Source organism: Scaptodrosophila lebanonensis, unplaced genomic scaffold, assembly GCF_003285725.1.
Source record: "Scaptodrosophila lebanonensis strain 11010-0011.00,11010-0021.00 unplaced genomic scaffold, SlebRS2 tig00001410-arrow-pilon, whole genome shotgun sequence".
Taxonomy (NCBI): domain Eukaryota; kingdom Metazoa; phylum Arthropoda; class Insecta; order Diptera; family Drosophilidae; genus Scaptodrosophila; species Scaptodrosophila lebanonensis.
In genome coordinates this window covers 4,412,428-4,484,084 of record NW_022060738.1, presented here as the reverse complement: position 1 = coordinate 4,484,084, position 71,657 = coordinate 4,412,428, and the positions used below count along the sequence as shown (strand labels likewise).

At 36.8% G+C, this 71,657-nt stretch overlaps 6 protein-coding genes across 9 annotated transcripts in view; 4 read left to right on the top strand and 2 right to left on the bottom strand.

Moving 5' to 3' along the window:
* The window catches only part of LOC115630479 (probable G-protein coupled receptor 158), a 43,327-nt gene extending 14,793 nt beyond the window's left edge, over positions 1-28,534 (top strand). Inside the window, exons 3-15 of the mRNA XM_030527059.1 lie at positions 6,389-7,314; positions 18,518-18,754; positions 18,814-18,872; positions 20,013-20,132; positions 20,197-20,277; positions 20,344-20,689; positions 20,771-20,839; positions 20,898-21,299; positions 22,475-22,669; positions 25,051-25,232; positions 25,304-25,415; positions 25,861-25,881; positions 26,357-28,534. Of these exons, the coding sequence (XP_030382919.1) occupies positions 6,532-7,314; positions 18,518-18,754; positions 18,814-18,872; positions 20,013-20,132; positions 20,197-20,277; positions 20,344-20,689; positions 20,771-20,839; positions 20,898-21,299; positions 22,475-22,669; positions 25,051-25,232; positions 25,304-25,415; positions 25,861-25,881; positions 26,357-26,554 (2,805 nt within the window). The 5' untranslated portion in view covers positions 6,389-6,531 and the 3' untranslated portion in view covers positions 26,555-28,534. The remainder of the gene's footprint in view (positions 1-6,388; positions 7,315-18,517; positions 18,755-18,813; positions 18,873-20,012; positions 20,133-20,196; positions 20,278-20,343; positions 20,690-20,770; positions 20,840-20,897; positions 21,300-22,474; positions 22,670-25,050; positions 25,233-25,303; positions 25,416-25,860; positions 25,882-26,356) is intronic.
* A 3,645-nt stretch (positions 28,535-32,179) lies between these two features.
* Positions 32,180-35,944, bottom strand: LOC115630419 (chorion transcription factor Cf2). 4 transcript variants are annotated; one of them, XM_030526955.1, is made up of 4 exons: positions 35,798-35,944; positions 34,030-35,431; positions 33,301-33,479; positions 32,180-32,572 (listed from the first exon to the last, which is right to left on the bottom strand). In XM_030526955.1, the coding sequence occupies exons 2-4, from the start codon at positions 35,151-35,153 to the stop codon at positions 32,397-32,399; spliced, it is 1,479 nt and encodes a 492-aa protein (XP_030382815.1). In that variant the 5' UTR covers positions 35,154-35,431; positions 35,798-35,944; the 3' UTR covers positions 32,180-32,396. The 4 variants fall into 4 exon arrangements, with proteins under 4 accessions (XP_030382815.1, XP_030382817.1, XP_030382816.1 ...); XM_030526957.1 differs by having other exon boundaries at positions 33,385-33,479; XM_030526956.1 differs by having other exon boundaries at positions 34,030-35,426.
* A 379-nt stretch (positions 35,945-36,323) lies between these two features.
* On the top strand, positions 36,324-38,542 carry LOC115630465 (serine/threonine-protein kinase RIO3). Its single transcript, XM_030527035.1, has 2 exons — positions 36,324-37,268; positions 37,328-38,542. Exons 1-2 carry the CDS (start codon positions 36,525-36,527, stop codon positions 38,438-38,440), a joined length of 1,857 nt encoding a protein of 618 aa, XP_030382895.1. The 5' UTR covers positions 36,324-36,524; the 3' UTR covers positions 38,441-38,542.
* A 5,744-nt stretch (positions 38,543-44,286) lies between these two features.
* On the top strand, positions 44,287-46,133 carry LOC115630701. The gene is made up of 2 exons (XM_030527353.1): positions 44,287-44,620; positions 45,279-46,133. The coding sequence occupies exons 1-2, from the start codon at positions 44,336-44,338 to the stop codon at positions 46,035-46,037; spliced, it is 1,044 nt and encodes a 347-aa protein (XP_030383213.1). The 5' UTR covers positions 44,287-44,335; the 3' UTR covers positions 46,038-46,133.
* A 444-nt stretch (positions 46,134-46,577) lies between these two features.
* Positions 46,578-65,559, top strand: LOC115630482 (sialin). The gene is made up of 8 exons (XM_030527063.1): positions 46,578-47,130; positions 50,073-50,137; positions 62,414-62,977; positions 63,039-63,125; positions 63,194-63,477; positions 64,205-64,337; positions 64,409-64,650; positions 64,717-65,559. Exons 2-8 carry the CDS (start codon positions 50,098-50,100, stop codon positions 64,894-64,896), a joined length of 1,530 nt encoding a protein of 509 aa, XP_030382923.1. The 5' UTR covers positions 46,578-47,130; positions 50,073-50,097; the 3' UTR covers positions 64,897-65,559.
* A 1,129-nt stretch (positions 65,560-66,688) lies between these two features.
* Positions 66,689-69,173, bottom strand: LOC115630760 (mediator of RNA polymerase II transcription subunit 13). The gene is made up of 3 exons (XM_030527415.1): positions 69,048-69,173; positions 67,343-67,429; positions 66,689-67,275 (listed from the first exon to the last, which is right to left on the bottom strand). Exons 1-3 carry the CDS (start codon positions 69,109-69,111, stop codon positions 66,689-66,691), a joined length of 738 nt encoding a protein of 245 aa, XP_030383275.1. The 5' UTR covers positions 69,112-69,173.
* Positions 69,174-71,657: the final 2,484 nt, after the last annotated feature.

Below are 71,657 nucleotides of genomic sequence, written 5' to 3'. Positions count from 1 at the left end.
TCCATGCTCAATTTATTGTGTTTTTTGTATTTCAATATTTCGTTTGCTTTGGAATTACACAGAAGTAGCCCAAAGATTAAGCGGACTTCGTAGCGAAAAGAAAGCAGTCACCACAAATAAATAGGATTTAATAATTTATGATGGGAAAAATTATAAGCGGTTGAACTCAACTATTATAATATACATATTTATTTGGGTCTCCTAACTGTTGGAATCGGGGAATCTCTGAAAACTGAAACCTTTCCTGTTGTATTTTTTTTTTTTTTTTTGAAGTCTAAGTACATTTTCGAGATGTTGCTATTTTATTTAAATTATTTATTTATTATTTATATTTATTTATTTATTATCAGAATTATTTATTTGTCGGCAAACAGAGCTGTCGATGTGAGAAACAAAAAATCAAAACAATAGAGAACTTATAGTACTAGATAGAACTAAACCAGAACAGAGCCTAGATAACAAAAATATCTGAAAGGAATCAGACTTGGTGGGGAATTTTATTTGCCAAACGGCCAGCTATGCCCCGATTCACATTAGAGAGTAGTCAGAGACGTTATTAAACCTAACAAAAAGAAAAGGAGAAGAACAAATAGCAATAAAAGGTAAAGTAGAGGTATGAATAAATAGGAATACTTAAACCATAAAATATAAATAATTAAAAGCTAAAGGTGTGTAATAAACCCATTTCGAACATATGCCCAAACAATATTAGTATTATGTACTACATGTATTTTCAAAATCAACACCCTTATACTTACACTCTAAAAACCCTATGATATAAAGCAAAACATTGTAAGCTATAATGTACTGTATGTGGCGTATTCAATTATTTTTCCTTCAAAACTGTGAATATATATATTTTTCATAATTTGAGGATCAATTTACCCAAAAGACGGGCCTGCTAAATAGTCTTATATTTGATGTTCTTATAACTAAATATAAAGTTAATTATTGATTTTTTAGTTTCCTTTATTATTTGTATTCGAAATTATTATTTAAAAAACTTAAACTGCGAAGATGTGAAGTTCTCTTCATGAATTGGCATAAGTTATAAGATTTTATTGTATTTTTTATATTTTTTTAATTTTCAGAGAAAGCTTTAAGCGTTAAGTCAACTAAGTTACATTTCCAGGATCGATATTATTTAAGTTATATTTATGTCCTCTTTTCGTGATTTTCCTTAATCAATGTTATGTGGAACAGAATTTACTTTAATGCTGTACAAGTGTGAGAATTTATCATAAATACCTAGCCTTAAAGGCTTTGAAAAAGAAACCAGCTGTAGACCAGTGTGCAGTGTAAAAAAGGACGTCGGGGTGGGGTGTCATGGGCATGAGGAGCTCGCTGAACCGCAGCTGCTTGAGCTTATTTAAGCAAAGCGTGCGCTGTGAGCACACAAAGGCAAACAGAAGATGTACAAGAATAGGCAGCAGAAGAGACGACAGAGGAGGCCGTGCCGGTATATAATTTGTCCATGACAAGGCTCGAGGGGCAGACGAGGGCGTTGCAATTGCTTTGCTTGTTGCTTGCCATTGTTTAATTGTTAAACATTTTTTGTGCGTGGGCATGTTGTCGCATTGTGCGATTGTTTTATGCTTGGCAATGTGTCTCTGCGTCTGTGTGTGTGTGGGTGTGTGTGTGTGTGTGTGTGTGTGTGTGCTGTAGCTGTGTCCAAGCAAACAAATAAATACAGGCATGTACAAGCGAAATAACATTTGTCTAATGAAAAGCGCCGCGCTCTTGTCTGGCGCACTCCACACAACTGCCTCTTCATTCTCCACTTTGTCATTTGCCCCGGCTCCTGCTTTCAATATTATTCCATTTTCGCCTGCGTCTTGCTTTTAGCTTGGGCGCTCGTGCGAAGGACGCGCATCGCTATTTTTAGCTTATTATTATTTTATTACTATGTATTGGTAGACGTTGAGCAGGAGGAGTTTTCACATGTAGAACTGAAGCGCATAAAGCACAGGCCCAGACACAGGATACAGACAAGTTTTCTACAAATAACCCAAATATAATGGGCAAATATGAATTAATATGCTAAAAGGACTAGTACATACACAGACATACATACGAGTACATGTACGTATGCCAGTTCCTGTATCTTATCGGAATGTGATTTATCTGAGTTGAAGTCGTTTGAATAAGTGTCTTGTTTTTCGCTGTACGGGTCGTTAAGGCCCTAGCGTGTAACAAACGACTTCGTTGCTAGATAAGGTCCTGACACTTCTGTACTCAGGAGGGAGTTTAAAAAAATCAAATTTATCAATATGTTAAAATATGTTATCAATATGTGAATGTAAGTTCTTCACAATGAGGACTTTCGAGAGAGTTTAAAATAAATATATATATTTAAAGTCGTCAATTGCACTCTACTTTCAAATGTGAATAAGTATATAACATAAAAGTTCATAGCTAGTGCTGTTCTATATTATTTAGGAACAATTGTGATGTACCACTTTCTTTAGAATCAGTGGCCAAATCACTCTTAGTTATTATACTGCTGCTTTGTTTATAAAATTGAAAATTGTGGAAAAAAAAACTTGCGATTATTTTAGATTTCTCTCTCCGAAGTTTAAGGAAATTTTCAATAACAATTAATTGGTACACTAATATAAAAAATCAGTATTTATTACACAATACTTGCTGACTTAACAATATGTTAATTGTAAAAGCCAATTGTAATGAAAAACATTTGGAAGTAATCCAAACATACATATGTTCATTTCCTAATAATTTTAATTACTACCTACTCATAAAATATAAATTTGGCAAATAGGCTGTGCTGGAAAGTTGTGGCACTCAATCGTGCTTGTTAAATGTAAACTATCTTAGCCACAATCCAATCAACGAAATTATTAAATTGTCTATTTTGGTTGGCCAGCGCAAAAGCGAAAAATAATTGTGTCGATTTTAAGCCCATTTGCAAGTTTTGCAATTCCACAAAAACTTTGCGTTGCTGCAGCTGTTGGTGCTGCACAGACAGCACCGATTTGCATGCCAAGAGTGTGTAATTATGTATGTATATCTGCCACAGAAATATCTACGAACATGCTGCGGTTGTTTGCCTGTCATGCCACTGTCACAGTCGCACTCAATCGCACAGCTGCCATCAAGAAACAAGGAACAACTCAATGTTTTGCTGAAAAGTATGCTACAACATTTTCAAGTATGCTGCCATGCCATTCCCTGCCTCTGCCACTGCTCCGTACTTGTTGTTGGCTTTGTAAACTTGTGTATTTTAATTGAAAATTGTATTCACATAAAGTTTTCTAAACTGAAAACGTAATTGTATGGCGCGCGACGCTAAGCCATTGCCAGGAAAATCGTACACATATATAAACTGTCAAACACATACATGTGCACATACTCTAACTATATAGTACATTGCCAGCTTAAGTATATAGAGATGCACCCACTAAGCACGTTGCTTACATTTGCTGCAGTTGAGCGAGTGTCAAGGTGAGGCTGGCTGGCAGACAAGCAGACAGGCTGGCAAGCAGGCACTCAGGTAGAAATCAGCTAAAAACTTGGCAACAACGGCAAACGAAAAATAAGAGAGAGACCATGACTACACAAGCCTACATATATTCTACTGCTGGCACTTGGCCAAATCACGTAATCACGACTTGTTTATACTGCACTTACATCTAAACACACACATTCCCATAAATGTATATTAAGACAGCTCGGGTACGTCTGTGATTCCTACAGAGGTCATTCAATAGAATCACTTAAACACTATTTGTTTATTAATTTTATTTGTATTTTTATTTTAAAATGTGAACATGCAATTTTTCTTTGTTTATACAAGTAATATGGTGAAAATAAGTTTAATATATTTTTTCGACCAAATCGATGTGTTTTAAAATAATAAATAGCATTAAAAAATGAATTTACCTTAATATTTGATTAATGTATTGGCGTTGACACATCCTTCTCCATCTTTTAAAGTAATAGCTTATTTACTTAAGTCTCAACTATACCAAAGATTGATAAATTTACGTGAAATTTAGCAGATATTGTTATTGACAACATTATACTAATACTTTTAATTAATTTGTTTTCCCCAGTCATTTATTTAGATTCTAATTTTAGAAGCATGTCAACGGACGTTCACAATCCACATCCAACACTACTTGTAAAACGTTTAAACTTTTACTCAAACATCTAGTGGCATTCTATATTGTATTTCAAATAGCTTAATACTGCACAAAATATAACAAATTTTATTTTATTTAGTTTAATTTTTGTGGTAATTATTGCAGTTTATTTTAATTTAATGTCAATGCTGAAGCTATACCTATGTTATTTATATTTATTTATATGGAGAATTCGTTACTTATCAATTGGAAAACAATATTGAAGGTTCCTGCAGCGTCAAAGCGTCCTATCCTTAGTTCTTTTTTATTTCAATCAGTATATATTAAGAATATACTAAATAATTATTTGGATTGTTCAAAATTTAAGATTAAATTAAATTAATTAAATAAATTTCATAGATTCCGTAAAACCCTGCTGCTTTATAAAATGTGGAAATATGAACTGAATCTACAATATCAAATGAATTTGGAAACTGCATCTTGAGATTAAGATGTTTCACTGTACTCTATTTTGTGCTGCCAGCTGAGATGTCTGTGTGCAAAATATAACATTAATTTCAATTAGTGTGCAATTGTTTTACATTTACACTTTTCTACTCGTTAGCTTTATGGCTGGCTAATTTGACGAACGTATTGCATAACAATAATTGTTACTGCATTCTATAGGGCCATTGTTAGCGATCGCTTTAAATTTTAATTAATCGCTTACTGCAACAGCAGCACGAAAAATAGAAATAGAGTTGAACGAATCGTTCGCAATGCGCAATTAAATATGATTTGAAATCCGCCACTGCTGCGGGCAAATACGCAAAGCACAAATAAGCCCGCAAATTATTGCATACCACAAGGCGCCACTTGAAAATCGTTGCTGCTGAGCGTCGTGTGCCGGTGCCGGTGCCGTGCGTCAGTTGTAAACCGAGTGCCACGCCCAGTGTTGCTGTCCCTGAGCTGGGAGTCCGCGCTGTATTTTTACCGTTCCATTTTTTCTGTTGCCGACTGCTCTTTCTCTTTGTCACACATTTAGAGATGACGTCGACGTTGACGTTGACGCCGACGTCAACGTTAACGTTAACGTCAACAGCAACGTGGACATCAGCGCCCACGTTAGTGGCACGGCTCTTGGCATTGTGCTTTCAATTAAATTGCAATTTGCGTTGATATAAAATTGTTATTGGCGTAGTGGTTCGTAGTGAACTCGTATGTGTGTCGGTGCAGGCATGTCTGGCCGTAGGGTTTGCATTACGCGGCCACCACAGCCAATCGAATGAAACGGTAATTTTTACGATAAATGCAGTTAAAGTTAATTGCACATGAGCCCTGTACAGAACCCACACACACACATATACATACATAAGTGTATATATTTTGTATGCATATGTAGTGCGGTGTATACGTTGGAGGCACATTATTGGTTTTTTGTTATAGCTATATTGGAAAGTCATCGAAAAACAGTCTAGTTTTTTTAAATGTATTGTTAAAGCAGGTAGTTGTTTTATGTCCGACTGAAAATAAGGTCTGAATAAATAGGGAAATGAAAAATGTCTATATACTCGTATATAATAACGACAAAGCTTTCTAATAGAAATGTGTGTAAGTACATATATACGAGTACACTTGTATATTATGCTGGTATACGAAATATCATATCATAGTTTAATAAAAACTGCAGTACTACTTATCTTAAATAGTAAATATTTCTAAAACACACTGTGCTGATAAAACGACGCTAAAAATATTTAACTCTATGTGTAATTGTTTAAATTTACGTGTGGTGCATAAAACTTTTCAAGTTTGCTATATCGATTTGTCTTATTCTTTGATAATACACAATAATCTAGTCTTATGTAAATATTTGCATAAGGCGGCAAGAAAGTCTTTATTTTGCGCAGGTATAATAAACTTTATGTTTGTAATTTCTTAAGTTAAAACATGTTTTTTTTTGTAAAGTAAAACGGCTTAAGATCTCTGCAATTTATTTTGGTATTTTTCTTTAAACGTAAATTTAATTTTTATCAATATTTTTGAGGAAAAATTAGATTTAATAATCGTTCCTTATTTCAAATCACAATTTCAAAGTTTTAATATATATTTTTAAAATGGAATAAACCCAACTTTATCGCATAAATATTAGAAATTGGATGATAAACTATCCAGCCATGACCGCTACAGAGAATTGTATTGAGTGCGTCTGCACAATTTTGTATTGTCGATAAAATTAAATTAGTTTACGAAACTTTATTTGGTGGCAAAATTCCAATGCTAAATACAACTTTTCTCATTTGCAGATGTGCGCGCTGTGTCACACGTTAAATTATATACATAGCCTTCAACTATTGCCGCTGTCTGAGCATATTGCTGCAACTTTTTATACAACAACAACAACAACAAGAGCAACTGAAGCCGCAACAACAAAATTAACGTCAGTGATATGGAACTGTGCATAGCAACAGCAACAAAAACAAAAACAAAGCCAAAAGCTCAAAGTTCAATGCATCAAAGCAACTATCAAAAATGCCACCAAAATCAAACGAATACTCAAATAAATACCAACAACAACAACAACAAAAACAACAGAAGCAATTGCTATCACAACAGAGACCACCTGAAAAAGCAACATGAAAACCAACGAAACGCAACAGAAGCAACAGCAACAGCAACAAAAGTTTTATCAACAAAAAACAGTAGTAACAGCAACTTCAAAAACAACAATCCAAACCACAATTGTTGTTCCCAACTGCACATTCTCCACTTGCTGTTGTTGTTGTTATTGCTGGGGCCCCATCCCGCCCTCAGCTCGCCCTTTGAGCACGCCAGCAGCAGCAGCAGTCGCAGCGCCTTGTTGGCCTACTACAAGCGGGCGCAGCTGCGACAGAATGCCAATGCGAATGCATACGAAGCGTCGCTGCTGCAGCAGCAGCCTCCTAGTCTGAATAGTTACAGCAATAGAAATAGCAACAGCAACAGCAACAACAACAACAACTATCAGCTGCGGAATGCAGCCTCCTTTGATTTTGAAGATCTATCGCCCACGGCTAGTGTAGTGTCCGCATTGAGCAGCGTTGAACGTCTGCGCAAGCGCAGTGCCACAAGCACAACAACAACGACAGAAGCACCACCAACAACAAGAACTGCATCGATTAGTCCCACGGCCAGTCCAAAAGCAGAGGAGAAATGTGAACCCAAAGTGCTGGAGGAGGTACCGTCTGAGCCGGTGAGTGCCAATTTGTAAATACAGCATCCAAATTCATCCCCTTCTTAGGGGGAATATCTATCGAGAGGGAGGGGAATAAAATTAAATGAGTATATATTAAGGTGTGACCGCCTTTTGATATATCTGACCAAGACAGAATTTTGACCATTAGAGGAAATCTTTGTGCGATGGGCTTCAAACGCATTTTGTATACTCTGCTTGGGCATTGAAGAACATTTTTCCGGAGTGCTTAATTGGGGGCTTATTTGTTTTCTATCCTGTACTAATAGAGTATTAGAAATTTCCCATTTGCTCTGGCACCGTTTGAATCGCGATTAGAAAACCAAATAGCTGGATAAAGTTATATAGGTCAAGCAATTACATAAATCCAAAAATTAAATGTTTTGTGTTGTCAAAAAAAAAAAAGCAAGGATCGTCAATGCCAATGTACGTTTTCAATATGGAAATTGACATTAAGTTATTTTTAATTGGGATCTTCAAACAGTTTGCTACTTAGCTGCTTGAATAAAAATGTTGAAAACCAGTTGCTTTAAAAATAATTAGGCAAACAGTTTCATCTTTTATATTTTAAATATCCATCTATTTCTATAAATATTATACTTGTACTCATTGAACAGTTTCATTCTTAAATCGGTTAAGTAGACAAATAATGAAAATGCAAGATTGTGACATAACTTTCAAGTTCGAAATGTTATTGTTAATAAATAATGAAAATCTTAATAATCTAGCAAAACCCAAAGGGAAGAAGTTCTTGTAAAAGACATACATATATTCCAGCCAAGCTAAAAGCTATATGTTCTCTAATATAAAACCTCTTGGCGAAAGTAGGACTGCTATAAATTTGGTGTCGAAAGAATTAAGTATTTTTATTTCTCTGATTAGCAGCCAAACAGAAACCAACCAAATTTCCGGCACTGAGTTGTATATGAAGCAAAAAGAAGAAGAAGAAGAGCGAATTTGATGCTGAAATTGTTCCGCTAATAATTTTTTTAGAATTGAACAATTTCGATTAAATTTGAAACAAAAATAGATAATTGTATACAATGAAACTCTGTAGCGGGGAAAAAAATAAAATAAACTCGTCCTTTCTCGGACCTAGGAGCATCTGGTTACCAACTTTGGTTATTCCAGCTTTTAAAGTTTTGAGATCCTCGCATTCATACAGACAGACGGACGGGCATGTCTAGATCGATTCGGCTCGTCATGCTGATAAGGAATATAGTATATATACATTTTATGGGGTCGCAGATGCTTCCTTTTTCATGTTACTTTACACAATCTTAATAATACAATTTTACCCTACGGGTACAGGGTATATAAATGCATTCGTGATGGAACCATATTTTATTTGAATAATGTTTCCTAGTGTGATCATAGGGATCGAACAAACCTGGATTATTAATGGCAAGGTGATCGATTATCATTCTAGATATACATACAGATATGTTTTGTTTTTCATACGCAGCCGTACAAAATATACATCTATTTCTGTAAAAAGTATACTCATTAGAAAGTCTCACTCTCAAAACGGTTAAATAGACAACTATTTGGTCCAAATGTGACATTCTATATTTGTAGGAATCAAACGGGGAATACAAAAATAGTATCCAATAAAATCAGTTGTCATTACAATTGTGTTTCGATGCATACAATATAGTATAAGAGTAGCGCGGTGGCATTATCTGATAGTCCATGGATATATATATAGCTTTACGAACGATATTTTTAGGGGTGTTTATTTATAAACTGGAACAATGGAAAGCGAATTAAATGCAACCTTCTAAATTTAACATTTTGAATTGTTAATGGCAGCATGAAAATTTGCATTGGGTTGTGATTAGGCTGTGAGAAAAAGTGCAGCCTGCACCCATACACACAAACAACCACACACATACACACACACACACACAAACACACACATAATTAATGTGACGTGGAAATTGCCAACTTTGGCATTGGGTTGACGGTACATACGATAACTGGGGCGACCCCTTTGCCTCCCGTTTAATCAATAAAGTTCCTGCGATGTTCCAAACTGCTGATTTAGCAGGAATAGCAGTGGCATGTACCGCAGCCCCCTCCCCCCGCCCTCTCTGTAAGCTGACAAAATTGTGATTTTCTGCCGCTTAGTCGTAAAAATCTTGCGCATACGCCGTGTGAGCCACAACGTGCAAGACGCAGCGGGGAGCGAGAGACATACCTAGATATCGAAATAAAATACACATTCTTTTTGTTGCTTTGCTAAAAGGGGTTGTTGTTGTTGTTGTTGTTGGTGTGTTTGGAAAGTCTGGCACATGAACCGCAGGGATTTAGGAATTGCAAAGAGTTGTGATGCTGACAGCGTGACATACGCGTGCGTGTCTATATATAAAACAAATGTACATATACTATATATATGTGCTTGTATATGTACATATATATAATGTGCAAATATAGCTTACAACTTAATTAAAACATGCTAATGAAGTGGGCACGAAACAAAGGGAGGGGCACGCTGCCGCCATTTAATTGAATTTGCATGCGAAGAGCCTTAAAGTAACGCGAAAACGCGAATATGCGCCTCCATTTGTTGACTTTCCATTAGTCACATGCGTGGGTCCACACCCATAGGCTCAGGCTCCGGATCCGGCTCAGTCTCAGGCTCAACGAGCGTTCGAGTTTGCTATTTTTAACAATGCAACAAGTAAAAATATTTATTTTGTGCGCAGGCGGTTTGATGAAAACAACACCACACAAAGGACTCTGAGGTAATTAGTTAGACTTATTCCTTTGACTTATAAATATCTTGCACTCGGTGTAAGGCGTGCTCAACCTTTTCTCAGATGAACAAGTTTCATTTGAATTAGAATACTGGCATTTTCCACCATCTTAAAGTTTTATTTTGAATATCATCTGTGGTCAGATTCCAAAGATAGCTAAGATACAGAGATAGCTGGAGAAGAGGGTTCAGTTAAGAACACAAAAGACGAAAATTAGTGTCAATTACAAAGTCAATTGTACATCTATTTAGAAGAAGAAAACAATATCTATTGTTGAGAAACTTAGACAACCTAAGTGGCAGAGGAATCCAAAACCCCCAACAATCAATTTGTCAATCAAGAACAGTTCTTGGATTTGTCAGCAAAGGATGGTTGAGATAATTAAGAAGTTTAATTAAGAAAAGCCAGAATGTGGAATTGTTTCTAAGCCGACTCAATTCGATTCTAAAGCATTAAGCATCAAGTATTCAAGTACAGGAATACCAGAGTACAGTAGCTTCGTGATATAGGGATTATTTTATTTGTTGTGCCAACGTCTAACCATTTAGCCTTGCTTACAATAGAAGAGATGTGAAGAATGGAATCAAAAAGTCCTCCCATATCTTCGACTTTAATAAACGTTGTAATAGTTCGTATAAGTCGTAAAAGTGACTGTCGTCTGATCCGATTAGAAGTCATGTACACGATCATGAAGAAGCTAAAGAAGCTGTCAGGTGGACCCAATAGTAAGACAGGCTAACCCTTGGCATTGACCATTTCATAAAAACAATTCCTTACAACTTTTTAATTTCTGAAGGAAATTATTATTTTTTTAACTTTTTAATATATTAACATATGCTTACAATTCTTAATATCTTCACATATAGTTTACACTTCCAAAAATCTTTTCAAATAGTTTTTTGCACTTCTAAGCTAGGAACGATTAGATACTCTTTTTTGCCGCCCTCTTTTAAACGCGCCTTATCAGATATCTTTACGTTTCTCAGTAATACCATATGCTTTAATTTTGTACATGATTTGAACATTAACGTCCACTTATAATTATTCGGTATTTACATATATGTATGCATCGTAAAATTAGTTATTTTCATATATACAAGCATCTTAAAAGTAATTATTTACATATATACATACACCTTACAATCCCACATTTAGAACCGTTAAGATTCAAGTGGCTTACCAAGCACCACCACTCAAGAATATGGTACACTATAGCTAGACTCCATGAGTATAAAAAAAATGCAAAAAAAAAATAGAAAGAGCCCATTTATAAAGACACTTACTAAAAAAGCACCAATATGATTATCTTGAGGTACGCCAGAACTTACTTAAATAAGCTTAGTTTAATTACTCTAATCGATGAAAACAATAAACATTTTCCATTTATTGTGGGGGCAAAAAGTCAAGGTGAGAATGTTTCGAGTTATTTAGTAAATGCAAATCTGAACTAACACTGTATCCTCTAAGGCCTTGTCAGAAAAATTGGTTCTCTATTTCAGCAATAAGGCCCTGGATGCTCAAGTGATTCCATATCATAACATTGTAGGTATAGTCGGAACCAATAAATTCAAGAATTGAAACCAATCCTTGAATAATGGTTTTGAAGATTATTTATTCTTTGTATGGTTTCAAGTAGATTGCATTTTTTACCAAGGCAGGAATATTTCCGCTCTAGCTTTGCAAGAAAGTGCAAGATAAATCTCCTAATCCTTCAATCTTTAATAATGTTTTGAAAAGTCACGGTTTTAGACAAATAAATAGAAGATAGTATCTTGGTGGTATTTATTTGCACATAAACCATACACTGTTGCTCATAATCATCACACAACCCACAAATGATTGCGTAAATGCTTTTATATAGAAATATATAGTATATATCGTGCGCACGATTATGAATGTACGCCAGCACTCGCAAACAAAGCCCACTTATGACGTACTTGGATCGATGGCTAACGTCGTTTATTCCTGACGTAACAATTACTCAGCGCCAAGAGCGGACTCTTGAAGCGTTTGGCCCTGCTTTTGCTGACCAGCTGGCAGTACACACGAATAATTAAAAGGCATGATTCAAAAACAAAAAACAAAAAGCAAAAACACAATAAGCGGCAACAAAAGCTACAAAAAATGGCAGGCAAATTTGTAAATTGCCATCAAGGTATTTGACGAGCCTGCAAGCACCAGATTTTTATCTTGAGTGCGAGCCACACAAAATATATATAATAAATAAAATGGCGCACATGTTGTTTCCGTAGTCACTTAACAAAATGGTGACGGCGACGGCGACAGTAACGGCAATGGCAATGGCGACGATGTTGAAGGCACAACAGCTGGCAGCTGGCAGATGGCACCCTCGGCACTTTTGTTGTTGCTCCTGCAAAATGCTGTAGTGGTTGCTGTTCCTCACAGGCTGGCCGAATGGCTTTTGTTTTCATTGTGGTCAACAACAAGCACGTTGTCGAATGACAGTGAGCTATTGTTGTTGCTTTGGGCGGCGTTTTCACTTTGGCTCCTCCTGTTGTTGTTGTTGTTGTTGTTGTTGCTATTGCTGTTGTCCTTGCTGTCCGCTCTGCTCCATTCGGCTTCGCTTCACTGGACTCTGCTTTGCATTTGTTGCGCTAATTTATGTGCCTGTTTTGGTTTCTATGCGTTTGTTGTATTTTGTTTAGTTGTTTGGTTGCCTTTGTTTCGACCATGATGAGCACAGGGTATTAATGACTTCTTCTAACTTACGAGTATTCTATATTGTAGTACTTGCATGCACGTGCTGTGTCATTTGTGTTTATAAACATTTAAAGACTCATTGCCCTCGCAGTAGAAATGTGTGAATACTTATCGTAAATGGCATGCCATCTTAACTTTTATCTTCTTGATAGTCACACGATATGTGGAGTTAAGAGACACTAAAACTTGTCTAATTCACTGCCGAAGCAGAGCAGCACATTTTAGTTACATACTTATTTTGACAACCATAGCAACTAATTGATTTCTTGTATAACATGCATATTAAAATATTAAACAAAATATATGTGCTAGGTCAAAATATAAATATTTGCAAAACGCTTGTCAAAAATGCAAAAGCGAAGCATTGCCTCTTTACCTTCCTTCCTCTTGCTTGTTGTGAATGGCACAAGTTTTGTTTTTGACAGGTGTTTTCCATGGCAAGACAACCTGGTCCTCTCGCACAGACTGCTTAGAGCACTTTCCACTTTACAGCATAAGCGGTTGGGGGGGTTTATGACTACAAACTTTTAACTCGGTACTCTCTATTATTTATTTAAAGATATTCTATCAAGAACAAGGCTAAGGGGGTTCTTGGATTCATTGAACGTTGGTCCAAAGAATTTAATGATCCCTAAACTATTTTACAGTTCGTTGGTGCGGCCTATTCCTAAACGCATCAGGAACGGATTGAGTCTGTTCACAAACAATTCCGTCTTTTTGTTTTTCGTGGCTTAAACTGGGATTCAAACCTTTGTCTGCCGCCTTACTCAAGCAGACTTTTGCTCATAAGTCTTAATTCATTGGCTTATCGGAGAACTGTCCTTGAAGTTATGTTTTTCCACAAACTAATTATCGGTAATGTTGACTCTTCATTCCTTTTAGGTCGTCTTAATTTATCAGTTCCCCACCGGAGCGGAGGCGTTTATTAGATATTATTGATTTACTATTTGATTAGATTTCTCCTACTTAGGCCTTCTCAGCTTATAAGGTTTTATTTTTAATTTTTATATATTCTATTTCTACGTAAAATAAACATAAATAAAATGCTTTTTTAAAAACGAGAATGTAGTGCTGGATTCGTGTTGGGTCCTTTTAAAACAAATGATATCTTTTTTATTCGTTTTTTAATAAAATAAATAGAAATATATGTAATAATAGAACAAAATATGTACGTACGAGAATATGTTATTTACTTACACATACAAGTGCAACAGTTGCTGGCAGATCATATTTTATTTTTAGCAAGAGTAAACGTAACATAAGCATTCCCAGGATGTTCAAGGGTTCTAGAAAATAACTAATTGTGAGGACACACATACTTGTCCTGCTTAGGGCTTATGAATACCTAGTTTGGTGGCTCTACCTCGAAAATGATTGTGTTTGTAAAGGCGAACAGACAACAAACAAATAGAGAAAGCTATATCGATTCGACTCCTCATATTGATCATGAATATGTAAATACTTTGTGGTGTCTACCACGCCTCCTTCTAGCAGTCACATACATTCGCACATTTGAAAATTGGTTTATAAATTCTAGCTGTCAAAACAATAACAGAAATGAGTTATAAATAACCCAAATATACTGTTTCTTATCCATGCGAAATAACTTATAAATACATACGAGTATATTGCTGCAGCTCTAGAATGCTTCGGTATCTGGCAGAACTACTACAATCTGCTTCGTTCTATGTGGATCCTCTTCTATGAACTATAAGTCCACCACCTAGGCCATGTATACACGAAATATTTTTATTACACAACTGACAAACATGCTTTATTTAATATTATCAATCAGAAATAATGTAAAAACGTCTGCATGCAACCGAAATATTTCAATACCGAAGCATGCAGAGCTTGAGTAAATGGCATTTAATACAATATGTCATTATTTCATTATTTTAAATGAATGCTAAAAACTACAACGAGATAAAATGAAAGGGCAAGTGTTGAGCATCAATGGCATTTAGGGGAGGTAAGAGGAGGGGGGTGGCAGGCGGCTTAAGCTATTTTTCGCTTTAAATAATAAAGGATGTTGCATACTTATTTGTGCGCTCGACATAAGCTTGCCGAGTGACAACAGCAGCCAGTCTTCCAGCCAGCTATGTAAATATACTATATACGTAGAGAAGCTGGCAGTCAGTTGGTCGGTCGAGTAAACCAAAGCAGCTGACATATTTTATTCATTAAGCACAAAGCGTAAAAAGAAGAAAAAACAGAAGATGACGAAGAACAAGCGGGAGCAGCAAACATGCAAATGACAACGAACAAAAGCCAAGCAAGCAGGGCTACCGCAGACATACATATGTATGTACGAGTATGTATGTATGTATATACATATACACATGTACTCGCATGTAGCTGTGTCTGTGTGCCTGGGTAAGTAGATGCGCATGTAAATATTTTTATGGTCATAAGTAAGATTTTTACATGCCAAATGCTGGCATATCCGAGTGCGAATGCCTGCCCATCTGGCGGAAGGGCGAACGGGGAGGGGGACATTAAAAACCAAGTAAAGCGCGCTTTACTGATTTCATTTCCAAAGCTCGTCATGAGTGCTTCCTTCTGCAAATGTATGTACAGATGGATGTTTGTGCATGTGTATGTGAGTGTGTGTGAGTGTGCTTGACACTTTGCATAGTTCCTGCTCCTAAATACAAGTAGTTATGTATATCCGCACATCTACATCGACATCTACGTGTGTGCATTCCAAAGGTTCGCTCAATGATAATAATTTAATATAACGTGAAAGGAAAAAATTTACTCTATATCTACAAAATAAAATGAACAAACTTATCGTTATGATATATAATTACTATATATTGTACAAGTATTACGAAGATACATAAACAAAAAAGAAGTCATTTGAAGCAAATGTGAATGAAAAACTCTGAAGTCTTTAGCGAAAAGCATAATTTTCAGCAGAGCATAGGAAATCAAAAGTAGATTCAACATTAATAATTGAAATAAATTATTTTTGCATAATTTTCTTGAAATTACATAATTTACATAATTTATAAATATATAGTTCTATGTTTATTGTTTATTTCCTTTAAAACAACTTAAAGCTCTGCTATTATTTTTATTTTATAGATCAAACGTTTCTGAAAATCAATCAGTTTTACAGAGAAATATTAAGAGCGAACGCTACAGTCGAGCAAGCCCGACAGTGTAATACCCTGTACCCAGGTAAACTTCCGTCACTGAGTTATATGCGCCCATAGCAGCAGCAAAAAGAGGAAGAAGAAGAGCGAACTTGTTGCTGCAGTTTGTGGGGGTTGTACTGGCGAGGATTTGTTTTGCTAATAACTTTTCTTAGAATTGACCGAATTGAATAAAATTTTGAACAACAGTAGACAATTATATATTAATTATGTTTGGTTCGTTTGGTTTAGGTAGCATTTGAAATGTGGACGCTATTGACGAAATTCTGTAGCGGGGGAAGGGGGGGGGAAATTAAAAAAAAAAACATAAACTCGTCCTTACTCGGACCTAGTAGAATCTGGATGCCAACTTTGGTTATTCTAGCTTTTATAGTTTCTGAGATCCTCGCGTTCATCCAGACGGACGGACAGACGGACGGACATGTCTAGATCGATTTCTCTCGTCATGCTGATCAAGAATATATATACTTTATGGGGTCGGAGATGCTTCCTTCTGTATGTTACATACTTTGCACAAACTTAATATACCCTTTTTACCCTACGGGTACAGGGTATAAAAAAGCAGTATAAAATAAGTTCTGCTTTTTATTTTCTGCCAAAAATTAAACTAAAGAACCTACAAAGAACTTTAGAAGAAATTAGTATCAAGTATTGAGCTAAGGCTTTCCAATGTCGTATACATTTCCAAGATTCGAAATTTGTTCTACAGTCGAAAATCGTTTTACTCGAAATTTCATTTATCGAAATCGTCATTGACAATATTATTTTATGATTTCTTGAGTAATGCGTACATTTAGATTGTCTTTTTATACCGGATTTGATATGAACACGAATCTCTACAAGGCCATTAGACAGCAGATTCATAGCTCATATATATATCGGAGCGCAATTGCGCTTATTGTGTTCACACACACGTAATATGTTTACTTTATAGTCAATTGACTTTGATGCGCAAGTGGGTCAGGCAATCATCCACAAGTCCCAAGTGATTTGATGAATCAGGCATGGATATTCTCTGCAAACGGACATGCAATTCATCATAGTTTTGGTATTACTTTGTGAACTTGGCGAACTTTATGTTGCGATGCTTTGTTTAAGGTGCGATTTGTGGTCCGGATTAGTCTCTTTAGGTTCTGGCTTTCAGAACATTAGAAAATGAAACACCTACTCGGACTCAGGGTCATATAGTCAGCCGACTTTTGAGCTTCTTGTTTCCTAGGCAGGTTCTATTATTTCCTGTACACTATTTCGCTAAAGGATCTTCTTGTTCGTGGTCGAATTATGCAACTCACCATCAGCGACACATACAGAGAGTAGCGTGCAGTTACCCTTAGAGTGAAGAGTGTTTATTTAGAGTCATTCGTAACGGTCTCAAGCTTGGCTTTGAACATAGGCTGCGGATTTTATTTCTGTATCTGATGTATGTAAATAGCAGATCAGTCATACTTCGTGCCCGCTGTAGTTGTTTTTCGGAAGCAATGCTAACGAGTTTACAGAAATATAAAAAATGCAATTGTCTACTCTGTATCAACTATTCTAAAACTTTTGCAATTTAAATATGCAATTACATTTAAATAAAAAATTCTTTGCCAGCCTAGCAAGCATAGCAGTTGAATGTATATATATACATACATACACGTGTATGCGTTTGTTTCACTAATAAATACGATTGTTTGTTGTTAATAATTCATTTGTTTTCATATCGCAGCATAGAATTGCTACATAACGTATACGCAATGTGGCAACATGCAGATACATTCAGGCATATGTATATACTAAAATATATATGTTGAAATACTTATAGGAGTATAGCAGACATTGCACGACATGGCGTCAGCTACAGCGTCACGATATTGCTAATGGGAAATATTTGTTTTAAAAGCAAAAGGTGCCCGGCGCCTCATGACTCACACAACAATGCAAATGGCAGACAGGGACAACAACACGGATATGGACACGGACCCGGACACGGACGCTAACACAAACACAAACATACGCACACATGCCAATGTCTGCGAGTATACGTGTGTGTGTTGCTGTGTGTTTGTGTGTGTGTGTGTGCCAGTCTCTGTGCTGCGGTTACTTTTGTTTCCAAAAACCATAATGATGTCATCAAAGTTGCTCACCGTATGTTTCGCACTGTCTCTGGCGGTGCGTGTGTACGGGTATATCCGCAATTCACCCCTTACCCTACCCTCCCCTACCCACTTACCGCCATTAGACCCCACACAAATCCCTCCCGTGAGCAACTTGTAAATTATGTACAAATATTTTGTCGGTTAAGAGCTATACAAACAAGGATTAAAAACATTTTGCAGCCAGCTTGGGCATTAAATCGTATTATTTTGCAAGCGAACACTCAGGCAGAACTTTTAACCATACGCATAGCTGACTTTGGGGGACGCATGCCCCATTCGGAGCCACAAAGGTGTTACATATCCATGTAGACGCGGGTTGGTTTTTTTTTTTTTTTTTCTGCAGAAGTAATCTGAATAATTAATACGCTCGCACCCTTGCCAGCATAACTGATTTTTTGTATCGCCTGGATTTTGTTTTCGACAGTTCTACGATTTCACCGACATTGCCGAGGATGCCGCACGGCAGTTTATCGAGTTTCTATCCAACAAGTTTCCCAGCAATGCACCCATCACTATTGACGATCAGACGCGCGCCGAAGTCAGTCGTCGGGCTAATGGCATCGCCAGCTACGCTCTCAACGAGGAGGACACCCTTCTGGCATTTGCAATAGCGGCGCCCGGCATACATACGGTTGTGGTTAAGTTTAGAGACAATGTAACGGTAAGTTGCTACTAAGGCTTGTACTAAAGCTGGTACTAAGGCTCTCTTTTCTCTTACAGATACCACCGGATCAGGTGCATAATAAAGCGTATTTGGGATCCTATTGGCGTGAGTTGGGGTAAGTGCTGACAATTTGGAAGATTAGGCTATAAGTGGCAGACTTCACGTGTATAGACTTCAATATAATTTATTAACAACGACCACGAAACAAAGGGAATAGTTGGTTTTAATCGCCAAGTTGACAGATCAGCCAGAGACTCTCTCAGAGACCCTTTACACCTTGGACTAGGTGTATCCTAGCCCAGCTAGTATTATTTTTGAAGTCCTACAAAGCAGTATTCAAAAGTATTTGAAAGGTTCAATTCCACTGATGTCTATTTAAGAGATCCCAGAAACTTATATGAAATAATTAAGTCGCTCTCAACCCATCTTGGATTGCAGATATAAAGACTTTTGTTAAACATTGATATGACCTTATTCCTAAAAACAACTTTACTTATTTACTAATCTATAAATTGCGTTAAAGATAAACAGTTTCCAAATCGCTTGTTATGTTTGCTTTCATCATGTTACCAACTTTTTGACTTAAGGCTTACGTCTTGGATTCACTTTAGGGTTCTATCATTTATACAAAAATTGATAAATACTAAGTAGCCAGCATACCTATAACAAAAGATTAAATTTTAAACATCACTAAGAACTGAAAACGTCGGCGACACAGTCTTTTAGTATCCGATAGAGAATTTTTCATATATGCTGTTCACATTTGGAACGAACTACCAATACACATACAAAATATCAGAAATGCGTGTAGCGATGTAATCTAAAAAAATATTTACAAATTTAATTTACTAAACTGACACGTTAACAATCATGGCATCTATATTCATTTAATACTGTACAACTATCAAATAAATAATTTAGCGTTAAGAAACCCCAAAATGTAATTGGGATTATTATCTTTTTATTTTGTATTATTATTATTTTTTTCTTTTTTAATAATTCTTCCTTTAATATACAAGTATACTTGATAAAGAACTAACTAATATGTGTGAGACTCTGTTTAACGACTGAGTTCTTAAAATGGATAGTGCTTTAACATACCACATAGCCCCACTTGTTGCACTAGGAAATATTTACCAGTAATAAAACTAATTTTTTTTCATCTACATCTTAAACTCCTAAGTATTTGATAGACAGTATTTAATAGTTGTAATTGATTTAAATAAAATAATTGCTTGGCTTTTCGAACGCATAGCGCGGCTTGGAACAGCAGCGATGGCACGCAGGAGTGGGGCGTGCCCTTTCGGGACTGCAACCTGTTGACGGGCCGTTGGCTCTGGCCCTTCCGCATATCATTCACGGAGCATAGAATCAAGTGAGTGAACCACAGATCATATTACTAGCGAATTGTTTGCTCATGATTTTCATCTCTCATGTAGAATCGTTGCAGCTGCCTTTATAGCCGCCGATGAGGATGTTTGCAATGATGCCCTAGAGGAAGTGTTCGGCCGTCGCCATGGGTAAATAAAGTTCCCGAGGAGGGCTGTAGAAATCACTGACAATTATCTCTAATTGTTTCCTCATAGCTGTGATCGCAACACAACCTTCTGTCTGCTCACGGAGAACAAGCCCGCGGTCACTCGCGATGTGTACACTTGTCTGTGTCGGGAGTCCTACTACTTGCCCAATAGCACGCTGCAGGGCTTTCGTGGTGATCTGGTCGAGTTATCCGAGGGCTTTGACAATTACTCGTGCATACCCTGTCCGGGAAGTTGTAGCAGTTGCGATCAGCACGGCGTCTGTCTGTTTCAGGAGGAGGAGGTCTTCAACATGGATGCCTGTTTGCGTCTTCTGGTGGCCATTGTGCTGGGCGCGTGTATTCTATGCTGCATTGTGCTCGGTGTTATTGTCTTTCGACAGCGAAAGTGCAAGGTAAACTAATTTATTTGTTTACAGTTGGTGGGAAGTTGTATTTTAAACTTTATGGCAAGACTAATTGATGCTTTCTTCCAGGCTATTGCCTCGGGAATGTGGACCGTATTGGAGACCATATTACTGGGCATTGTTTTACTTTATTCATCGGCACGTATACTTTCCGATGTAATCAATTAGTCACTAATCCTTTATGCTTTAACTGCAGGTTGCCGTCCATTTCTTTCCCGCCTCCACCGAACGTTGCCTGCTCGAGCCCTGGCTGCGCGAGCTCGGCTTCATCACATGCTACGGCGCCATTATACTGAAGCTCTACCGCCACTTGGTGGACTTCCGGACGCGCAAGGCACATCGCTGGGTGCTGCGCGATGTAGACCTACTTAAGTATCTGGGCACCATGGTCTTTGCGGTGCTTTGCTACATGTCTGCCTTTACGGCCTCGTCGCTGGACCTGCTGAAGGGCGCCAATCTGGATAGTCTGCGCGATGCGCACACAAACACCTGCTATCCAATGAACTGGGAATTGGTTACGCAGGCCAGCGAGGTGTCTATACTGTGCTTTGGACTGCATCTCTCCTTTGCCAGTCGTAATGCCAACACACAGTTTAGGGTAAGCTGAAGATTATGTGCCTAGCTCATTACATATTCAATTTAAGGCAGCGGTACTGTTTTTTTGACTAATTGCTAAAAGAAGTCACCAACAATAATATTAGGGCCTGGCATAGCTCAACGAGTTAGCAGGAGACCCACAATGTGAGTTCGTTCCCAGGCACTCGGTTCAAATCCCGGCGCTACTTTCATCGGAGAGACAGGATTTAAAAAATACTTGCAGTCTTAAAATTCTGTAAGCTTGGTCCCTTATACATATATAAAAGTCAAAGCTGCAGGACGATTCTTAATAATAACACTAAAAAATATTCCAACTGGACTCAAAATAAATAAATTTTTGTGCCATTTATTTACTGAAAATAGTAGAGGTACATTTTTTTTTGGGAATATACGTTTTCCGTTTATAACCTCTAAGAAAGAAAGCTAGCCTACGAGTTATAAATACATACTAGTACTATATATATGATCAGCATACTGATGCGAGTACGTATCTTAATCGAGATGTCCGTCTGTCTGATTCAATAATGGATGCAAAATTAAAAGCAATTACAACATTTAGTAATGCAATCAAACCCAGTACTTTATTTGAAAAAGATTTCCATGCCCCAATTTTTTAATACCGATGATGTTGATGTTGATGTTTTGACTACTATATGATATAGTGATCGGTCTGTCGAAAGTAAGCCTCGGAGTAGGCCTTTAAGAACGATGAATCGATGGAAGTCAACATAGAAACGATATGATTTAGAAAACTTACTTCTGTAATAACATATTGGAACCAAATTGTATATTGATAATTTTCTTATCATTACTAATTATATCGAATATCTTTTGAGTAGAAAATTGTGACTCTGGATATTCAAATGCATAATAAATAAAAACATTAACATTAAGGAAGACCGTTCGGAGCTTTTTCCAAATAATGTTGATGAAATAATGCAAATCCAACTCAGTTCCATTAGTAGTATCTACATATATAAAAGTGAATTTCTTTGGGGAACTTTATTGTATTTGATTTGTGATAATTGTATTCCAAAAACTACTGAATATTTTAGTAATAAAATTAAATATTTGAAATATTATTTTGATCTTAGTCATAAAATGGAATAGCAATATTAAATTGTACATTCTAAAATTGTTGTATTAAAGACATGTTCGTTTTGATTTCTTTTCCAGGAACGTCAGTTTCTAGTCACTGCCCTAACTCTTGAGTTTCTCGTTTCCACAAGCTTCTATTTGATGCGCTTCTTCTACTTGCCGGAAATGAGTCCTAGCGCTATCCTGCTGGCGCTATTCGTGCGGTCGCAACTGACGAATACCTTCGCATTGGGTTTGATATTTGTGCCAAAATTATGGTATCAGCACAAGCAGGTAACCAATTGTTTTCGTTTTTTTTTTACAATTTAATTTTGTAGCATTTACTTTCGTATTTTGAGATTTTGATTTCGTATTTACCAAAAGAAGTGCGTAAGTTTGTTGAGTACATGCTAGAAAAGTTGTTGTTGCCGTTCTTGGGCACCCACTCGTTCACTGTGCTCAGTAATTCAGTCAAGTCGTCGTCTCTAAAACAGTCAATACATAGTATCATCGTCTTTGAGCAAAATTAATATTGGTATTTGGGTTTGGTATTTGAATTGATGCAGGAAACGATTTTTGTTTAAAGTAAAATGCTGGAAAATAAGCTTTTTAAAAATGTTATATGTCATTTAAGTTGTTTTATATCGTTTTGTAATTTCTTATGTTCTGAAGAAAAAAAAAACAACAAAATTTATAGAATTAAGCTAACATTTCATGAATTTTAGTCAAGCTATGAAGTTGCTGCAAGTGTCATTTTGTATACTCGTCTAAATGAGAAAATATACGTTTGTTTACGCTTGTGAACTGTATGTATTGTGTATTATTTCGATTTTGTATAACTTTCGAGTAATTACCACTTTTTATTCATAATTTACTAGTCCATGCTACGCCTATGCTGATTTCACTTTGCATGATTTTCTACACAACTGTACCTATTCATTTAGTTAAGCACTTACCAACACTGAACACATAACCTTCCTAAGGGAGCGAAATAACTAAAATTGTCTGTAAATAAAAAAATAAACAAATAAATTAAAAAAAGGCTTAATGTAAAACGTCAAGGAACCAGTAACTAATTATAGAAACAATACCAAAACTATTACCGGAACTGGATAAAAAACCGCTCCAGAATGGAACCCATGATTAAACCAACCGATCAATTACGGGAACCAAAGACAGTATTGATACCGGAACCAAATAAATACTAAAACCAGTACATAAGCAATAAAGGATCAGATACCCGAATTGGAGCTAAGACTGGAACTAAGATGTACCTAAACAGGAAAAATTGCCGCTCCAGTACTGAACAGATGACTAAACTAACCGACCACTTACCGGCACCAATGACAGGATCGCAGAAATAAAGGGCCAAATAACCGAACTGGAACCAAGCCAACTAGCAGGGATCGTATTAAAACCCTAACCTGACCCTCTACCAGAACTAGTACCATATCTCAATCGAAATAAATACTGCAACCAGTACTTAAACAATAAAGGACCAGATAACCAAACTGGAACCAATTAGGGCCATTATTAAAGCCTTAACCTGACCCGGAACAAGAACCAGTACCATACCAAACAAGAGTACGGAAACAACGATTTATACCGGATCAGAAATATAAATAAATACCGAAACAGAAATGATTACCGGAACCAAGTAGTCGATCGGAAGTGTAAACCAGAGCAATTTGTAAGTGGGGATCAGTACCAAAGTCAAGAGCTAATCTGGAATCAGTACCAACTTAGACAAATATGCGTGAGCCCTTTTTTGTGGCCATGTGTTGTCTGGACGAAAAGTATGCTACATTTGTTATAAACGAACGCCTAACAGTGTTTCAAAAAAAGTTCATTACAGGACTTGCATTGTTGCTCAGCAAAAACAAAACTTATGTATATTGTATTTACAGAAATTGTTAAATATAGTTTATGTTCGCACCCTGCTCAGCACACACACACACACAGTCACACAAATATATATACATATGTACACATTCTTACAAACACAAATTACTTTTGCACAGTTACACAAATATATATACATATGTACACATTCTTACAAACACAAATTACTTTTGCATGCTTGCGCACTACGCATTCCTTATTTTGCCGAGAAAAACAAAATAGAAATCAAAAGTAATGACAAAAATCGGTTTCCTATTAATACCTGACATGCATACCAAAAAGAAATTTGTACGATCAAAATTTGGAAATAACTCAACTTGCCTCACTATAATTTAATCTCTCTCTTTATGTATCTCTTTGTCTGACTATACTATACTCGTATACCATGTACTCTCTCTCTCTCTCTCTGTGTCTCTTTAAACTAAGTATTTAGTCTAATTGTGATACGATGTATTAGCTACTACTTCTAAAATCCCGTTTTGTTTGGTCTTTCGTTTATGATTTTTAACTTGTTGCTCTCATTTACAGCACAACAGACACACACCCACCCAATGATTACACACACAGTCTCCCACTTGTTCACTCGAAAACCCCGAAGTTAAGACAAGAGCACAAGTTTTTTGTTTGTTTTTCTTTTTGGAATATACACTTCTGCCAATTTGAGTTCCTCTTATCTAGCGTATCTCTGATTTCCTTATTTTGATTTCAATTTCCGTCTTTCGTTACTTCCTGAGTGTGGTTTGCGGTGTTTGTTGCATCTTCATAGCTTGCAGGTTCGTTCGCTTGCCTATGATCTATCAATACGTTTACCTGTGGATGCTTTCAAGGGTACGTCACACGATGCTGGTCAGCGTTTGGGTGGCGGCTATGCTGGTCTCTGCTTGGGTGATCCCGACATTGGGGAACTAACCATATCGGAAATGAGTCCCGAGGACATCCGTGCTGAATTGAAAAGGTGCGCACAAAGTTCGAGACAAGTCTGTACCATACATACAATGCATACAAAAATATATAACTCTATTCCAGACTGTACACACAACTTGAGATTCTGAAGAACAAAACGCTGAGACAGGACAATCCACACATTAGCAAAAGACGTGGTGGACGTAAGGCGGGTCATCGTCGTTTCTCATTGCAAGTAAGTGGCGCACAGACTGTTGTCGTTGTTAAGGCGCGATCACTGTATCATAACAAAACCAATCGGAAAGGCAACACCAGCAGTAACAGCAACAGCAACAACAACGCATAGCTGTAAAGTGCTGCAAAAATCCTTGAAAGCGATTTGCTTTCAACCACTCCAGCCAACAACGCCCCAGTCTCTATTTATTCTTAAACTAGAACCTGCGCTACCTTCTTACAAGACTCTCTTTCTCCTGTACTTTACTCTTTCTAAATCCACTTTGTAAATTAATTTGTATGCCAATATATTAATATAACAACATATATATGTATATCATTGTTCTTGTCATGACTTGTACTATAAACAAACCGAAACAAAAAACAAAAAAAAAAACAAACAAACAAACAAACTCAAAACTACATCAAACCTACCACCAAACAAAATGTCCAACATGTCTATATAGAAAAAGGGCAGCAAAGATAAGGTAAGAACCGTCAGCCTTATTCGTATCTACATACATACTCGTACATACTTCTACATGTTACATTATCCTTAACTGTTGTACTAAACCAAATCGAAACGAACTGCGCACGTTTGTCTAAATGGCATCTGGTTCCGATTGCATGCAGCCCCGATCTCTCCAAAGTGCTAGGCCAGCAGCAATTCTTTCGGAATTAACTGTCCTCTGTATCCGTATACTCGTATGCTCTATGTATTCTTAATATTGTGTTGCGTCTATTAGCCAGTCAGCGCCAATCGAACGCGTCCCTCTACTCGTATGCATGTTACCAACGCGCTGTCTACTCGTATGCTAAATAAAAAAAATAGCACAACATACTAATTATGTCTAATGAACACGCACTAAACTCGTAGTTCTCTAATTGTTAGTTACTAATGGCATTCAGTATATCTTGTAATGTCGCACTAAACTATATATCTTACTATCCGATAATTCATAGGCTCTAAGTGCCAAACATCGCAGCAATAAACATCATCAGGATATTGAGATAACCGAGGCGGAGCCATCGCGCACACCCGAGGACTCGGTATGCAGCGCCGAGGGTCCCACAGATACCTATGCAGAAATCTCGGGCATATCGCATTCAATGCTATCCCATTCCATGGTCTCACACTCTGTTGTCTCGCATTCGAAGTAGAGGACAGAAGCCGAAGCATACTTTTAAACAACAACAACAACAAAAATAAATAACAAAACAAAAAACGCAGTGTTCCAGCAAGTAATTAAAAACAAACAACCAAATATATATTGTATATATCTATATTATAAAAAATATATGTTTATGTATAGGTATATATAGTATCTTTATAGATATGTCTATCTGTGGATAATGTGCAGCATATAAGCGCAACACAAAACAAAACAAAAAACACATACAATAAAAAATTACTTTAATTTTCAAAATGCTATGATGATATACTCGTATGAATGAATGAAAAGCTAGGTAAAGAATACAAAATACAAACAATAACATAAATTACTTTATTTTAACAAACAAAAAAATATATATATCGATGAAAACATAAATGAAGATGAAGTAGCTAAACGGATAAACAACAAAGCACGTGCATGGCCGCAAGATTTTGTACAATTTTTATAAATTTTTAGAGCTGTTTTTTGTGTGGTCTACATTTATAATTTTCGAAATAGAGCAAAGCCAGCGAGCTAGCGCAAAGAGCCCACCTTTGTAGGTAACGTGAAACTGTAAAAAAGTTAAAAAGAAAAAACCAAACAAAAATTGTATAAAAAAAGAGGAGAACAAAAACTCAAAATGAAGCTATTTATGCCAAATGAAGCCGCAAATTTACACTTAAAGACGTTTGATTTGTTTAATTTAAAGTCAGTCCTAAATCATTTTATGCCAACTAAGTTCCTTTGTGTCAGTTACAATTACAAAATAGTTACTAATACTAGTTTGCCTTTGATTTATAGCCATAACTAACAGAGCTCCCACTGCCTGGGGTTGGGGTTAAGGTTAGGGTAAGGCAGGCAGGCAGGCAGGCAGAAAGAATCACTTACAAGTAGAACCGAAAATAATCAGTTGTAAATTTGAGCTTATAGGCATTAAACATTTACCAATTCCCATATACTATATACATACATACCTACTCGTACATACATACATACGCGTACTTACATACAATTATACTCGTATACTTACCATTTTATGCTTAGGCACTACATCAGCACTCGATACCCTCGAAAATATCGGCTGAAGTGAATTTTGTATATAGTATTTATGAAGAACAACAACAACTACATTACACTTGTTAACTTTATAGGCGCAGATCGGATCGATGGTGGGACAAACTGTTGTTGCATATTGTATTAAGTAATGCGGATTGTTACAATAAGTTGTGCAGGAAACTGAGAGGCGAATGTTCGAGCAAGGACGAGGGCGCGAAGCATGTTTGTAGTTGTTTAAGTCAAATTTTATAGTAGCTGAGAAGAAAAAACAATGTCCAAATGGTTTTCGATCTTACAGATGACATGATTTGATGAGGCACCCAATACGCTCGTACTTACAGAAATGCATTCAAGTTCGAGCGCGTGTTTAATTGTTTTTTGCATTGTGTAGGTTATTATGAAAATTATAGTAACAAAAAAAAAAAGAAAAAAAAAACAAATGCAAATACTTATAAATAATTAAGAAATACATTTCAAATGTGTTTGCTATACTTTATAAGTTTGTATAGAGCGTCACTGAAAAAAAGGGCGCAACTGAAAGCGTGAAATTCTGAAAAAGTCCAAATCTGTGTGTGGGAGGACATCGATGTCAGGCGGAAACAGAAGCCATTCACACACACACACACACACACTCACACATACCATACATACTAACAGTACATACAAGCATAGGCATTTATGTATTATATATACTACATATACAGTTATATGAAGCATATGTGTATATTTAAAGAAGTGGTCAAATAATTAAATAAAACAACATACAGCAAGCAGTGGCGTGCGAGGTGGAAAGGAGATGAGCATTTAAATGAAACATATTTTTGATTGCGTTTGATCAAAAGTGTGTGTTAAAAGGATTTATAATATTAACGAGCAACAAATTAGTATACATACGATACATAAATACAAAATTATACTTATATTAAATATAAATATGTATATGTATATGGGTGTATCTGCATAATACCTAACAATAAAGAGCAGTGTAATTCAAATAGTTGCGTGTATTGCATATGAAAAACCACAAAGAAGCATTTTGAAAGTGTGATAGTGTTCATAATATTTGTTCATTGTAATAATCAAGGAAAAGCGAAAACAAACAAAAAATACCAATGTAAAAACAAAGCTAAAATGGTGAATGTAATTTATGTAATTTAATACCAGAATGCTATTGAGAAAACTGTATCCTCAGAGCAACAATCCAATGTGGACCTACTTGGGCCAGTCAGGACGAAATGTGAGCTGAGAACGAGAAGTTCCATAGTTGGAACGAAATTGTAACGCAAATACTTTCAAATGAATTATTACAGAGAAACAAAAAACTTGAAAACAAAATGGTACTAATAAATACAAATAATGATTAAATCACTCCAACCTTGTTCTTTTTTTACCAAGAGGAAAGAGGCCCTAAACAGTCCTAGATGTACCTAAAAAAGGTATCACTATAACGATTTGTACTTTCACAAATCGTTGCCAAATGCGGAACGGAATCTGGAATCCAGTTAACTAAAATGCTTGGGTCTGACTCAGCTCAACGAGCTAACAGGAATACCACAATGTGAGTTCCTTCCTGAATATATGACTCAGTTCGGAACCACCTACCTACCACCATGATGGTCATCGCATAAAGCATGATTTCAAAATTATTTGCAGTTCAACAATTCAGCAAGAGCGGTTTTTGTGAAATCTGCAGACCTATTAAGCAGCATAAAATTAAAAAAATGCAGTCTACGCACATATTCGTGTAACCTTACAGATAAAAGAGTTAAAGAACTAAAGAGTTTCGAGGCTTTGCTATTAACAAGAAAGGAATGCTAAAGTCGAGCGAGCTCAACTCTAAAATAACATCCCACAAAAAAAAAATAATTATAAAAAAATGGATTAATTTAATTTAATAAAAAATATTCAACGCATGCATACACACATAAGTGTTAATGTACAATTTCAACAGCATACATTTACATCAGAATCGTGTATGTATGTTATAAAAAAAAACACGAATTGGGGGGAGTGGGGTGTAAAAAATAAACAAACTTGATCTGCCTGGGGCTTATAGGAACCTTGATACCAAGCTTGGATATCCTAGCTCTTGTACTTGCTGAGATCCGACGGACATGGCTATATCCTGATCAAAAATATATATACTTTTTGGGGTCTGCCACGCCTCCTCCTGTGTGTTACATACATTCGCACAAAACTACCCTTTGGGTACAGGGTATACAAATTGCTTTATAAGCGAACTTAAACCTTTCGAACTAGACAGAAATTATCAATTTTGTGCAAGCTAACAAGAACTTGGAGATTATTTCCAACTTGGTGGAACGATTTATATGTACATATATATTTATAAAAATACATATTTGGAATAAAATAATAATAGCAGTTTTATGAAAAAATTGATATAAGGCCAAATATTGATAGTATGGAAATTAAATGGAATCAAAGAGGGGATTGTGTAAAATTTTTAAAGAATTCAATGAAGAGTATTCGGTTGTTATCAAGAGACAACTGTGAATTTTACATCTTTCCTACACTTTAATTGAAACCATAGGGCAGACTAGTAGACAACAGCCGCTAGGTAGAATGTCTGGCCATCTGGTTTCCATGGTAAAGACAAGAATTGTTTTCCATTGAAAGATCAGATAGAACAGACTATAGCTCGCAGCCCATAACAATAAAGAAATAAAGTTTTTGTTGCGAGGTGTGCGTAGTGTGATATAAGATTATTTAAATGATTTAAAGGATAAAAATCTTAGAATATAAATTGGCCAAATTTGGGAATAACTTTTGAATATTTCGTAGCACTTTAACCGACTTCAGGACTCCGCCAAATAGATTCGATGCTAAAGTTTAACAAATCGGACCATTTCGCCCCAAGCGGAACAATGTAAATTAATATTTCCTTGGCATCTGAGCTACACAAGTTCATTTATATATTACTTCTACATGTCGGACTTTATTTGTATACAGTTTTTCGTTTTTTTTTAAATATATGTATATATAATTGAAATATTGCGCGCATATTCATGCTTTCGTTAGTTTATGTACGTATATTACAGATACATACATACATTTACATACATGGGTTAATTTCGTTTCAATTATGTACCTAGAATTTAATTTCGAGTTACTCACTTGTGCTTGTCGCCATTTTATTTAAGAGCTATAGTTAATTGGTATTTAGTACGTAGATTCGTATTCAATTCAACATGATTAGTTATTTTGCATTCATTTTTGTTTGTTTTAGTTCATCTTTAGCTATTTGTATACAAAGCTTAACATTAGTTGCGATTAGATAAGCAGTTCACTTTGTTTTTGTTGCTTTTGATCGTCAACTCGTTTTATTAAAACTTAAAAATGTTATTAGTAACCATACTTAAATGTATTTTGGTTTTACATGCGCTACGCATTTGTTGCTGTGTTGTGTGCCATTTTAGGTAGACTTTTTGTTTGAGTGTATTATTCATTAATATTAGATATACATACATGTAGATTTATATATTTATATAACACTATAAAATGTACAGAATTTTGGTTGCGCTACAGTTTAGTACGTACAACTTGAAAGTAATATTAAATTTAAAAATTTCATCTCATTAAGTAGTAAAAATTTCTAATTATTATATTACAAAAACAATTATAAGCTTGTTACGTTTTAAAAGCTAGGTTTTAAAAATTATGTTCTTTTTTTGTTTTGTTTCGTTTAGTTTAAATTGTTTATACTAGTTTGGCGCATAAAGCTGTGTTGCATTTTGCATAGATTTCAATTTCGATTTGCTCTCTCGCTTTACTTAAATACTTCATTTCAGCGGTCAAATGCAAGTGTTTATGAAATAAATTTCGTTATGTTTTAAACAATCTCAGCGTTCAGTTTGATTTGTTAAGCTTCAACAAACAAAAGCTGCACTATAAACTTAAATTAGTTTAAAACGACGGTTAACATTTTTTAATATAGAGTAAAATTTAGGCGAACAAAATTTAAAAATAGTATAATTAGTTAAAAATAAAAACAAATTTTAATTAAAAATAAATTTAAAGCCAAACAAACGAGATCCTGCTCGCGTGCAAACGTTGTAAGAGTTTTATGTTGTTCATGTTTTGAGAAATAATTTCAAAAAGGATTGTTTTTGATTTTGATTTTTTTTTTTTTCAAATAAATAACTTTGTGGTAATTTAAAAATGACTTAAGTGTTGGTCGTAAATAAATTTGAACAAAAGAGTAGAGGGGTGGTCGCAGAAACATGTTTTTAAAAATTAACACTTTCATAATATTTATAAAAAATATATCTCTCTATATAAATAGTAAATAAGTATGTAAAGAGCAGATGCCAACTTGCATATGCATGTGCGTGCGTGTTTGTGTGCGTACATATGATTGTTGAAAAGAGCACATTACAAAGTCTACAGGGAGTAATAATAAATCTCATAGAATACGAATAATAACAAAAGTTTGAAGATTACAAAATAAAATTACAAACATGTATACAAAACAAAAATCGATTGCACTTAAACATTAGCGTTCTAATCCTCGCTAATTCAGTATTTTCTTTGCTTAATTTTCTTCTTTTTTTTTTTCTTCCTTTAGTTTAATTTATATTTAGCAAAATCCTAACACGAGCCCTAGCAGCACTGTGAAAATTTGCCTGTCGTTGGTTGCTTGATGTTCCCGCCATTTAAAGGTTTCGTCTTTGAAATCGTCTTTCATTACTGTTGAGTTTGTTGGTTGTTGTTCTCTAAGCTGTGGTGCTTGGTTTCTTTGGGTCAACTATTACGCGCCCACCGCTGGGCCTTCCCTAGAGCGGATGCAGCTTCGTTGTATGAACGGTGAGAGCGCTACGCTGCGTGAAGCGCTTGTCACAGTACGGACAGGTGTATGGTTTCTCGCCGGTGTGTGTGCGTATGTGCTTCGTTAGATAATCCTTAACGCTGAAGGATTTCTCACAGTAGCCGCAATGAAATGGTTTTTCACCTGTAATATTCGCAAGAGAAGGCGTAAAGACATTAGCAAATCAACTGCATTTTGCTGGATGGAGCGTGCAGTACCAAAAACTTTGATATATAGTATGTAGGTATATATAAATTTGCTCAAAAAATCAAACTATATATATGCATATATATATATATTTTGTAGTTGGTTGAGTGTTAAAATGCATTCGACATATTATTACGTAATGAGATGAGGCGGCCAAGAGCGAGTTGTTGCACATATGTATAGTATATACATAATATATAATTGTATATAAAGTATATAGAAATTTTTTGTTTGTTTAAAGTATTTGATATTTTTGCAAGACGAAGAGCATGGCAAATGGTTGAACATCTGTAATATGTTGAGTGAGTTATTTACTCCAAGAAGAGTGCCATTAGGTCGCCGCTCTTTGCCATTTCCTTCTGCTGCCGCGCTGCGGCTCTTGTCTGGTGAGCGTTGCAGCGTGAGCGTGACGTGAAAGTTTTGAGAGAGACTGTTTTGGATATGACAAATGAGAATGAGATATTTGCTTTTTGATTTGATTTTTTTTTTGTGTTTTCAACACTTGGTTGTTTTTTTTTTTTTTTTTGCACATTTTTTGTGTGAATTTGAACGATTGAGTTGGTTGATTGTACAAGTCGATTGATTGGTTGATAACGAGAGAGAGAGAGATTGATTGATTGAGTTGATTGACTGACTGATTTGATTTGAAAAATATTGCTTCTCACCCGTGTGAGTCGTTAAATGTTTGTTCAGGTAATCCTTAACAGTGAACGCCCTGCCACAATAGCCACATCTAAATGGTTTCTCACCTGTATGTATGCGAGTGTGCTGTTTTAGTGTATTCGATTGAGTGAAGGACTTGCCGCAGTAGGAGCACGTGTAGGGGCGTTCTTTGGGCGTGGCGCTGTTTGTCGAGAGTAGAGTGGAGTAAAGTTTGAGAGAGCGAGATAAAAACAGAGAGAGGTAGAGAGCACGCGGAAGAAAAAAGAGAAAAAACCAAGAATTGTACATTAGTTATATACGATCAGCTGTCAAATATAAAAACACATAGACACACTAATTTGAAGCGCATGAGCTACGCCTACAAGCGCAGCAACGACGAACTCATGCGCTTTGGATATTATACAATTTGGTTTGGACATCAATTAATGTTGGTATTCTTCGGATCACCGAAGGTAACGTAATCCTTGCAAAGTAGTCATTATTTTATTGATAAAGTAATTTTATCTGAGCAAAATTGTAGTTCAGTTTGAAGAGATCAGTGTAACGAGAATTACAGACGGACATTGTTAGATGCAATGTTATTGTAATTCAGAGCTTTGCAAGAATACACAATGCAATAGTAGCAAAAGAGCGGATTAGGGTTAGCCCTGCACCACACACAGAAAGAAGGCTTGTATGGCGCAGGGGCGCTGTCAATATGTATGTTTGAGTAGTATATAAAATGAATTTACTCTGCTTCGCCCGTATGTATCTTGCGGTGCATGGCCAGCGTGCCGGGTGTCTTGAAAGTTTTCGGGCAATCGGGACATTTGTGCCGAATCTTGTGCGCCTGATCAGAGGCCCCCGTTTGCGGGCTCACAAGTACGCTGGTGGCGGTGGCGCCAGAAGTTGGTGGCTGCACGGCTGGATTCGCTTGAATTGCATAGGCAGGCACCGAGTTGACATCGCCACTATCGCTCAGGCTGAGCGGCTCCTCCTTAATGATAACTTGCGGATGCGTGACAGTGCCACCATTGCCATTTTTGTTCAGCTTGACCGTCAGTGGAGGCACCTTCAGCGCCCCCTGTGCTGTTGCATCACTCAAATCGTCCTGCTGTTGATCCCGCTGCTGATGCTCCAACAGCTCTTGTTGCTGTTGTTGATGATGATGTTGTTGTTCCTGCTGCAATTGCTGCTGCTGCTGCTGATGATGTTGCTCTTCCGGCGTCAGTCTCATATCACGCGGCGCAATTGCCGGCATCTCGTCTGGCGTTACTGGCGCCTCCTGCTGCTCCATAAACGCTTGCTGCCCAGCCGCCAACATAGCTGCTGTACACAAGGAGCCGCAATGTGCGCACTTGTATTCGTCGGGATTCTGCGTGGCTGAATTGACGCCATAGACGCTGCAGACAATGCAGCGAGCTAGAAATGCCGGGGCTTGGTGCGCCATGCGATAATGTTCGTCCAGCTGCTGGGCGCTCACAAACTTCTCATCACAGTTGTTACAGGGATAGCTAGGTTTCAAGTGCTGTTGTTGCTGCTGCTGTGCAGCCTCCAGCGTCGTGATAGATCCCTGAGTATTCAACGCGATACCATGACACAGATGCATGTGTTCTGCAGCATGCTGCGCTCGCTCAAATTGCTGATGACACATTGGGCAGTAGTGAGTACTTATTACGTTGGGATCCATACTGAGATTTGGCAGGAACGCAGTCTTCAGCGTATCCATTGTGTGCGCGGTGGCGGCAGGGGATCCAGCGGCTACGTTTGCTATGACGGTTGGTAGTTGTTGATGTGCCGGCTGCTGTGGTGGCGGTTGCTGTTCGTCGGGGCGTGGCAGACGCAGTTCCTGTGTGTTGGTAGTAGACTTTATCATTTCACTCTCTCTTCTATTGAAGCGTTTGCCTTGTTTGCAAGCGTTTTTTTTTTTTTTTTTTTTGGTATATTGATTGTATGGCTTTTGCTTTAGTAGTTGCTGCAGCTGTAGCGGCAATTGCGGTTAGTTTAGTGCATATGTGAAGCTGTTGGTGGTGGTGGTGGCGGTGGCGCTGATGTCTTTATTGTTTTTTTTTTTATTTTTTACTGGTGTGCGTACGTGTTGGCGGCGGCGTTTTTGCGTGATAACGAGCAGAGCAAAATGAAAAGCGCGCTGTCCTTTGGCACAAGAAGAAAGAGAACAGAGTAATTACACTAATAATCAGTAAAAAACGGGTCGCAAATTAAGCGTAAATTAGCACACAAATTCACAAAAGCTAGCCACTGGCTCGCGCGAAACGAAAACGAAATCAGAAATCAGTTTGTAGCGCCGTTTCTGCTGCTGCTTCTTCCGATCTGCTGCTGTTGCTACTGCTTCTGTTTCTGTTCCCCAAGTTGACCCCCAAGTCCCCCCACTGCGGCAGCAGTAGCAGCAGCAGCAATGCGTTCGAATTGAAATTTTTTGGTCTGTCATATTCTAAATTCGGAATTCTATTTTGATTTTTTTTTCGTGGTGTGGTTACAACTCCGCGATTCGCAGCTTACCCAGCGTTTGCACGTATTGCACTTGTATTTTTGCGGCCGTTCTTGTGGCTAAATTGCCAATTAGTTTAGCAACATTTTCCTTTGTACAATAGTATTAACAAAATGTAGATGTACTTTATTTTTATCGTGGCCAAGCTTTATAAAGCTTTATTTGCAAGCAAATTGTGTTGAGAATGAATGGAGAAGACTGCGATAATAGTCGATGTTTTCCTCGATGTACATATATCGAATAGTAGGTATTGCTTTCGATAGTAACCAGGGCTGGGCAAACCACTGCATAAGTGCTGTGTACTTGTTTTTTTTTTTAGCCATTTCATATATAAACATTAATATCAACATAAACATCTACAATAACAAATATAAATATTTGTCATTAATAATTAAGATATGGAAATGGTTTTATGTTTTTATTTTAACACTTAAAAGCTTGAAATTAAATCGAAATTTGATTGAACAATAGGAACTGCGACCGTACTTTGCGTGACGACAGATTATTTCACGTAACCACCTCTGAATGCCATTTCAAAGGTGGCTGCCAATTTCACAACATCAGACAATTCGATCGGCAAACACCAACAAAGAAGTATTTACAAGATTTTTATAATTTGTGCTTTGTAAAGCACAGTTGACTAGTCAACGCCAACTGAAAGAACTGACTAGAATAAAGTAATTTGACAAATACGACAGGCGACGGCGACCAAAGCAATAGCTACCAAATAGCGCAGCAATGTCTTCAGCATGGGGAAACACTATCAACCAGCCTATACCAACAGCCAATCTGGCCGATATAATGTCGGAGCAGTATGCACATCGCTTGCACGATAGAGAGCTTAAGCAGCTTAAGAAAAAACGCCAGCAACAACAAAGTAGCACCATGTGGAGCCACCAGCAAGCAGCTACTCCTTCATACTCGGACGTAGCTGGAGCGTCCAAGCAGACTCAACAGCAGTCAGTCAGTAACGACGCCGACGAATGGGAAGACTACTCGGAGTTGCTGGAGGCAAGTAAGGAGGAGAAAGTGTCGCCGGATCTGGATCAGGAAGAAGCCACAGCTAGTGGAGCTGAATCCGACGTTGTGATCGCACAGATGCTGCAGTCGCAATTTGATCACGAGTACAATGAGGAGTTGCGACGCATCGAGCGGCAACGGAACAAGCAATCCAAAGTGACTGTTATACTGGACAAGTTTCGACGCAGTGGTGACGTTGAATTTCTGCAAGACACCGAAGCCGATAACTATGAGGAAGATGAGCTGGAGCAGCTAAAGAGCGACTGGGATCGCTTCGAAACAAATGAAAAGATGTTGGAGGCCATACCGAAATGTGGTTTCAAAGTGGACAAAGAGGGCGAGATGATAACAAAGCATGATCCACAGCTATGCGGCGTGCGTAATGCTCAGCGCGTCATGTCCTTCCCACCAGAATTTGCGACAGGTGATGGTGCTGGCTTTGACATGAAGCTGTCGAACCAGGTTCGTTCTTTCAACTTAGCGTTGTCACTTGTTTTTAAAGGGTTTTCATGGCATTTTAGGTCTTTAATCAGTTGAAAATTTACTCGAGACGTGGAGGCGCCATGCAGAAGCCAAAAATGAACGACCGTAAAGAAAATGTGGCCACAGCTGAAATGGGCGTGGATGCACCAACTCGTCTTTTGCTGTACAAGCTCATTAACAATCAAATACTAGAACAGATCAATGGCATCATATCGACGGGAAAGGAGGCGGTCATATTGCATGCCAATTCGGATTCCAACTTCACAGGAACCAATGAACATGGTCATAGTGGTGGAATCCTAATGCCCCCTCACCTACTACCGAAGGAGTGCGCGATTAAGATATTTAAAACAACGCTTAATGAGTTCAAGCAACGAGATCGTTACATCAAGGATGATTTTCGCTTCAAGGACCGCTACCGCAAGCAAAACAAGAACCGCGTCGTCATTCATATGTGGGCCGAAAAGGAGATGCACAATCTGATGCGCATGCAAAGTATAGGCCTCAATGTTCCTGATGTGGTGGTGCTGAAGAAACATGTGCTGGTCATGCGTTTTATTGGCGACAATCACCACGCGGCCCCTAAGCTGAAGGACGCGCGTCTTAGTGATTCCGAGTTGAGTTGTGCCTACGAGGAAATTGTGGCTGCCATGTACAAGCTGTACAATGAAGCTAAGCTGGTGCACGCCGATTTGAGTGAATACAACATATTGTGGTACCAGGGCAAATGCTGGTTCATCGACGTGGCACAAAGCGTAGAGCCTGAACATCCCAGTGCTCTGGAGTTCCTTATGCGCGATTGCGAAAACATTTTGCAATTCTTTGCCAAGCGTGGCCTCTCTAACATATACACAACGGAGCAATTGTTCGAATATATCACCGCTCTCAATGCGGAGACTCACAATGCGGCAATGCTGGAACGCATACACACTCGCGGGGCTTCAATGAACCAGGCAACTGCGCCCAATCAACAAGAATGTCCCGATGAATTGAAGCCACTGGAATATCCATTTGAATTGGCTTGGGAAAAATCTCAACTGGATCGGGAGTCTAAGCGCTTGGAGCAGCTCCATTTGAGCGGTGACAGCAGGATCGTGGATGATAACAAAAATAGAAACGATGAGGACGACAACAACACTGCCAAACATTAAATCCATAATACTTCCTAGCGCGATTACAGTGTCTAAAAATATTCTCTATAATTTGGATGAATAAAATTCAAAATTAAAACATCTACAGTGCATCAAGCCAAACTATTGTAATTGTTCACTGTCATCTTTAATAGCTTTGCACTTGAATTGTAATTAATCAATTAATGCAGTCATTTTGGTGTGTGTAAAACCCATGTTGTCCACAACACGCGCCACTCAGGGGTATTGCCTAAGCTAGCCCGGCAATTGAACTTATTTGAACCGCACACAGCAGCAGCTGATGACTGCGCATTTGCATTTAATTGAGAGATTTGTGTGCGAATTCAAAAGCAATCAATTGATTAAACTCTTCACAAATACGAGTATATGGGCTATGCATCAAACGCGCTTTGTTTGCCACGACATTATGCAGGAAGTGCGTCGAGCACTTCAGACACTATCAATGGGAACGCTGATGACGTTCGCAGCTGGACTTTAGAAATAGATCAAAGGCAGTATAGCATTAGCACCAGCAAGTATGCAGGCGCATACAGTCGAACCTCTACATAAATGTATTTGTGTTAAATTGGTTTAACCAAGGTTTTAATGAATTTAATTAACAAACATAAAACATGTATTTTCTAATCCCTGTGACATATGTATATTATTCATTTATAATTATATTTAGTTTTGGCATTAATTTATATTGCTTGTGGGTGATTATTGTTTATTGGAACCATCCTATATTTCTTAAATTAAGCTAATTTTTTTTTTAAAGCATAGTTTCTAAAAACTTGTATGGGCTGAAATGTCGATTCTGTAAAAATTAGTTTCCATAAATTTCTTAAAATAAAATTTGAATGTTCTAGCTCCAGTTGTTAACTCTCCATTATAGTAGTAGCTATATGTTTCGTTTCAATATAATCCGACGACGCAACACCTTTGAAGTAACATATAAATAGCTTTCCTCAACACCTCTGTCTATTATTAGTTCTTCATTTCGAAGATTCTACTGTAGGCAAAAGTTCAAAATTGGTTTCAGAGAGTTCAGTGTCTTTGACTGCTTCATCACCCATCAATCAAAATTGAACTCGTAATCAGCAAACGCTTCACTCGAATGTTTTATTTAGCTTACAATGTTCGACAAATATTTTGAAAATATTTTTACAATTTCACAGTTGACGCTCGGTGGCGAGAACGCAAATTGAGCTCCAACACGCAGCATCTATTACGGGTAGCGTAGTATTTTGAAATAATGATACGCCATGCACATATACATACAAATATGTATGTATGTATATGATCTTATACAGACGAGTATATGTATGTATCAACAGACAGACACCACATAAGGGGGCCCGCCTGCCGCAGCCAATGCCGTTCTCGATGCCGATGACGCAAAGAATAGCAAAATGGAACTGGGGGCTCGTTGCTGGCGCAACTCGAAATAGACAAAGAGTACAAGAAGACAGAAATAACGAAATTCAAATGCTAAAAAATATGTATTAAAAAGTGAGCAATTGTAAGAAAACAATTTCTTAGCATACACATTATCATATAGCGAAATAAAATGTGTTAGCCTGGTAAAAACATTTCGCAGTTGGCAGAAGAAATATTAAAAAGCATTTTGAAATTGCTGAATTGCCTTTCGCGAGATATTTGTTTGTGTCTGGGAGAAATAATTTGAAAAATAACAACAATAAAAAGCGCAATCATTGAAAAACAAAAGCGAAGAAATATGGGCGCACAAACGATAAGGTCATGTGGATGACACCAGAAAAATTTGCTGGGATGATTTGAAAACAATTTACAAATTTTAAGCCAGTCATTTGAAAGAATGAAGGACGCTAAAAATACATTAATTTGCGCTTTTTATAACAAATATTTGTTTATATATTTTTATATTGGTTATGCAGTCCACGTATAGGAAGGTGAATGCAGTTCAAATTTTTTGCAAACTCAATTGTCCTTCAGAAATAATTCTTGCTCTTTTCATTTCGGATAATATTGGAAAACATGTTCAGAATAAAATGGGATCGGAACAGGGGCCTTGCATTTTATAATCGACTCGTCTTCTCATGCTTATTTAGGAGTTTGAACAGTTCTTTAATGATATAAAAAAAGTTCTATTTGAAAGTTGTGCAATTTCCTAATTTTTGCAAGTTTTGGTGGGATCTGTTTTTCATGAAAGAAAACTTGTTGTTAAAAGGGTGTTGAAGACAAGATTTAAGCTTTCTTTTTATTACTCCTATTGGTATAAGGAAAACGTATTCATTGAATACCTTTGTCGGACGATTTCCATTCAATTCTTCATTCGAAGCAAAAGAAAACTGATATTTAAGCTAGGCATGTAAAACTAAAAAAACTCGCTTTCTTGAGAGACAACGGCAAAACGCATAACGCGAAAGCAATAATCATAAAAGACGACAGCAAAAAGGAAAAGGAGCACGCAATGGATAAAGCTGCAAAAACAGACATTGCGTTTGGATCATCAATTAAATGGCCTGAGCATATAATCAGCATCAACAACAACAACAAGTAAACTTATGTACATAAATATGTACATATGTATGTATGTATGTGTGCGTGTTTATGGCGTCCGATGGCACAAAATGTGTGCCGGCCTAATTGATTTGTTGTCGATTTGCAAGGACTGGTCGCGCGGAACACGCGGAGTAAGACTGAAGACTAAAGACTGCTTTATTTGTTTAAGTGTAGCTGATGGTATATGTGTACACACACACAAACAAACAAACATACACGCACAGACCAAATGACAGCTCGAGGAAGGGGGCTCGTCGTCGTCATCAATGCTGCTGCAGTGCTGCGACTGCGCAGTCAACGTCAAACTCATGCAGCGTCTCTCGTTTGGTGGTTGTGATGTGGTCAGATAATGTGAAATTGTGACCGCAGTGGCCACTTGAGTGGCCAAGTGGTAAGCCGGTATGCGCATGAGCATTCGTTGCCACACACAATCGCAGGCACACTCATGCGTCTTGGAATTTGCGCGCAAACAATTTATTTGCATTTTTAATTTTCATGTTCTTGTTTTTGTTGTCGTTTTTCGTTTTTTTCTCGTTCATTTTTGGTGCAACGCACCAACCTGCAACTTGGTCAACGTGGCAAGCATGTGGCATGGCTTCTATTTTGGGTCTAACTTGTTGCAACAACTACAACAGCGATGTTGCTATGTCGGCTTCAACAAGTTAACCAAGTTAGCAAAGCTGTTGCAAAAATAGAACTTTAATTTATTGTGGCTGCTGCTGCTGCTGTGTTGCTGCTGCCATCGCTTCTTGTCCTTACATGGCCATCATATCATTTTCATGACAATGTTGCTGCTGGTCGTTGCACGTTGCAAAATGTTTTCAAGCGCTTTAAACGAAAGTGAAATGTTGTACTATATATACACACACACATACATACATAGTATGCACGGTGTCTAGATGCCTGCTATTATTGTTGTTGCTCTTGTTCTGCGCCATGTGTTTAACTATTTTTAAAACGTAGTAGTGGTGCCATAATTGTTGATCGTTTGTGACGGCGTCTACAGAATAGTGATGCCAATGCCAATTTTAATTATGGCCAACCTTTGAAAAGTGGGCGTGTAGAAGTTGCAACAGTGGGCAGCAACGTGATAAAAGCTTGAATAATTAATGACATATATTAAAAATAAATGGAAAGGTAAGACAGATCCAATTTTTATACACTTACTGCCTTAAAGAGGCAACTGTTAGTTTTCCTAAGCTTTTAAGCACTACTAGGACACATTATCTAACTCCGAAAAATATTAAAATAATAAAAAATATGAAAATATTAAAATTTGTCTTAGTATGATCTTTTTTTTTGCTAAAAATATACATTTCGTAACTAAATTTGTTATTAATCGTCTGCTGTTTCATCAATATCGATTAATTATAACAAATAGGAACGATCTCAGCAACAAAGTCTTAGTTGGAGAATTTTGGGGAAAACGAGCACTGGCTCGACTTTAACAATTTACTCGCTTTATCAGCGGACTATTTTTTTTTTGTTTGAATTTTAACTGAAATTAATCAAACCAATATTGATATAAATTCTCAATGAATAATAAGCCGTTCATCACAATTTATTTTGCATACTTCTATAAGAAGTCCAGTACATCTAATTCTGTTTTTACACGGTCTTTCTAAAATTAAAAATTGCATATACATATGTATATTTCTTTAGAAACCAATCTACCGTGTAAAAACAGAATTAGGAGGATTTATATTCTGGTTGTTTATTGCAACTCATAGCGTGCATATAATTCAATAATTATATTTTTATACATAGCAGCCAACCAAAGCCAACCCACTTGAATATTTTCAATCTATGTAGAGACAATCATAATTGGTGAGGAAAACAGTACTAAATGTGTAGGTTAACATTAATTAACGTTCAACAACATTATTCAACAACAATCGATTCAACAACATAAGTTGAATGTAATCCTTTTCTTAAAGAATTAAGTACATAATACATTTTTTGTAAAACTTAAAATATTTCTTACAAAACTAAGCTCAGGTTCTTTTCACATGAATAAACAAATGAGTATAGAGAATTCTGTAAGTATAGATTACAGCTAGATCATTTACTATTACCTCGAGCTACCTTTTTTTTATTTATAAGTTAAGACTGTGCTACAAATAAAATTAAGGTTAATAGGTTTAGGAAAATGTTATACGCCCACATAATTCAAATAACATAATAAAATAGCTTAATATTAAAATTTTTACCAAGTCACGAGCCTGCTTAATTAAACAGCAATGGCGTAAATAAAAATATTAAGCTTTTGACTGAAAAGAAGTTGAAGATGGTCTCCGTTTGTGAAGAGGAAATTCCGTTGTAAGACAACATTTGTTGCAAATACATAAAAAAACAGGCTTTGCAGTGTATTTTCGTTTTTGGCCCAGTGTGCTGATTATTTTTAGCTCAGAATGCGCTCTAATTTATGTTCGGTATTGCTCAGGTACAGTAGTACCCTCCGCCTCGGTTTGGGCCGGAACACAGGTTGTCTGGTCAACCTTGCATATACGGCCATTTTGTTTGTACGTAAATTGTTTGCTTCCGAAATCATTTCGCGCTTGAAAACGTGTTAAATATGCAGAGTTGATATACTTGTATAACAGCGTTTATAAGTATAGTATTATACATAGTATACTACTCATACATGTGTATGTGCTATGAAAATGTAATTTCTTTATTGTAGCATCATTCAAAATTAATTTAAAAATTGCTTGCGAAAACAAATTGACGCCTGAATGTTAATGGAGGCAAATATTTGCCAACATCATTAAGTTCATTAGGAAAAAGTGTTTCGGATCGAATGCTAAAAAAGGTATAAATAAAAGTCAGAAATGCAAACAACAGAAAAGTAACATACAAAACGTGTTTTGAGGGTGCTCTCGAAATGGCGTCAGCGTCACGTGAGCTTCGACGATGATTCAGATATGTAGGCTAAAGCTATAGCCAGACGTGGAGTGGTGTTTGGCATTGGGTCAGAGAAAGATTTAAGTACCCCTGCATACCTGATTCCTCAATCGATACTATTGGCCTGTGCTGATTGACGGAGAGGAGCGCTCAACAACTGAGCAGATGTTCTGAAGCGGCAACAATAGCAATGGCAAAACCCTTGGTCCATGCTCGAATGCCCTGGACTGTTAGCTGTCACATTAGCTGGCTACCTGGTTGTTTTTAGATTGTGCCGGTTCCAGGCAGAACCTCTGAGTCTAACGTTTACGAACTGAGAGCCACAAGGCATGACTGCGGCGCAGTTGTTTGAAAACAAAACACAAAACGGGGCTTAAAAACTCACGTTTGTTGTATGTCAGTTTTGAAATACATACACATACATCTTATGTATATTTTCCTATCTCTGCCAAGAAATTTGTGTACATAATGCCGTATTTATACGGCATAGCGGATACAAAGTATTGGGTGGGCAGGAGCAAGAAGGAAGGCGTCCAACCTGTGCCACCCATTAAATTTCGGCGAAATAAACTCTACGAAGGACGGGTCAAGTTTAATCATGACGATCTACCCATACAATTCCGCACAACTCCCGCTACTCTGGTCGAGCTCTGCGTTAACGTGGTCGACAAGTTGCCATTACCTTCGGTCTTTGAATGGGACGACATGGACATACGACGCTGGATCAAGCGCTATGGCTATCCACAGTATATGGTGTGTAGTTCTGCATAAAAAATCAAAAAAACCATTATTGTATTCATGTTTTCCTTCATGTATTTGATACCAGTATTTGTCACAAAATATACAAAATGTTGCACAGGGAAGACGTCCTTCAATTGTTCTAAAATTAAATTTAAAATTTTTCAATATAATAAAAAATAGAACATTCAACTGCATATAATATTAGCCTTTTTGCAAATATTTTTGAATTAAATTTAATAATATTCAATTTACTTTCAAAGAATAATAATAATCAATTTTCTTTGAAAATTTAGTGGATTTTTGAAATTGTGTTTTAATTATTTTTGATGATAATATGTTTTATTTTTGCTTTTGTATTTTCCAGTTGAATAACCTTTTCTACAAATTTTTGCACATCTGTATATATAGCTGGCATTTGAAAAGTATAAAATGTATCTGTATTTCTGTTTTATTGAGTACCTATTTACAATTTTATTAAATTAATTTGTCGCAATTACAATCCACAAGATTAGTTCAATTTAAAATGTTTCTTATAGTTTTTGGTTAATATTATTACCATTACTTACAAATATCATATTTATTTATATTTTTTCTGCATATTATTAATTTAATTAAAAGTGTGTATATAGTATAGTTTCTCAGCATGTATTTATGTACGTATTTTTTTTAGAATACCTTTCGCGTCAATATGATTTGGGGTCGCAAGCTGTTGTTGCTGGATGCGTCAGCTTTATCGGCAATGAACATCAAGGACTTTGATCACATACGTCACATATCCTATGGCATACGTAGCCTGTTCCACTTCGAGCTTAGCAAATTCTCGCGTAGCTTATCACTGCCGGATGAGAAGCCCAACGAACTATATCTACTCTTTCACACACAGACTGGTGTCAACTACGACGAGGTGCGTCGCTCCGATCTGTATCGACGCATGCAAATCTTACGGGAGCGTCCACTAAATCTCTGCCACTGGGATCTGTTGGATTTGTGGCTGCGACGGGAGCGTGAACGCAAGTACACGGAACTAATTGGAAGGATACCACGCTATAATATGTACAAATGCATTCCCGTACCAGAGGAACCTGAACCGGTCGAGGTCTTACCGGAGGCAGTGATGTGCGAAACCTGCATACCGCCCTGCCAATGCGATTGGGATAATCGGGACGTCCGTTTGCCGTGGCGTCTAAGTACACTCGCCACCCACGGCCCTGTGATGACAAAGAGCAAGTGGACAACGATGGAGAACAAGTGCCGCACATGTATACCGCCCTGCGAGTGTCGCTGGCCCTCGCGCTATTATCTAACGGGCACCGTTATAAAATGTCTGCAGCACAAGTTCCCCGAGAAATTCTGTCCCATATTCGATGAGCGCATGAAGGCCGTGGCTAGACCCAGTCTCGTGGAGCGTTGGACACGATTTTCTATTTGAATTCAGGCATTTGGTTAGATGTATACATATGTATGTGTATGTACTGTATGTACATATGTTTGCTTGTATGAATGTATTTTAAAATTGCAATATGTATCTGCATTGTTGTTGCTTCACTGATTTTGATCATATCGTGTTAATTGCAAACTGTCAGCATTTTCTTTCAAACTCAAGACAATTCAGCTTGGAAAAAAATATCGTATTGACTCAAAATCAAACAGACAGCGTCAGCTTTGTGGCTGCCAACGCACCGTTGCGCTGAGAAAGTAAATAAAAATCACAAAAATTAATACAAAAAATAAAAGTCGCAAGAATTTGAATTTGCATCCCACGAAGCCAAGCAACGCAAGCGCAGACGTAAACAGCAACGTCAACAGCGACGCCTGCAGTAATCACGGCACGCGCAACACAGCCACAACGGCAACCGCTCAGCAGCTGCTCATTGCTCTCTCCGCTGCTCGCAGTTTGCCGCGTTCGCCAGCGCCATCAAAAAGCCAGCACCGCACAGACAGCAATTTTAGTTCAGTTCCAATACTGCGAGTGGCAACAGCACCAGCAGCAGTAGCAGCGGTAGCAGCAGTAGACAACCCGTAACTGTTAGAAAAATTGAGAAAAATTAAGAACTTTAAAAATAAAATTGTTGCCAAGTTCAAAAATATACGCATACAAAATCTGATGCTAAATCCTCGAGTTTACAAATATCATCATTGCTGGACGAACTCGCTCGTGTTGTCAGTGGCAGTAGCTGTGCCGCATAAATTTTTGTTGATAACATAAATCCCCGAAGTCAAAATTATACTTGTGGTTGAAACAAAAAAATAAACGTATTTGTAAAAATAGCGCGACTCGCATAAAACATAAAAGTGCTTTCCGGCTGTCGCGACAATTTACAGAACATACAATATACACAATCCTATACACATTTGATTATTGTAATTGTAATTTGCTTTACACGTACATACATATAATTTGTCTCACACACATTTTCTCCCACTCCCACGCGGCGTCGTGTGTGAGAGAGTGTTGTAACGTATTGCTGTTGTTGTTTTAACAGTGTTGCTCCTTCTATACGCCAAAAGCAAAACTACTCAATGTAAGTAAAAAAAAAAAAAAAAACTGTACATATGTGTATCTACATATTATATTTAATTATGCCTTTGTGTCGGTGTCAGTGTCGGCGTCGGCGCCGTCACCTTCGTTGGCAGTGACATCAATAAAAATGCATCGTCCTTCTGCATTCGTTTCTGCTTCTCATTTGTTGCGCGTGCGTGACTATTATCGTGTTTTGTTTTACCAGCCCTTTTAATTCATAAATTTGCAATTTTACCATTTTGGGTGTGTTGAACTTGTTGATGAAATGATACATGTATGTATGTATGTATGTATGTATGTAAATATGTATTTAATTTGCTGTAAAGAAATTGCATTTACATGACTGTTGCCAACTGCCGAGTGGTGGCTCTGAAGTCATAAAAAAATGCATCAATTTGCAATCGTATTTTTTGCAGTCGCTACGCTCGTGTATAAATTTGTGTCTCAATAGTCGTGGAAATTGACTAGAAATGTGGATTTATTGTTAAGCTATTTGATATGCCCAGACAAGCATTATAAAGTGTCATTGAATTTGCCGAAGAGGTGTATCACTTGTCTAGACAAACATATGTATGTCGTACTTATAAATGTTTCCGATTCTATAAAAATGTGCAATAAAATGCATACCAATGGCAACGACCTTATCAACACTTAGAAAAATTAAATGTCATTTTGTTATTTTTTTTAAAATTACTTTAACATTATTAAGCTATAAAATAAAGAATAAGAAAAAGAATGAAAGAAATTGGTATGTAGGCGTAGTTTCTTGCTGTATTTGCAATCGAGAATTCCAAAAATATTAATGAAAAAAAACGATGGATAGTTCCTTAACAGTTACAAAAACTCAAGATTTGATGAAAAAACTCTTGAATTTGAGCACACACAGTGTGTTTTCCAATACAATTTTTAATATTATAGGGAATATTCTAATATTTATATTTCTGCTGAATTTTATAATAATAATTAATTTCTGTGGTCATATTTGGAACGCACAAAACTATCTATTAAGGATGAAGTTTGAAACACACACATTTCTAAGAACATGAATAATAATCAAAAAAGTATAAAAACCTAAAGTTCGTATTACATTTCTTTTATAGTCTACTATCAGTAATTCGTTAAATTTCGTTACTTTTCGAACAAGAACATCTTATTTATTGAGTGGTAATGTGGAGCCATCGAGAAAGTATATATTTAAAAATACTATATGTTGTATTCTATGGAAAATTTGAATAACGTCAACCTGCAGAATCAGTAAATAATGTGGCTTGAAACTAGAAAATACACTTGGGCAGAGAGGGAGAAAGGAAGAAGCGCACATTTGACGTTGACGGAGACTCTGACATTTTTGGCAGCTAAACAAATATATGCACACACAAGACACACACATACATACTATATGTACGTATGTATATAAATATATAAGTATATCAACAAAATGACGTACGAGCAGCGGTTAGGCGTATGTTTTATGTTTCACATGTGACCCAATGTACTCGCGTATATAGTCAATGCTGTAGGCAGATATATATATATATATATATATATATATATATATATATATATATATATATATATATATATATATTTCGTATATATTTTTTGCGAGTATATAATAAGTGGGAGTGTAGGCAGACTCTGCTTGTTTTTTCATTCATTTTTGTTTGTTTTTTGGGTTAACAACAGGGTCTCATGCATAGACTAATCATGTGAAACAAGGACAAAGCACCCATAGACATACAATTTGGAACACACGCACTCGGACACACAAATATGGGTATTTTACTAAATACCCTCCAGCTCGGTGGATCAGTGCCCGTCCTATAATTTCCATTACCATAAACATCATTGGTGGATTATATAGGGGAGCGACATTCAACATGTTCTTATCAGTCGGTGTCACAATCACCAGTTTTTAGACAAATATATATATAGATGCTGAACTTAATAGCAACTTGCGACTCATGTACCCGCGTACTAGAACAGTAGTTTGGGAGCGAACGACCCCTAGCAGAACTTTAGGCTAATTAGTTGTCAAGGGCCTACTGATATAGACAGGTTGACCGCAATTGAAATAAATGCCGATCTGCCCCTTCTAATAAATCAAGGCAAATGTTGTTGTATTGTATTCACTTTGTAGGCGTATCACTCAGGTGTTAATATGTATGTAACCATGCCAGCAATTAGACAACAGTCGCACGTGTACGCCAGATCAAATAAATTAGCATACAACAAACTCACAATCGGGCATTAGAAACAGGCAAGTGAGCCAAATGAGGCGCCGCGATTTATAGCGCATTCTGGTCGCCTTATATGGCAACAGTGTGCTTCCGCTCATTAAAGATACATTAGTCGCACATTTTTGTCGAAATGCAAATTTGCTTTACTGATGGCTCAAATAAATACATAGATTCATTTAGATTGGATGTGAGACAGCTCCCTCGTGTGTTCATTTGGCAAATTTGCCAACTCGCTATATTTAGCATTTAAATATTTTGTTTTTAGGTATTTTAATGTAGCCAGCGTCTGCAACAACTCCGACAGCAGGAGCAAAAGTGCAGACGACTGTTAACTGATAACCAATGAATGAAAAAAAAAAAAACAACCAAAAACGGGCATTTTATGATAAGGCGACCCCTATTCCGTTGCAGTCAGACCATAGCCTAGAGGCTTTATAGTATTTTAGAAATGAATGAATGTGCCGATAAGCCAATCTAATTTCCCGACTTTGCCTTGAGCCATGACATATGAGGCGAGCGTTTCAATTGTGATTACTAGCCGCTGTGACCGCCGAATGTTGAAGGTAGATTTGGATGGAGGCACGCTTTGGGCGCAGCCACGAGACAACCACAAGTTATAGACAGATAAGATAGCTAGTTTACAATTTTGCGTTCATGCTCATCAATTTACTAATTAAAATTACATTTTCTTGCTATATTTCAGAAAAAGACACACACACACTTTCATCATGTCCAATACGGAGAAAGGAGGACATCACAGAACCAGAAGTAAGTATTTGACCGATATGAGAAATACATACAATTACATAATACATTCAGAAAACTGTTATTTCGGAGCTTGTTAGTTGGGGTAAATGTGCTGCTATTTTAATTTGTCTGCTGTTAGCTCAAATATTGCTAGATATGTTCGTAACTAAATCTAATTTGTTACAAATTTCAAAAATAGTTACGGTTTTGAACTTCAGTTACAATTTAAGAATATGCATATCATTCGGACAAACTATTTCAATTTAGGAAACAGTTTTTCTTTTGTCAGCTTAAGCTTTGCATTTTTTTATAGTATTAAAAATAGGCTGTTTATTTGTTTTTATGAGTCTGGTCTCTTTGAAGCGTTGTTTTTTTTTTGAAAAACTCTTCATTGTAGGACTCTTTAGATCGAATGATTTTGATCAATTGTGCAACATCAACGAAACTGTGAGAATCATGTGAAATTGTTTACAATTACGAGTTCTGCCATCCAAATAGTTGCCATGCAGCTCAGTACATAAAATGTATTAAGAATAGTTCAGTTGAACGCATCAAATAACAGCGAGCATATACAAAATCAAGAGCCGAGCCCCTTTTTTCATTGAACTTGTTTAGCGCTGTTATGCTCATGTTATTGTCGATTTCTGGTGACTTCATGCCGGCCGCAAAAACAACAAACATCGTGAAGTGCCGCACATTGTGGTGCCTCGGTTTGGGGCTTCGGGACCGAGGAAACGTTCAGTTCGGCAATGTCGTTTCATTTTTGCTATCAAATGAAGGCGCGGCACAGTTCGCTTAGTATCCAATATATAGTTTACTGAAGCACTCACATAAATGTGTATTTATGTGGTGATGCCCACAGAATTGGAATAAGATCATTCACTTAGCGGAAATTGAAAAGTCACATTGAAATATCGTTAAAAACAAATTGATTGAAGCGCTGTTTGGCCAATCAATTGGAATGGTTGGCTCTTCGATTGGTGTTACAAGTGGACAAGTTGACTATTGGGGTTAGAGCTCAATTGAGATGAATGCCTATGGTTGGTTGGTTATTTGGAGTTTCGAAGCTGACATTTAGAGTGGAGAAGAGGCCATCAAATTGTGACCTTCTTTCAGAACTACGCAGTTCTATTTGTGAACTTATGACGTTATTGTTATGACATTTATGCAAACAAATTAGCGCGCTCACGCTAACTGAACGCGACGGTCTATTAAGTAGGTGGCTAGCTGGCTAGTTAGCTGGACAGTCAGGCCAGCTTATGCTCTGGCTTAATGTTTTCGGGCGGGTTCAGGGACGTATATATTGAATTGCAGGCGCCATTAAAGTTTTTGTTGCCATTTCGACTCGTAATTGCGCGTTAATAAAACTTTAATAGTACAGCAGTGGCTCGCATTTAAATATTTGCCATTTAATTCATGCTATATACATACATATTACTTAGCACTTTGCACAGACAGTTCTAACGCGCTTGGCTGCACAACAGATAACCAAAAACCGCAACAACAACAACAAATACAAATACAACAAAGCACGCAATTAGCACGAATTTGGGAATGTGAAATAGAAGAATATCGGAGAGGGGGATGGTTGGGGGTTATCGGCTCTTACGCACTTTACTTGCGCGCCCATGTGCCTCAACACCAGACCAGACACCAGTATTCGTGATTCATTCAATAACACGGCCAACAGGACAGACCGACAGTCAATGAAACTGTCGCACCGTCGAACAAACTGCAATTAAATTGTGCTAATTGAAACATTTCTGTCATGCCCAACTGCAATTACAATTTGCAACAATAAGACAAGTTGAAATGCAATTTTATTATTGTTATTGCCAATTTAACACCTTCACGAATTGCAAGTGGGCTTAACCCGCTCATCAAAATTCACAACTGCTAAGGAAGCTATAACATGTATTTGATGTCTTATGCAGGGCCATAGCATTGTAAATTGAATCAATTGTTGTATATTCAATAAAAAAAAACGCACATTATCGAGAACACCTTGAAAATGAAAAAAAAAATACAAAAACACAAACAAAATCATACTACTTGTATATAGTATGAAGGCTTTTAGGGCGCAGCTAGGCTTTTAAATTCGCTTTTGAAAATAAATATCTAGTCTATTAGAGGTGTGCATGAGTGATCTGTCTTAAAGCGTTGTGGAGACATGGTCGTTACAGTTCAGCTATGATGATTGCTAAAATAGATATTATATGGAACTCCTCCTCTATTTTGTTGCTATATGCATTTTATATACGCAGGTTTGTTGTTCAGTCAACAACAGAGCTAGATTGACCAAATGAACTTATTTAAAACTAGTAAAAGCTCTAATACATGGGAATTTATTAAAACGAAAAAATAGAATGCTAGAACCGTGCTTAATAAATAAATGGCAATAATTTCCTTTAGATCACGATATAACTTGAGATAAGAATAATAAAAGCAAGCTAGAGTAATGGAAAATCATGATTAGCGGGCTGCGCTGAACACAAATCTGTGCTTCCACTATCTCTATCTAGGAGAGCATGGATACCACACAGTTGATTATTCTAATAAATAAATAAATAATAAACATGTAAAAAATCGATAGACTATATCTATAATTCAGAAAAGCCGTTAGGTGTGTGTGATCTACTAAAATTAAATGATTCAATAAGAAGTGAAAATTGTGGTTGGTTGTTGTCATAAATAATATATCGTTTATGGTGTGTGCGTTTACATCTAAAACAAACTGTGCAAAGTTGTCTGATGAGTAATACCATAAATATATAATCACAAATACATCTATGTATATGTATGTATTTATTTGCAAACATGTGTACTTTTTATTGAAGCCGTGTTTGTCTCTTCATAATGAAGTATAATAAACGTCATTATTAGGCACGAAGTGTTTACGTTTTCGTACCTTTTGTTAAGTTGTTTTTACACAAGTTTTTGTATACGCGCTTACCTTTTATTCAATTGTCATTAAAGTTAATAAAGTCAGTGCATTTTTTTTGCGAGCACAATGTGCGCAAATCACTTAATTTGAGGTCTTTAAATTTTTCGTGGAACCTGAAGTTGTTGACGGGTTATTGTTGCTGTTATTGATGTTGTTTGGCGATAATGTATCTTGAATTAGGAGTTCAAACGTACATTCTTGTTAGCCTACATTCATTCGTCAGCCATTTTTGTACAGGTGTGTGTATAATTTCATGTTTCATTTCCGTTTTAAGCCAGACTTTGGTACACTTATTGACGTAATTGTATGTACTAGAACTAGACATTACTAAACAGATCCAGCCAAAAGTTCAAGAATGTTGTCAACGACTACCACAGAACAGCGACGTCAACATCAAAGTCTCTCTGTCTAATTGAATGAAATGAATGGAGCAGAGACTTAGACTGAGACTGACTTTGAACTGACACGGACTACCCATAAAGTCGGGCAAAGCAACAGGCGTTATTAGTCCGATAAGCAGCCAGAGCCAGAGCCACAGCCATCGAATCCGCATGCCACTCATTCCAGTTTGTTCGTTAGAAAGATTATTTCCCAATAATATATGTACATACGAGTACATACTCGTATTTGTTAAAAAGTGTTTACCAAAAAAAATCTGGGTCTGTCTGGCCTTTGCAAGTGGTGGCTGTTGATATGAATAATACTTGAAAATACTTACATATATATTTACATATTTCGTTATATATAATATTTTTTTAGCCTCTGTACAGTTCGGTTTGTTAATTTGGAAAGTTAAATATTTTTTATATATTTATTTTTATGATGAGCGTCTGCTGTCTTATGGACAAAATGCTTATCCGTTACTAACCCGTTGGACATGAGTGTGGCGTCTTGCTGGGAACGCCGGACAGCACGACCAACAATTGTAAATCAGTTCTATAATGTTCATGTTACTAGTGCGCCGAGCAAAATTGTGTGTTTTGTTTTCATTTTGTACGTATTTATATTTTTTTGCTTGTGTGACGAGCCCCCTTTTTATTAGTACTACTACAAAATAAACATACGTACATACTTGTATGAGTGTGTATGTGGGGAGGAGCTTGGGGAGGATGTATACCTAGACGTTTATAGTGTAAACAACAGCAGCAGTTTATTAGCAACAACCTGTTGCTGCAGTGCGGCTGCCAATGCCAATTAATTAGTAACCACGTGCACGTTCAAGACACAGGTTGAATGTATTTAGAAGTAGGTGAGTGTACAAATATGTGTAGATAATTAAAATATGTAGATTCCTATTGCAAACAGTATGTCAGTGTTAAATTAATCATGGATATCGTGAAACCAATAATTATTTTTAAAAAATGTTTGCATTTACTTACTTAGGTATTACTGTTTGGAATCGATTTCAGTAGAGAGCTCTTGGTGCTTAAGTGTGTACTTAAAGGAAGGAATCGTCTTTCCATAATGTACATATAGATTTGTATACATACAAGTATGGATGTATATTTTTGAGCGCCATCGTCCATTCCTCCGTGTCTGGCGGTTTGTTCATCTGCCTGTTTGTTTTGCTTAATTTAATTAATTTTTTTACATGATTCCCTTTTCTGCCAAATCAAAATTAATGTGTAATAGCTTTTTACTGCTATTTTAAATGTCGTGCAAGTCCGCTAGTCAGACTTTAATATCTTTTAGCTTAATCAACTAAAAAGCAATTAAGAGTTTTCAAGACAACCGTTTATTGATAATCGTTTAACATCCTTTAGCTAAGAGTAGATTATTGTTGTGATGATGAATATAGTATTTCAACAGATACTCTATGTACATATGTATATCCTGACAGTTGATTTGAACGGGTTACTGATCGTTCCAACACTGTTAGTTCACTAAACAAGGACTATTGAAAGATGGCCATTTATTTTTGTCAACGTGTTTCGCTTGCTTTGAGATATTATTTCCAATATGACTTCCTGTTCGGGCCGCACAAAACTAATGGGATGTATTGAATAGTAAATAAATGTGAACATTTTCACTTAAGCTTACAAATAATTGACTTCATTCAATACTTAATAAGATGCTCAATGCTCGCACGAGACTCAAGCAACCCATCCGTCTTATCAGTAATCTGAGTGACGCCTATTGTAATCCCATAAACCTATGCCACTTACAATGTCTGTGTGCATATGAATAGCATCCGCAAAGTGAAACAGAGAGAGAACCGATTTTCCCCATTGCACTTTGTACCAATCTGCTAGTATACTATGCATATGGTGTTCTATACAAGTATGTCCATAAAAAACGCAACAAGTGCGTTCCTCACCATCCCAGCAGTCGAAGCAATCTATTGTCCAAAGGCATTGTAAATTTCCATGTCGGTGCCGATGCCGATGCCGCAGTCGATGCTGATACTCGAAATACCATGGCATGGGCAAAGTGCTGGCGTCATGGAAAAATTTCTACAGGAATTAAGTAACACGTTCGTGGAAGAAGAAACTAGGACAATGAGCCAAGTACAAGGGGAAGATGGGGTGTGGGAATCACAGCGAGCTGCGGCCACAATAACAATCACCAAATCAGCCAATCAGCATTGAAGCTAATGCGATAATAAGCAATGAGGAGCAGTCTGCGAAATTGATAAATAAAGTGCAATAAAAAGTGCAAGTCAACAATAGCGGCAACAATTAATCAATTCATTATAGCACTCAGAAACTTTTGAAGTAGAACTAGTTGCAATAAATAATAGGAAAATCGAAAAACAAGGCCAGTTCCGTAATATCGTGCATTGAAAATCAGTTGGGAACGGAAGTGCAGCAACTAGTTTCAAGTGCCAATGATAGTAGAATAAAACAAAAGCTATTAATTGTACAACATATGTATATAAGATCATATACCGACACACAAATACTATACTATGTACAAATATATATACAAGTATAGACAGTTATGTAGTCGGAAGGCAATTCAGTTAAGCAAAACAAATTGCCAAATTTAGAAATGGCCAATTTGTCACAGCAAGAACTGAGATTATTACATTCATATTGACCTTTAAATTACAAAACTTTTAGTTGTTCTTATAAATAATCTACTGCTGATCTGAGAGGCCTGCCTCAGTTTCTTAAAATATATGTACTTCGTATAATTTGTGAAAAGATGGCTATGAATGGTTTCGTAAAAATTGACATTTTCAAGCGCAAGTGTATGTCGAACTAAGAAAGCTTTTAATAGATTCCAATTTTCAAATAGGCACCGTGCATTTAAACCTACTATATTTGATTATTTATATCAAGAAATAATCATGTAGACATCCGGCTTTGTAAAATAAACACAAACAAGGAATGATTTTGTTTACATTTGTTAAATTTAGAACTCAATATGCAATTGACTTGTTTAATTATTGTTGAACTGCATACTTTTGAAGCTATAGCTGTCAATTAATAAAGGGTACTTTTGTTACCTCTGATCTAAAATATACGCCTTTTTTTTGGGCTGTGGCAGCTTCCCTTCAGTTTGCGTTCACGAGAATACTGTTTCCAGGCCTGGTCTCCTATTCAGAGAAGCACCTTATTTAGCAGTTAAAAAACAGACATACTGTTCTAGCTTTTAAGATAATTAGCTTACAGTTTTGTTTTTGATATTTTTATAATACTGCTAGAAAGCTACAAATACGCAAATGAGGTCCATCTTAGTCAGCTGTCAGAGTACGTCGAACAGCAAAGTGCAACTGTAACTACATCGTATAAGCGATTATTATCATGTTTTTAAGGTTGTTGTCATTGTTGTTGGCTAGAGCATTTCAAATGGATTCCATTGAAAGTGGGCTCGTGATTTGGCATGCGGGCACGCCCATAGATACAATCTATTCGTACGGGTATATAGCAATCGCAATTCAGTTGGCACCTTGACAAAACAATGGACGAGTATATAAAAGCAAATATGTAGCTTTGCCAATACTTGCATATGCTAAGCGTTTGGGTTATGACGTCTTTAGAACAATAATACATATTTAAAAATTTCATTAGCAAGAATTTCTTTCTCTCTATAAATGTCCGAAATAAAAACAGGAAAGTACACACACATACATACACACACACACACATATACACTCAGCAATGGAAAATTTTGTCATTCTACGTATTTGCAAAGATCATATGGGCTTTGATATATGCATAAATATATGCTATGGAGACAGCAAAAATCGCAGATAGTTGCGTCTCAATGGATGTCGCACATGGCATGTTATCAAGTAAGGTCGACTATATATACTTCTACTCGTATGTATATATACTCGTCTATGCTGCTGAGTCGGTCGAGGCTAATTCCAAAGCATTTCTAATTGGCGCCACCCTGTACGGTTTGCCATTTTTGAAGGTCAGTTAACGCATAGCCGTGGGGAGAAGGGAAAAGAAATGCTAAAAGAAAAGTCTGTAAAAAATATACGTGCGGATTAAAAATAAAATTGTGAGAGGGTGTGTGCGCTTAAGATGAAAAGATAAATCAAATTGGTTGAACAAACGGCGACAAAGCGTCGAGAGATCAGCACATACTTAAGTGAAAAGGTTTTATTTTTAAATCGTAGACAATTTGTTTGCCAGGCATTTATTTCGTACATGCCTTGTTTTCAAAGAAAGGGAAACATTTGTACTAAAATATGTTTTGCGCAAAACTAAAACTGCCGGATATGCGTGTCTGCGCAGATATGCAATAACAATTTGGAAACAAAATATAAAGTGACAAGTTTTGGCCGAAATTTGCCGCATTTTTTGAAAGTAAGATATCGGAAACATTTAGTTTGCACTCGACTAGCGAATTACTTTCAGTTTTACGCGCCACTCGGGCATTTGCAAATGCTAATGGGGCCTGGATCGGCCACTCTAACACGTTGCCCCCGTTGCCCGCCAATTTATGTAAATAATTTATTTCTTTTGCGATTCAACAAACTCCGCCAATGACTCAGCAACGACCTGATCGCCAGCGATTGAGATTCACATGCTGCTGTTAATGCTGTATCGTATCTGTGATCGTCTGTCTGTCAAATTACCATAAAAAATAATTTTAGTATCACGTTTGCCCCCAAAAACGTTGTTTTTGTTCCCCCTCCAGCAATTCGTTTTAATTTATTTTGTTTTTCTGTCTAGTCTTTTGTTAGCTATTTCCAAATGCCTTTGTAGTAGTCATAGGGAGCTTTATAAGTATTTAAACAAAGTGCAAATTCTTGATTCTGCTTAATATGCAAGTGTTAGCATTTCAAATAACAAAGTTTAATTGTATTTGAAATAAAAGCGAAAGTTAATTAATGTTAAAGCAAACAACTCATTGCAACAAATACGAGGAACATTAATTAATTTCTGTGCTCAGAAGGCAAGTCAAATGTCTTCAATGTCATATCTATACTCGTATTTAAGAACAAACTCGAATCGTGAATCTTTGAAGCATTTCGATTGCTGGTTGCTTGAGTGTTTTTGGGTTTTCGAATGAGTAGTTTCATCCGATTAGGCGTGTAAACAAAGATTTCAACCTTCACATAATTTATTGCAAAAAATTTGTTGGTTGCCGCTAACGTTTTGAGAATTAACCAAACAGCTAAAAGAGACGAAATAAATCATAAAGATTGCCCAAAGGTAAACATAAACAAAACTTACAGCCGGACCGGTTTAACCAGATCTCTTCATTCGTGGAATAAACAAAAGTTAATTAAGATTGAAAGATAGATAGCTTTTTATGAAAATTATATTATATATAATGCCCATGTGAGAAGTTTTTTAAGACCACTAGGTATATCATATGCATATATAAATTACTTAGAAAAAGCAGAACAAACACTAGTTTAAAATAAATATATACTCGTAAGTATAACACAAAGCTTTTTTATGAATAAATCACAAAAGTGGTAAAAACTAGATACACCTTTAATTAAAATATATTTAATTTTAATTGCATGTTAACTTTTTTTTATACCCTATAACCAAAGAGTAAAACGGGTATATACATAGTATGCTTGATCACCACGATGAGAAGAGTAATATAACCCGCAAGTCGTGGAATTTTGTACCCACATTACAGTAAATTATTAGCTTATTTATTGTATACATGCTTTATATGGAATAACGGCGAGGGCAATATTCCTCGCATATATACTACACAAATAAAATGTATATCTAAGCAATTATCACGGCAATGATTTAAAGATCGATGTGTAGATGAAAGAACGGCTATTATCGCCTTCAAGCAGTGCTGTGATTAGACTCCGTTTTCTACTGACGTCCACAGAGGTCTCGTGATTTAAACGCAACACTAATTAGGCGAATGAAGAAAACCCCAAAATCGAAATGCTAATATCAAAGATGGTTTACTTAATCAGTGATTCTAAAGCACAATGAACAGTTTTGAAACTGGTTGCACAGTTTGGCATTAGTATGCATCTTTTTTTTTCGGTTGATCGATAATAAATGTATTTTGTGCACGTTCTGCAGGCTTTTTAGAAACCAATACTTATGGCAGAACAGACGCTGAACGACGACAGTCGGCGGTTGGCACAATACTGGACTAGCTTGATATTTTATATAAGCATGTGCGACAACAACAACAACAACAACAAGAACAACAACGACGTGTTTTGGTGTGTTAATTTAAAAGCGCCAATCGATTATTGTAGCTGCTGATATACAAGTAGGTAGTGGTTGTTGTTGTTGATGATGATGTGGCTGTTGTTGTTGATGATGTGTTGTCTAGACTCTAGACAGCGCCTGAATGCTTTTGCATGCAATTAACGGCATTTCAAGTCATGTTTTCGGCTTTCGACTGCCACCTTTTGGCATACTTGTATTTTCAATAATGGGTGCTGGTGTGTGTGTGTGTGGATGGGCTCTGATGGGCGTGGCATGGTTCTGAAGTATGACTGCTTCATACCGATAAGACTCCAGGCACATTTAGTTGCACTAAGAGATTTTATTTTCCATATTTGAACTACTAATGAGGATCCATAAGAATAAACTTGACTAATTTTAGAATTTGGTAGGAATTTTGATAAATGTATATTTTTTACTACGATTGTGTTTGTTGATATGTAAAACTTGGATGGATGCTCTGTACAGGTACATTTGTGATCTGCATGATGAGGCGAATCTATATACTTAGACAAGTCCGGCTTATCCGTCTCTATGTATGTGCACCGAATACTTTAAAATCATTACAACTAGGCACTCCAAACTTGGTATGTGGTATGTGTGCTTGTCTTATGAACTATATATAGCCTTCATATTTTCTATAGCTGTCATTGAACTGGTCAGTGAAAAAATCACTCTTAGATATATTGAGATAATTTGGTATTTCTGAGTGTTTTATAGTGTCGCGTGATATTCTAAAGTGTCAGGAAATTATGTGCTCTTTATAATAGTTGTCATTTATAGGAACGATTCCTACAATATTTAGTTAAGCATAATCTAAGGTTTTATCTAAATCGATCAACTTTATGATATAGCTGTCATAGCAAGGATTGGTACAACAAATTTTGTTTTAGTTGAATGGCTGTAGCGGAAAAAAGTGTTGGTACAGGGTATTTAAGAGTCGGGCTGCCGCAACCTCAATGTTCTACTCATTAGCATTTGTTCAGCCGATAAGCTACACATTTTCTTTATAGCAATGATGGCGTGTGACAGTCAAATTGATATTTATTTTATTTATTTCTTTAAAAAGAACATATGTAGTTCATTAGTGATAATTTTTAAATGTCGCTAATGCATTAAATTGTTTGGGATTACATAAACTACTAGTTTTTAAACGAATATAAATATATATATATTGGTAAACTATTAAATTAAAACAGAACATTTGCTAAAAGCGTTTCTAATTATTGGCTCTTAAAGCCAATCGAAATATTTTTTTTGGTAACAACTATAGAATTGAATTGAAAGTCGGTTGAAGGAGAATTCGATGACACCCTAAATGCACATAACTTTGTATGAATCCTTTGCCCGCCTGAGGAAAATCGTTGCCCCGATAATCAATAAAACGTAAGGTGAAGTGAAGATGGCTTCTTAATTTATGCACACGTGCTCGTTAAATCTGAAGTTTGCCGCAAGCGAGTTCAACGACACGCTTCCAGTTATTCGTAACAGTGATTCGCATTTTGCATTCGAATGTATTGCCACTGCGACTCAATAAATAACTACCCAAGACTAAAATCTTAAAGTGCGATTATGTCGGTACATTCTTAATGGGTCCGTCGTGCGGCTGGCGCACCCGAGTCCAAATGTTTATGTTTCTTGAGGCTTAATCGAGTAACTGGAGATACCTGCAAGCATTCAATTGTTGCACCAACACCCTTGGCATTATTATTGCTGTATTGTTGAGATTTTCAGTGATCCGATTGATGGGCAAACTTAATTGCCTAACGGTATTGAGGTCGCACCTTAATTGCCTAACGGCATTGAGGTCGCATACGCGATACGTCCTGTCACTAAGATTTTATCGGTGCGACTAATTAATGCGCTTATCCACTTAGTATCTCCACTTATCTTGGCACACGAGTATGTAATCTGTATGTAATGAAAACATCGGATTACATCACCTTTTATGCATACATAATCTGTTGGCACGTTTGGAAATCACGGCATCAGCCCTCGATTGTATTTTTTATTCGTATAACTTCCTGTGGGTAAATACACATCGAAAGAACGGAATAATCATTAGCTTAGATTCTCTTATCAAATGAATGCTATCTGCTGTTTCTTGGGAATATTCCACACGCGATTTTTGTCCACGCGTAACCTTAGACCTACACATTTTGAACAAAAGCGGGCATAAAAATCCACGTTTATGATTTTGATAAGAATTGGCGGAAAGAAACGCCATTAAAAGATGTTTATTGCAGTAAAAGGTGACTTGACAATGAGTACACAATATACATACTACAGAGATCAATTAAGAATGCGATCTGAAAGCGGTATAAACTAGTCTTTTTTAATATAGGACGTTATCAGAAGCTTTAGACAGAAATTGTTTTTCTTTAAACTTGCAGACTTGTATTTATTTCACTGATAACCGGAGGCTTACAATTAGCTCTGGCGAAATCAAAACGCAATATAAACAAAAATTTCAAATTTCAAATGCGATGATTTCTCGCAGATGCAGATTTATACTCGTATGTATGAGGATGCTTCCAAGTTCTTTGTTTCCGTTCTCGAATCTTTTCAACGAGTTACTTATTGAATAAGATATAATCAGGTACCCGTATGTAGACCCCTTTATAGTCAAAAGTCTTTGGTTTGGGAATTCGTTCTTAACTGATAGTTATGTAAGCTGTACCTCAGAAGTGTCATCACTTGATATTTTAATTTAATTTTTGTTATCTTTTACAGTTGCGCTATCATGCCGCCAAGTGCTAAATCTGCTGACAATGGTCGGCTTTATGCTGAACTATGCCTTGCGTGTCAATCTTACCATTGCCATTGTGGACATGGTCCAGCCAATCACCAACACCACTACCAACACCACTACCAACAGCATCGGCAACAGCAGCAGCGGGACAAATAGCAGCTCCTTGGACAGCAGCAGCAGCGCGCTGTCGGGGAATGCCACCTCCACGGATGGAGTGGATGTACTAGAGGGGCGCTTTCCATGGGACACATATGAGCAGAACTTTGTGCTCGGCTGCTTCTTCTGGGGCTACATTCTGACTGAGCTGCCTGGCGGTCGTCTGGCCGAGTTGATTGGTGGAATTCGCGTCTTTGGACATTCCATGCTTTGGGCCAGTCTGTTGACATTGATTACGCCGCTGGCGGCGCATATCCACTATGTGGTGCTCATCATTGTACGTGTGTTGTTGGGCTTTATGTTGGGCGCCTCCTGGCCAGCCATTCATCCGGTAGCTGCCGTATGGATTCCGCCCATGGATCGTTCCAAATTCATGTCCAACATGATGGGTAAGTGTTGCATCCTAAGACTCATGGAAGTGGATTACTAACTGTAGATCTTACATGGCAGCCTCTTCCTTGGGAGCCGCCATTACGATGCCTGTGTGTGGCTATCTCATCTCGGTCGCTGGCTGGGCTAGCGTGTTCTATTTGACGGGTAAGTGCGAAACCTGCTGCTGCTCACCTCGACGTTCAAGTACTTAAATGCCTTTTGCTTATCAACAGGCGTCGTTGGCCTCATCTGGTCGCTGTGCTGGTTCGCTTTTGTCTACGAAACGCCCGCCAGACATCCGCGTATCAGCGCCGAGGAGCGTCGCGAGATCGAGCAGGCCATTGGCACATCTACCTCAAAGAAGCGCCCCAGCAATGTGCCCTGGATTGAATTGCTATGTTCACCCGCGGTCTGGGCCATTATTATTACGCATGGTCTGTCTGTGTTTGGTTTCTTCACTGTGATAAATCAGTTGCCCACATTCATGTCCAAGATCTTGCACTTTGACATTAAGAAGGTGAGTCCCCAATAATTAATACAGTAGTAAGTAGTAGCCATCCTACTTAATTGCTGGAAATTTAAGTTAGCTTAGCTAAAGGCGAAAGCTAGAACTTCAGGGACCAAAAGCTTTGAGTTGAATAAGTTTACTCAAATTGAATTTATTGAATGAATTGAAGAAAGCCCCTAATTCAGGCCCCCATTGGAATTTGAGTATCGCGAAAAGAAACTTAGGTACAAGTTTTCTTTTACTGTTTGGTCCAGGCAACCCCACTGGATTGGCGATTTCCTTTATATTTTTCAGTTTTTTTCATCTCTCAATATTTTTTGTTCGTTCTATAATGCCTCTGATAACATTTAGCTGTGAATCGGGTCACAGCTGGCCATTTAGCTTTCAGTTGAAATCGTAAGGTAATATTCTATTACATCTTGTTTGTTACATAAATATTGTAACTTGTATCAACAGCCCAATAATAACTAAAACTGATCACCAACAAGTCAGCGAATCAATCAGGACAAACTCTTCTATGTGCATAATATACTATATATAGACATAACTTGAAATACATTCAGGATTGATCGACACATTTAATAATTTAAATATATGTAGATATTAATATTATTCCTATTGCTACTACTAAATTGAATAAGCATAAGTAGACAGCTAGACAACCAAAAGCATTAGCGTTTTATAGAAAAGTGTCATACTTGTATTAACAAAATAATAACAATATTCTTCTCTCTAGAACGGCCTCTTCTCGTCGTTGCCTTATCTGGGCAAGTATTTGATGGCGCTGTCTTCTTCCTACTTGGCTGATTATTTGCGTCAAAAGGGCACTTTGAGCACAACGGCTACAAGAAAATTGTTCACCACATTTGGTTAGTTCTTCAACATTTACGAAATCTCAAATCTCAATATGCTAATTTTTATTTCTTTAAATTCAATACAGGGCTTGTAACGCCCGGTCTATTGATGGCTGCTCAAGTATTCCTGGGTGGTGATGCTATCTGGTCCGTTACGCTCTTCACACTGGCTTTGTTTGCTCATGGAGCTGTCACTGCTGGCTACCTTGGCAATGGCTTGGATATAGCGCCAAACTTTAGCGGCACTATTTTCGGCATGGCCAACACGCTCTCCTCCTTCGGCGGCTTCTTGTCGTCGTGGATGGTTGGCGCTTTGACCTTCAAAGAAGTAAGTTGGATGCTCTAGTCCAATGGATAGATTTCGTCTAATAATTGGTTTAATTGCCTTTTCCAGAACACCTTCGAGCAATGGCAATTTGTTTTCTTGATTCTGTCGGCCACCTATATATCCGGTGCTCTTGTTTATTTGATCATCGGTACGGGTGAGCTGCAGCCTTGGAATAACCCGCCAGAGAGCAAGAAGTTTAGGGATGTCACGCAGGAGGAGGGCGTTCCACTGAAGACCGAGAAGTAAATGTGAATATAATGGTTCCACAAGGTGCTCTGAAAATCGCCAAACTCCTTCAAAATGCCTTCGAAAATTTCGTACTGTCAATTAAATTTTGACTATCCCACCACATACTGCACAAGTTATAGTAGATTCTACTGCACAGTTGTTACAAGATTGTTCAATCGCAAATTTTTTGTTTGCTCGAATATTTGCAAATAGGGGAAATAGACAACAAATAGCATCGCAAGAAAGACATTATTTTAAAAACCCTGTAAAGTCTACACTCATACATTTTATACTATATCTTAGCATGTGAATGTCTGCTTAATGGAACTTGAATATGATGATAAGTAATATTTACTTTATAGCTTAACAACTAACATGTAGTACGAATAGCGAAATCGTTTTGCTATATAAATAAGAAATATTTAAACATTTATCTATAAATACCATGATTATAGTATTTGAGTACGTTCATGGAGTGCACAGGACCTATTCAATGGCGGCTTTTGAATGTTGTAAAAATAATAAATGAGATATTGCTGTTTTGTGCATAAAGTGTTTAGTTTAATTTATTACTATTAGATAGATTTATGTATGTAAGTATAAATGTATAGCTTACTTGTATTTTGTGTAATTACTTTTACGATTTTCTAAGTTCACAATAAAATTTGACACAGACAGAAATTTGTTCGAGTTCATTTGTGTGCAGAGCGGCAGGACAGTTGGATTATGAATTGTGTTATTAGTTTTATTATTGTTATTAGTAATTTAATTATTCTAACCGTAGGTTGTGTGTGGCTCGAGATGAAATTAGAGTTCGCTTTTAGTTTAAAATTGTTTTAGAATTGAAGAATCTTGTCGCAAATAAAGTTCCACGGTTTCTACTTTCCAATCCAAGTTGATTTCTAATATTAAGTGGCTTTCAACAATCGAATATGTTTTATAAACGCTGGAAAGCTGTAGTCTTTTTGCACTTCGCCACAAAGACAGAGAGACGTAAAAAAAAACGGAAAAAGGAAGAGAACAATTGAAAAAGGTATGTAAAAAAGCGATGCCAAAATATTCTAATTAAATAATAATTAGACAAACAAGGAAAAGCGCCTGTACCTAAACAAACTTCTCGAGGTGAGTTCTAACAGAAGAAAGAGGAGCGAGGGGGTCCTGTAGTTAATGGCCTTTGTACTGGAAACAAATACAAATAATACAACAAATTGAAAATAAACTGGAGTTGTCTAGGGACTAGGAGAGACTGCAGACGGACGGACATGTCATATAGACATGGTATGCAAAGTACATCTTTATTGGTTCGGAGATGCTTCTTTGCACAACCCTATTACATACATACATATAAAATGTTTCCCTTAGTACCGGGCTTACGAAATTTTGAAAAATGCCTAGCTAACCCAAAATAATGGATAGATTTCAGGCTGTAGCAATTTTTAAAAGAACAAGCTAAAATGGCAACACCGAATTTTGCTATTTCGCTTCACATTCTCGGCATGTATGTTTTCTCTATAAGTGATCTTATTTATTGCGAAATGTTCTACTACCGGTAGGATTTATTTATTTGCAAAAATACAGTTACAATAATGTTAGGTACGTATTGCATACTTTACAAGGTGCCCAAAAAAATGTTTCCACTACGATATATTGCATTCTTTTAGGCGCGAAATTATTTTTACATGCACTTAACATTTATAGGTAATCATATTTTTTAGTGAAACCATGTTTGTTTATTATATACAAATTGTTATTTAATTGGACTAAGTTACTCCCTACCACTAGCTATAAGACTAATAGCAACCCAAATATTCTAGTTTTCCAAACTAACGTCCATTAGTTCTCTGGTTATCTCAGCCCTCGACTTTGGGGGCAGACTGCTGCCCAAGGCATTTGTGTCTTGCTCCAAGGCTGGCGGTGGCAACTTGAAGCCACTGGGGGCACCCAGCTTCAGGGGCGCAAACGGTGGCACCGTTGTAGTTGTTGTAGTGCTGGAAGAACTGGTTGCCATTTTGTAGAGTAGCTGCAGCTGTTGCATGGCATTCTGGGGCACTGGAGGCTGCTGGGGCAGCTGTGGATTGCCTTCTTGTACTGGCTGACGGGGCTTAGCTTTTTGGGGTTTGTGCTTTTGGGGCTTCATGCCATTTGACCAGGTCTCTAGCCAGTTCGCCGCATTGCGCTCTGTGGAGGTGAGCATTTGTTGCTCCTGCTGTTGTTGTAGTTGCTGTCTAAGCAGAGCACGCTGATCAGAGTTGCTCACTTGACGCTTGTTGAAGGATTGATCGTCCTTGCTCGGTTCGCCAATGGGGCGCGTGTTCTTCTGTGGACCCAATTCGACCAGCACTTGAAAGTCTGCGTGCTCGCCCAGACGAAATCCAAAGCCCAGACGTGAATCGGTACCTAATTTTATAAAAATTATGATCAGAGGATATACTTGTATATAACTAGAAAAATGCAGAGGACTCACCTTTCTTTATCGGTGGTATGTTCGAATATACTACAGAGAGTAACGATGGCAGTTCCTGTGGCACAATAAAAGCGGTCGCATGTTGTGCTACAAGTAAAGGTATTCAATGGATATAATGGGTTTTCCATTTTTTTGCAAGTCTTCACTTATGAGTCATTTGGGAGCTGATTGGCAAGTTTCGTGAGTGGCTAAGTTTCAGGCTATCAAGATACATATGTAACGTATTTTATTTAGGTTTGCTATGAGGCTTAGGTTATTTAAGACATCCACCTGTAGACTTCACAATGTGCCTAATGTGTGTAATTAATTGTAGTAGAATATTACCAAAAGGTTATAAGTATTAAAATAATTTGAACTCATAAATATTTCCTTTCTAGATTTACGAACTTTGCAATTTAATCGCTTCTGGTGTTTTAAGACATACACATTTGGCTCAAAGTTTAATTCAACAATCAAGCCAATTATGTTCAAATAACATATACTGCTAGCCACTTAAATAGGAACAGAAATATTAAATTAATTGTATGTTTAAGCATTTCGATCGCTAATTCACAAATGACAGAATTCTAAGAACTACGTACATAGTTAATGAATGTGATCTCCCACTCAGAGACGCAAGTCTACTAAATCAAAAATGAATTAAAAAATTAGAAGCCTTTAAGACTTGGCTTGACATTATAGGGACAAAGATTCATGAAGAATACGGAATTACTTTAGACTTGTCAAACCGGTTATACTTGTAAGCACAACAGCATACTAATAAGCAGATCTATTAAGCAGAAGCTATAGCCAAAAGATTTGGTATGCTATTTTTTTACTCGTAAATTATGCTTGTTGATTTGATTCCAGTAAGATATCTTTTATGTACCAGCTAATTAAAGTATTTCATTCATTAATATATCTTACTTAATAATATTTTTGAATATTGAGTGAAGACTAAGATTGTTTAATCTTTCAAGTTGAACGACTAATTACAACCATTTAAAACAACTAACTTCTTTTTAAATTGTATTCTTATTTTTTGTCTCTTTTCATTAATTTGTCACTTATTTTAAGGAAAATGTTATTTTTGTCTAAAAAGATTACTGACTAAAAGCAATACCAAATATTTTCAAATTCGATTTTTGACAATCATTTAATAATATCTTCTAACCATTCCAGTAAGAAATTAGCTGCTAATCATTGCTTGATTTGGTAAATGCAATTGAAGAGTTATTTTTTAGGGAACTTAACCCCCTGGCTGAGGGTGTCTTATTACGTAGACTATTTATATTATATAATAATCTTTAAAAAAAACGTGTATGTAAAAAATTATATACTGCATCAAATATTGAAAAAATATATACACATCTTTAATCAAAAATGTTTATGCAAAGAATTATACATAAAATATTAATAATAAGGTGGTGTCCCTATTGAAATTAGCCGTGCTGTACCTACATTTGAATGCGAACACACAAATGTTCCAAAAACTTTAGACTTTGTAGCCACCAGCACTACAGCAGTTACTAATAATTGGCTAACAGCTTCATCACAGCCACGACATGAGCGCCGACGACCTTGACACAAAGACCGGCAACAACATGCTTTGGTACTGTCGTGTTGTTGTAGCCCGCCTGACAAAGTATACACTTTGGACTCGTGTCGCCAAACCGGTTGTAAAACTAAGTAAATAAATTCGTCCAACTCCAAAAATTGTACTTACATTGGAGCAAGCAGAGCAGCCACAAAAGGCTAGCAATGCCCGGGTATAGTTTTGGCCAAAACATTTTCAGCGTCTAGACGTGTTTGTTGCATTTAGGTGGAGCCAAGAAATCACTAAACGAGGTAACTATAAGAGAGATATACAAGTATACGTATGTACAAGTATCTATGTATGAATACAAAACCGAAAACCGAGCAGTCAGCCACCAGAAACCAACAGCTATTACCACACACATGAGCACACACGCTAAACAAGTTGGCTGGCAGGTTGCAGAATTTGCGCAAGCGCAACATTTTGGGTTTGCGCAACTTTTTAGAAACTGCTCGAGAGTGCGTTGAGGTGGGTCAGTCACACACAAAAGTATTTCAAAAATTTCAGCATTCTCACACATTTCATATGCAAATTTCAATTTGTGTTGGTTAAATAAAAAGTGTAAACAAGCGAAGACACAAAAACAAAATTTACAAACGGCGACAGCGCGACAGTCGGCGACAACAACAACAACAACTAGCGATAAAAAAACGGTTTGGAAATCACTCTCACTTTTGTTCAATGAGGTTTTTTTTAAAGGTTTTGTTGCTACAACGTCAATATGCACGCTATGGTTGTAATATTTGTTGTTGTCGTTGTCTTTTTAGGTTTTTGTTTTTATTGTTTTATACGGCATTGGAGTTAGGGTAGGCGCATTAATGGCCTTGTATTATTTTGAAGCGTTTTTTACAAAAATATTTTAAGGCACTACATTCGATTTACACTTTTATATTCACAACAACGACGAAGCTGAATGACAGAAGCGTATTGACAGCAACAACAACAACAACAACAACTGGCAATTGTTGTTAATAAATTGCACAAACAAAGCATTAAAATTTCTATTCGTTTATAAATGAAAGCGAAACCAAAACTGCCGCTACTTAGCTTTTTTTTGGACACAATTTCAGTTTCTTTTGCCAAAAATTACCGCTGTACACACAAATCATATAAATGACATAATTATACTAACGCTCTTGTTGCTGTCTAGCTTAAGAGTTCAATATTCATTCGCACATTTTTAGCGGCGTTTTTTTATTTTATTATTTTTTGATTTTCAACGATGGCCAGCCACAACCTGCACGCTACGCGTCTCCGCAACAACTAAATGAAACAGAGAGTGGTGAGTGGCGAGTGGCGAGACCATTGTGTGCATATACAAACACACAGTTATACATACATACATACAAACACATCTACGTATATGCATGCAACAAGCGCGCGAGCCATGCCGCCGCCACCGCCTTTTGGCCAAAAAATAAAAAGCTTAAGCGAACACGAATGCGCGCCGAGTACATCACGTAACGTTGTCTTAACTTAGAGATGGAGCTGCGACGTGATTCTCCGAATAAACTTACTAGCCAACTCATTTAATAGGTAATGGCTTAATAGGTATTGGCTTCAAAAATATTAAATGAACTTGAAATTTGCATAAAATACTTTGAGAGGAACAGATTTACGATAATTGTATTAAAAATGATTAAAATAATAAAAATGCAAACATTTTTGCTTTAATATAAGTTGAATTTATAAAACTCAGAAAGTACACATCTGGAGCAACATATTTAAAAACTCATTTAATAAACAAATTGAACAAAACTGGTGCTGCTAGTCTTCCAATATTGAATAGCGAAATGTTTCTCAATTTCTTTTATCCGGACTTTTTAAAACAGGGATCGCAAATAATGATTATTATTATTTTATTTTTTTTAATCAAAAATAAAACTTAACTTGTAATTGTAGGGAATAAGGATAAAATTTATATACATATATCCTTAAACAATAAGTCAAGACGAGCTCCTATAGTACAGTTTTGGGCTAAAAAAAACATACTTAAAAATTATATTCAGCCAAAATTATGACTTGAGTTTTAAATTTGATCAAAAAAAATGTTTTTTTTTTTTTTATGAGCGTTGAAAAATGTTTGCTTGAGTTGTAAAGTACGAGTATAACTCCAAATTAATCATTATATTGAAAGAATAAATAAAATTGAAAGATAAAAATTAATTTGCAATATTTATAATAACACTTATAATGATTACAGTCCCTGTTATTAAATATATACATAGTATGTATATATATTGTATTTTATGATATACAAGTAGCTTAGTTATAATGGGTAAACTTTGCTTTACTTTCAAATTTGTCATTATGAAGCATTTATTACATATGATATCTATAATATGGCAACTTTTTTCATTTCTGTCTCATCTCTAGAGCTGCGCATGCGTAGCGTTGTGGCTGTGGCTCTGCCTGAAATTGAAGCTGTGGCTGGGTCTGGGCTTTTGCTCCATTAACGTCAGATGTCGGTGGCTGTCGCTTCGTTGCTTAAATTAGCGCACTTGGCTCAAACGAGTCTGATGCGTTGTTGGCGTGTGTTTTCTGCCTACCTTCATTACGAGTACTCGTAAATATATTTTTTGGCACATCTTTGCGTTCAAGGTGGCTCCAATAACACATGCGCGTGTAGTTGTTGCCCGACTGACGCATGGGAAAGGTTGCGACAGCCGGTTCATAATTGAATAATTGAAAAGGGCTTACACTCTGAAGATTGTCATCAATAAATGAGTTGTCACATAT

Bases quoted from the DNA above. Each gene is read 5' to 3' on its own strand.
- LOC115630419 (XM_030526955.1), bottom strand. From the start codon at position 35,153: ATGATAAAGTCTACTACCAACACACAGGAACTGCGTCTGCCACGCCCC. The intron at 33,480-34,029 runs GTAAATTCATTT...CTCGACAAACAG, and splicing joins ATACATACGGGCGAAGCAGA to CGCCACGCCCAAAGAACGCC. The intron at 32,573-33,300 runs GTGAGAAGCAAT...CGAATATTACAG, and splicing joins ACATTTAACGACTCACACGG to GTGAAAAACCATTTCATTGC.
- LOC115630465 (XM_030527035.1), top strand. From the start codon at position 36,525: ATGTCTTCAGCATGGGGAAACACTATCAACCAGCCTATACCAACAGCC. The intron at 37,269-37,327 runs GTTCGTTCTTTC...ATGGCATTTTAG, and splicing joins ACATGAAGCTGTCGAACCAG to GTCTTTAATCAGTTGAAAAT.
- LOC115630701 (XM_030527353.1), top strand. From the start codon at position 44,336: ATGCCGTATTTATACGGCATAGCGGATACAAAGTATTGGGTGGGCAGG. The intron at 44,621-45,278 runs GTGTGTAGTTCT...TATTTTTTTTAG, and splicing joins ATGGCTATCCACAGTATATG to AATACCTTTCGCGTCAATAT.
- LOC115630482 (XM_030527063.1), top strand. From the start codon at position 50,098: ATGTCCAATACGGAGAAAGGAGGACATCACAGAACCAGAA. The intron at 50,138-62,413 runs GTAAGTATTTGA...TATCTTTTACAG, and splicing joins AGGACATCACAGAACCAGAA to TTGCGCTATCATGCCGCCAA. The intron at 64,651-64,716 runs GTAAGTTGGATG...TGCCTTTTCCAG, and splicing joins GCGCTTTGACCTTCAAAGAA to AACACCTTCGAGCAATGGCA.
- LOC115630760 (XM_030527415.1), bottom strand. From the start codon at position 69,111: ATGTTTTGGCCAAAACTATACCCGGGCATTGCTAGCCTTTTGTGGCTG. The intron at 67,430-69,047 runs GTAAGTACAATT...CTTTACTTGTAG, and splicing joins GCTGCTCTGCTTGCTCCAAT to CACAACATGCGACCGCTTTT. The intron at 67,276-67,342 runs GTGAGTCCTCTG...TTATAAAATTAG, and splicing joins CATACCACCGATAAAGAAAG to GTACCGATTCACGTCTGGGC.